At 56.9% G+C, this 67,384-nt stretch overlaps 4 protein-coding genes across 7 annotated transcripts in view; all 4 read left to right on the top strand.

Moving 5' to 3' along the window:
• Positions 1-9,199, top strand: part of Cblc (Cbl proto-oncogene C) — a 17,369-nt gene extending 8,170 nt beyond the window's left edge. Inside the window, exons 6-11 of the mRNA XM_076839176.2 lie at positions 1,266-1,353; positions 1,971-2,102; positions 2,666-2,818; positions 3,089-3,175; positions 6,280-6,395; positions 6,500-9,199. Coding sequence (XP_076695291.2) covers positions 1,266-1,353; positions 1,971-2,102; positions 2,666-2,818; positions 3,089-3,175; positions 6,280-6,395; positions 6,500-6,509 — 586 coding nt within the window. The 3' untranslated portion in view covers positions 6,510-9,199. The remainder of the gene's footprint in view (positions 1-1,265; positions 1,354-1,970; positions 2,103-2,665; positions 2,819-3,088; positions 3,176-6,279; positions 6,396-6,499) is intronic.
• A 3,466-nt stretch (positions 9,200-12,665) lies between these two features.
• Positions 12,666-22,218, top strand: Bcam (basal cell adhesion molecule (Lutheran blood group)). Of its 2 annotated transcripts, XM_076839175.2 has the most exons (16): positions 12,709-12,799; positions 13,084-13,206; positions 14,615-14,736; positions 15,623-15,845; positions 15,929-15,999; positions 16,197-16,293; positions 16,378-16,560; positions 16,995-17,131; positions 17,472-17,628; positions 19,620-19,738; positions 19,833-19,974; positions 20,108-20,244; positions 20,413-20,557; positions 20,637-20,781; positions 21,577-21,694; positions 21,769-22,218. In XM_076839175.2, exons 3-16 carry the CDS (start codon positions 14,662-14,664, stop codon positions 21,772-21,774), a joined length of 1,755 nt encoding a protein of 584 aa, XP_076695290.1. In that variant the 5' UTR covers positions 12,709-12,799; positions 13,084-13,206; positions 14,615-14,661; the 3' UTR covers positions 21,775-22,218. The 2 variants fall into 2 exon arrangements, with proteins under 2 accessions (XP_076695289.2, XP_076695290.1); XM_076839174.2 differs by lacking the exon at positions 13,084-13,206 and having other exon boundaries at positions 12,666-12,799.
• Positions 22,219-27,371: 5,153 nt separating this feature from the next.
• Nectin2 (nectin cell adhesion molecule 2) lies at positions 27,372-55,655 on the top strand. Of its 3 annotated transcripts, XM_076837931.2 has the most exons (9): positions 27,372-27,689; positions 39,535-39,900; positions 41,812-42,108; positions 43,781-43,898; positions 44,083-44,231; positions 51,470-51,623; positions 53,711-53,774; positions 53,890-53,976; positions 54,600-55,655. In XM_076837931.2, the coding sequence occupies exons 1-9, from the start codon at positions 27,602-27,604 to the stop codon at positions 54,873-54,875; spliced, it is 1,599 nt and encodes a 532-aa protein (XP_076694046.1). In that variant the 5' UTR covers positions 27,372-27,601; the 3' UTR covers positions 54,876-55,655. The 3 variants fall into 3 exon arrangements, with proteins under 3 accessions (XP_076694046.1, XP_076694047.1, XP_076694048.2); XM_076837932.2 differs by lacking the exon at positions 53,890-53,976; XM_076837933.2 differs by lacking the exons at positions 51,470-51,623; positions 53,711-53,774; positions 53,890-53,976; positions 54,600-55,655 and adding an exon at positions 48,649-49,340.
• Positions 55,656-56,903: 1,248 nt separating this feature from the next.
• Positions 56,904-66,980, top strand: Tomm40 (translocase of outer mitochondrial membrane 40). The gene is made up of 10 exons (XM_076838322.1): positions 56,904-56,995; positions 57,092-57,371; positions 58,096-58,163; positions 58,631-58,723; positions 59,531-59,632; positions 59,718-59,823; positions 64,990-65,112; positions 65,200-65,276; positions 65,383-65,485; positions 66,415-66,980. Exons 2-10 carry the CDS (start codon positions 57,098-57,100, stop codon positions 66,552-66,554), a joined length of 1,086 nt encoding a protein of 361 aa, XP_076694437.1. The 5' UTR covers positions 56,904-56,995; positions 57,092-57,097; the 3' UTR covers positions 66,555-66,980.
• Positions 66,981-67,384: the final 404 nt, after the last annotated feature.

The raw sequence follows: 67,384 nt of genomic DNA, 5'->3' as shown, positions 1-67,384 counted from the left end.
GGAAACAGGCACAGAGAGGCGCAGACATTTGCCCAGGTCGCACAGCTACAGAGTACTGAGCTGGGGTTTGAAGTCGGGCAGCCAGGCTCAGAGCAGCCCTGGCTCACGGAACCCACCGAATCCTGAGTCATCTGCCGGCTCCAGGTCAGAGTTCTTGGAGAAGAGTTTCCCAGAGTTAAGAACAAGTGAGAGGCGCGGGGGCTGTGGCTCAGTGCAGAGCACTTGCCTGGCATGTGAGGTACTGGGTTCGATCCTTGGCACCACATAAAAATAAGCACACAAAGGCATGCTGTCCAACTACACGAACAAACATACAAATGAGAGGGGCCAGGGGCACACCTGTAATCCCAATGGCGCGGCTGAGAGCCTGAGGCAGGAGGATCTTGAGTTCAGAGCCAGCCTCGGCAACTTAGGCCCTAAGCAACTCAGCAAGACCCAGTCTCAATATTAAATATATAAAGGGCTGGGGACCTGGCTCAGTGGTTAAGTGCCCCTGGGCTCACCCCCGGCTCCCACATTGAAAAAAAAAATAGTTTGGGGCTGGGGCTCAGTGAAGGAGCACTTGTCCAGCACCCGGTGTGTGTCGCCGGCTCCCACCATTTTGCAGATGAGAAAGCCAAGGCCTGAGAGAGGGGAGGGACATGAAGCTGAGCGTCCCAGCATGGTGGCCTCCCGGGTCTGCAGTCACCCTAGCTGCCCCTCCTATGGGCCCTGTCTTAGTCTCTGCCACCCACCTTTGCCTCTGGTAGGATCCTGTCCATTGTACAGATGGGAAAACTGAGGCCAGGGAGGCAGCGTTGCCCAGCCTAGGAAGGGCCACAGTAGGGTCCAGTCAGCAGTCCTGTGACTCTGCAGCTGGCCTGAGACGGCAGTGATGACCAGATGGGACCCCAGAGGGTCCAGAGCCTACTCAGCTGCCCGGGAGGCCGGTGCTGAGAGCCGGCCTGGCTCTGGGTCTTGCTGTGTGAGCCTCGGGGCACTGTGTAAGGTGAGAAGCGGGTGCCGGTGGCCGGGCCATCTCGTAGTCTCAGATTCCCTGGAGACGGCAGGGGTTGCGGGGGCTAGGCCTGCGGATTCACTCAGCCTCCGGGCTCTGACCCTGCTCCTGGAGTCAAGGGACACAGCCCTGCCCTGGGGATCCAAGGGACACAGCTGCTCTGGAAATCCCAGGATGAAGAAGGGAGGTATCCCCAGGCTGTGGGAGGGGGTCCTGGTCAGTGGGGGGCCTGGGAACCCCCTCAGGGTCCCCCTCTCCCCTTCCCCAGCTACCTCTACCCCGATGGGAAGAAGCACAACCCAGACCTGATGGAGCTCTGCCGCGCGGAACCCCACCAGCGCGTCCACGTGTCGGAGGTGAGGGCCCGGGTCCCCTCACTGCCCCGGCCATCCCCACCCGGCCTTGGCTCGGACACCTTGGCCTTGGGTCGGAGTGCTGGCCTCATGGCTCTGTGACCTTGGGTAAATTACTTGGCCTCTCTGAGGCTCAGTCCATCCTGTGGAAACTACAGCTCCTCCCGCCTCCTTCCCGGGGGGTCTCATGGGGATAAACAAGGGAATAAGATCTGGTCAGGTCATCAGAACAGCTGATGCACTTTGCCTACCAGTGACAGCCCTGCGCCAGTGCTTAGTCCTTGGAGCCATTCCAGGGGGAAGAGAAACCAAGAATTAAAAAAGGAAAACAAACCTCGTCTAAGTATGTCCCATGCAATATTCGGGATAAACTTACGCTCGAATTCTGTTCACCCCTCACCTGAACGTCACGTTTCCTGGGGCATCCTACGTTGTCCTGACAACCCCGGGGTAGACAGCCCCAGAGAGGAAGGCTCCGAGGAGGCACCAGAGGCCCTGGACACACCCGCGACCTTGAACTTGGGGGAGGCTTCAGGGTGGACACAGGGGTGTGGGCTTCCTTCCTGTCCTCCCCGCGTCTCACCCACCTGTCCCGTCCTCCCTGTCGCCTCGCCTGTCAGGAGCAGCTGCAGCTGTACTGGGCCATGAACTCCACCTTCGAGCTCTGCAAGATCTGCGCAGAGAGGGACAAGGACGTGAGGATCGAGCCGTGCGGCCACCTGCTCTGCAGCCACTGCCTGGCTGCGTGGCAGGTGGGGCTGACCCTCTCCTGCCGGCTGGCCCGGTCTCCCCTCTACAGGAAAAGCCCTGACAGCATTTCCCATGCGCCTTGTTTTCAGATAGGGAAACTGAGGCCAGGGACAGAGCCCTGCCCGGGCTCCCTCAGGGGCCAGTGTCTGCAGCTGGTCTGTGTCACCTCGGCCTGCACGCGACCCGCGACCCAGCTCTCCTTCTCAGACCAGTTATCAGTGAAAAGGGCTGGGCCATCCAGAGCCAGTAGCTCTGCCTCTCTGGGCCTTAGCTTGGAGCACAGGGCTATTGACAGGGACCCCCACAGGCCAGAGTAGCGGCCCGACCCACAGAGCCCCTGACAAAGGCCCGGCCTGAGGCTGCTGCCCTGGTCCGGGGGCCAGCAAGGGCCAGCATGGGCGCTCCTTGCCTTCCCAGCTCTTCCCTGCCTCCCACCCCCTCCCTCCCTGTCCCTGGCTCTCCTCCTATCGCTGGGTTGGAGGTAGAGGTCCTCCCAGTCCCCAAGGACAAGGGACAGGGACGTGGTGCAGAACAGGGAGACACTGGCCTGTCCTCCGCCCGCCAGCACGCAGAGAGTCAGACCTGCCCCTTCTGCCGACGGGAGATCAAGGGCCGAGAGGCTGTGAGCATCTATCAGTTCCAAGGGAGGCCAGCAGCGGAGGCCATCATCGAGAGCCCGGAGGACAACACTGACCAGGAAGACGGGGAGCTGGAGCAGGTAAGCAGGACGGGCAGGACCAGAAACAGAGCCCCGGGGCCTGATGGACGCTAGGCTGGGCCTGGACCCTGGGTGCTAGAGGCCTGGGTGTTTGCTTCCCCAGGGCCTGGGCCTGTGGCTTCCTCACGCTGTCCCCTGAGGGTGGGGACTCTGTCTTGCTTTCTGTTATATCTGGAGTCTAGAGCGGTGTCCAGTCCTGCCTCCAGGCAGAAGCGTCTCTGGGCGTGGAGAAAATGGCCGCTCTCAACCCCTCTCCGCCCTCTCCTCTAGGTGGCCCCCTCTGCTCCCCCACTGCCCCCTCGGGTAGATCTGTCCTCAGGGAGACCGAGAAGTGAAGGCCAGGTGAAGGTGAAGGTGGTGAGCGGTGCTGTTCTGGGCTGGGGGGGGGGTGAGCAGGGTGGTCTCTCGCTCAGCCCCAGGGTCCATGCACTGGTGGTGCTGAGGGCTCCGAGGCTCAGGCTTGGTGCTCCTCCTCAGCACCCGTGGTGAGCCCCTGCTGTGGTCTGGCATCTGCCACCTCCGTGGCCTCTCCTCTGCCTTCCTCTTGACTCATCCCTCTCACTGGTTTCTTGCTCTCCTTCTGTGTCCAGGACATGTCCTACCTCAGGGCCTTTGCACCAGCTGTCCCCTTGGCCTAGCTCGCCTTTCCCCAGGCTCAGTTTCCCACTTCTTCTCCGGGTCTCCCTGACCCTCCTACCCCACCCTGCGATGCTTTCATGGTGCTTTTCCCCACCTGGCAGGGTGGGAGGTGTCGTTGCCTAAGCCAAACCCCTTTTTAGGTCTAGATTTTGTCTTATTCTCTCTCTGTTTTTTTTTTTTTTTTTAATTTTTTTAGTTTAGATGGACACACAGTACCTTTATTTATTTTTATGTGGTGCTGAGGATCGAACCCAGTGCCTCACACAAGCAAAGCAAGCGCTTCACCACTGAGCTATAGCCCCAGCCCCTTATTCTCTCATCTATCTCCAGAGTCTAGAACAGTGCCTGACACTGATACTTGACAGGTGCTCAATAAATAGGGGTTGAATAAACAGAGCCCAGTCTTCCCAATAGCCCTATAAAGCTGAAGATGTTTCTCTCCTCATTTTCTACAAGAAAAACAGAGAGGTGGCTGAGATGGCCTGAAGCCACACAGCCTGAAAAAGGATAAGCCAGCATTGGGGTTTTTAAGCACCCCCCAAAACCATCTGCTTTTTTTTTTCCATGCTGGGGATGGAACCCAGCTTCCAGGGAAATGCTCTGCCCACTGAGCCCCAGCCCAGCCCCCATGGGCTTATTTTTTAAGGGCGCCAGGCCTTGCTGTTTCCCCCACTCCCACCCCTGGAGTTTCAGAGGCCCTGGCCACAGCGGGAGGGGCAGTGCCCGGGAGCATCTGGGCAGGCGGAGCAGGCCCCGCCTGGATCAATACTGAGCCGACCGGCAACCAAAGGCAGGAAGTCCGGGAACATTAGCGACCACAGCAAACAAGGAGCCGGCAGGAAGGGGGCGGCGGGCCTGGGGGGCGGGGGAGGCTAAAAACAGACCTGGACCTGCAGCCAAAAGCAAATGGAAACATTAGGAGGCACTCAGCGGCTCCCTGGGGACAGCCAGGGGACACTGCCAGCCGGGAACAGGGCTGGGGGGCACCGCCGGTCTGATGGGCATGCGTTCACCTGCCAGTGCCCTCCCTCCCTGGCAAACCCCTTCCTCTTCCTCCTTCCCAAACCTGCCTCGTTCAAATTCCAGGCAACAGCTGCTGCCTCCCTCCCTCCCTCCCTCTCTCTCTCTCTCTCTCTCTCTCTCTCTCTCTCTCTCTCTCTTTGGTACTGGAGACTGAACCCCGGGGCACTTAACCACTGAGTCACATCCCCAGTATCCCCTTACCCCCCTTGTTTTTAATTTTGAGACTGGGCCTCCCTAAGTTGCTGAGGCTGACCTCAAACTTGCAATCCTCCCGCCTCAGCCTCCCAAGTGGCTGGAATTATGGGCGTGCACCACCGCGCCCACCCAGCTATGCCTGCTCTTTCATTTTTCAAAGCACAGCAAAAGACAAAGCCCTGGGCTTGCTACTTCTCAGCAAAGTGACTGTCATCATGACAACAGTTAATGTGTGACTTTTGCTATGGGCTTGGCACAGGGCCTCCCACATGCCAGGCAAGCCCTCTACCCCTGAGCTACACCCCAGCCCTGGCACTGTTTTTGAACCTATTCAGTTGTCACCACAGGTCGGGAGCAGGCACACACCTGTAATCCCAGTGACCCTGGAGGCCAAGGTGGGAGGATGGCAAGTTCAAGGTCAGCCTCAGGAACTCAGCCAGACCCTGGCTCTAAAATAAAAAAGAGAAAGAGCTGGGGATGTGGCTCAGTGGGAAAGTGCCCCTGACTTCGATCTCTAGTACAACAAATTAATAAATAAATAAAGTCACGACACCCTGTTATGATTACAGAGGGGGACAGTGAGGCTCGGAGCTGAATGTCACACAGCCCACGGGTGACGGAGTCAGAACGAGGACCCAGGTCTCTGGCTCTACCTGCCAGGACCCGTGTTCCAACCCTCTGTGGGCCTGGACCCTCTGGTTTATACAGTGGGCAGGATGGTCGTCTCTGCCACGGAGTCCACCATGGGCTCTGGATGCCGTGGGCCGTGTCCGTGGCCTGTTACTGAGGTCATGACCCGCACGTGGGGCTCTGTCATCAGGCACCTCCCTGCACACCGCTGTTCTCCGTCTTAGAAACCCACCTCTAGGGGATGACCCCGTCACTGAGCAAGACCCTGGCACACCACGGGTCACTGAGCCCTCAGACCTGTGAACCCAGAGAGATCTGGCGACCGGAACCCAAATCAGATCCCCCAGCTCCCCAGGCCTCCGGGACTCCAGGGAAGCCCTCTGCTCCCTCCTTGGGCCTGCAGGTCCGGCCCCTGCTCCAGTGAGCCCCTCGCTGACCTTCCAAGGAGCCCGCAGACCCCCACTTCCCTGCCGCCTTTTTGTGCTCAGGCTTCGGCCCAATCAGTCCTGGCTCCTGGAGGCCTCCCTGGTCACCCTCCCGTCTTGGTCACCCTGCCCTCCCCTGTCCCCCCCACACACTCAGAAAGACCTGGAACGCAGGATACTTCCTGGTTCCTGAGCCGATTGCTCATGTCCAGCCTCTGGCTCAGCAGACCTTGGATCCTCCGGCGCGGGAAGTTTTTATTTATTTTCTTCTGTCTTATCCACATTTCTGAACTCAGATGCTCAGGGAATGTTTGTGGGATACACGGACAAGGGGATGGAGGCATGAACAGACGGACGGACAGACAAGACAGAACGTTTTCCCACTCAAGGCAGAAGCATGAGGGGAAAAGACGGCATGCATTAGGGATAAGACTCTGTCACAGGGCCCCTCGCCCACCACGGTGTCACCCTGTCTGGGCCTGTGAATTGGCACTGCCAGTCCCTGGGCCGCCCCTCCCCTGGGACATTTCTGAATCTCTTCCCCTGCAGGCACCTCTGCCCCTGCCCAGGCTCAGGCCTCCCCTCCCCTTGCCAAGAATCAGGAATGTGGCCTCAGCCCCGTGGGATGTCACCTCCTGCCCCCAGACCGCGGAGGGGGCCATAGAGTAAGTGGAAAGACAGCTGGCCTGAGACTCAGGGGTGAAGAAGGGGCGGGGGAGAAACACCCCGGACTCAGGAAGCTCACGGCCCCCAACTCTCTCCCCTGCAGAAATTTCTAAAGGGAAGCTCCTGTCCCCAGCCGCCCCTGTGGGACCCGCGATCACACCCCACGCTGGAGGCCAGGTGAGCCCCAGACTCTCCAGGCTCCCTCCCCAGCTAGCCCCATGCCCTCCGCCCGCTTCTCTCTGCATCGCAGGGTGCCCAGATGTGCTGCAGAGGAGCCGCAGGGGTGGACGGGGCTTGTGAGGCAGAAATAAACTGTCAAGCCTGGTGGGTCCTCCCGTGTGTAAGGAGCAGGGCAGCGGCCACCAGGGGGCAGCTTGGCACTGGGAAAGGGCGTTCCCGGGGCCTGATGCCCACCTGGTCCACTCCAGAGGCTGGGCCCTGGCCCCATCTACCCTCAGAGCTTCACAGGGAGTGGGGTCCCCAGCCTCTTCCGCCAGTTCCAGGAGTCCTGCCTCCCAAGCTGTCGGCAAACCAGTCACCGCAGAATCACCCCGGACGCATCCCAGAACTGCGGCCCTGGTCAAAAAGAGCCCGTGATTCCTTGGGAGCTAGTTGGGCTCCCAGGCCCGCCACGACCTGCTCTTATCGCTCGTTCTCCATTCCCCGTGGGTCCTTCTGCCAGGCGATGTGGCACCGGGAAAGCATCTCCCATCGCCTCACTAATCCCCAGGGACCCAGCTCCCTCCTGTCAGGCTAACCCAGCCCTCACCCTGAGGGCAGACCCTGTGCCAGGCCCTGGGCTGAGCAGCGGTCACTGCCCCACCCCCTGCAGCTCAGAGTCCAGTGGAGGAGAGAGACCTGGAGCCCAGAGTGGGCATGGCTGGGGTGGGGGACCCCAGGGCTGCAGGAGCGCACAGGGACACCTGGCCCAGCCTGGGAAGGCCCGGAAGGCTTCCAGGAGGAGACTCTGAGCCCAGACAGCCATGGGAAGGGGCTTGAAATGTATCACAGACTGAGTTCCAAGCAACACAAGCTGCCTCTTGGGACAGAAAGGGAACCTATTGAGAGGATTCTGGGTCACTCACAGAAACCAGGAGTAAACAGGAGAGCCAGGATGGGAAAAGGAGCAAGAAGACTGGCAGCCGGCCAGCACCGGCCACCAGCCACAGTCACCCCACAGAACCAGTCTGATGAGGACACGCTGGTGCCCGATGAGCACCGGACACTGCAGTCACCCCACTGCCAGAGCCGCCCTAGAAGCAGGACGGGCTGCCCCATTCATTAGCTGCGCTCATCACAAATCCTCTCCAACTTAGTGGCGCAGGATGGCAATGGTTGCCTTAGTGCTGAGGGTGCTGGGCGGATCCAGGGTGGGGCTCGGCTGAGTGGTTCCACCCTGGGAGTGGGTGCCATCAAATGGAGCCGTGGTTGGAGGCTGGCCAGGGTCTCTGAAGTCTCCACACTTCCAAGAGTGGGCTCTGGACCTGCTGGCGTGGGCTCCCCCAGCACAGCTGCTCCAGGGAGTGCTCGGTGGGTTTCCTGTGAGGAAGGCCGGCCTCCACCTCCATCCCTCTGCACCCACGATTCAACCAACTGTGCATCCAACACAGACGTGACTTTTGGTACTGGGGATTGAACCCAGAGGCATTTTACCACTGAGCCACATTCCCAGTCTTTTTTCATTTTGAGACAGGGTCTCATTAAGTTGCTCAGAGCATCGCTAAACTGCTGAGCCTGGCTTTGAACTCGCAATCCTCCTGCCTCAGCCTCCCAAGCCTCTGGGATGACAGATGTGCACCACCACCCCTGGCAAGTCTGACCTCTTGATGGGAGGTCCAGCTCTGTAGGTGATTGTCGCCAGCTGGCCAGGCTGGTGAGATGAGCTGTATTCAAAGGAGCTGACTATATCAGTAATTAAGAAAACGGCAAAGAAACCATGCAGCACACGAACATATTTAGTTTCTAAGGTCAAGGGCGGGACTGCTCAGTGACCCCAAGGGTCAGCTCCTTGCTGGGCAGTGCTGGAAAGAGAGCATGTACCGGATTCTTTTTATTTTAGAGGGGGGACACACACAGCCTTCCAGATTGCAAGGATTCAACCAAACTTGGATCTAAAATATTCAGGAAAAAAAATTGCATCTATAGGGAGGTTGGATGGAATGTTCTTCACCAAATAAGGCAGAGAATGGGGTTTGGAAGGTGGAGTCTTGCTTTGTGATGTCTTGTGGTCAGCAGATTGATTGACATCTTGGCAAGACACACCCATTTCAGGTGCTGTGGGGGATCACAGGCAGAAGGAGAGGAAAGGCACATTTGTGTCACGCAGCCCAATCAGTGTGCAAGGCCACACCAGTCCCCTCATACTGCTCAAATGCGCAGAGCCCACACACGCAGCCCATGGATGGCTGGAGACAGGTGACCATGAGGAAATGACAAATTGGGTGCAGCCATCTTTAGGCAGTAGCTCTTCTTTAAACTCTCGCTGTACAAGTAACTCTTTTTGCTCAAAAAAAAAAAAAAAAAAAAATGCATTCATATGACACCAAATATCAACAGTTCCATTTTCCAGATCCAAGTCTGGAACCATGGGGGAAGAACCATTCCCCTCCACACGCCGTGATGAGCGTCTTCTGCAAGCTGTGGACTCCTCTGAAAGCTAATTAGGCTACACTATATATAAAACAAATGAGAAAAAGATAAGACTTGTCTATGAGAAGAGTCAGCCTTCCAGATCTGCAAGGATCCAACCAAACTTGGATCTAAAATATTCAGGAAAAAAAATACATCTATATGGAACACGTGCCGACTTTTTGTCATTATTTTCTAAACAATAGAGTATATTGATTATATCACACTTACATTGTATTAGGCATTATAAGGCATTGAGAGATGAATTAGAGTATACGGGGTGTGTGCATAGGTTATATGCAACACAGTGCCATTATATGTAAGGGACTTGAGCATCCTGGGGAGGGGGCTCCCGGAAACAATCTCCCATGGATAGCCAAGGACTGCTGTATACAGTCATATGGCACATCACCTAAGTATCTCTCAGTCGACAATGGACCACAACTGCAACAGTGGTTCCATAAGATCACATGGCCCAGTGACGTCATAGCCGTCTTGGGCTGTGCGAGGCCACTGTGATGTTCAGCGGTGGCAAAATTGCCTGACAACGCCTTTCTCGGAACATACCCCGGTTGTTAAGTGACGCACGCCTGTGTCTATACACATGAGCTCGAGAGGACGGAATTGGAAAATGATTTAATTCAGTGCACAATGTTTATTCATCCCATGCCAAGCACTGTCCTAGGCACTGCGGCGAAGCAGGGCAGGTCCCTTTGCTCTTGGAGTTTAGAGTCTGTGCCAAGCAATAAAAAATAAACATACTGGATCTGGCAGCACTAAACGCTATGGAGGAAAAAGCGTGGTAAGAGAAGGCAGATCAGGAGAGGCCGCGAGATGGGATGGTCAAGCAGAACCTTAACGATGATGACTGGGGGGCGGGTCACAGGAGATTGGAAGCCAGGCGGAAGCTGCTGAGGGGAGGACTGGCCCAGCAGAGGGGAGAGCAGATGCTGGGGCTGAAGCTGGTGTGTCGGAGGAACGGCATGGCAGCAGGGACCAATGTGACAAGAGTGGAACTGCATGGGAAGTGGGTGGTAGCTGGGATCAGGGAGGTGCCAGGGTCTTGTAAGCCACAGATAGAACTTTAGTTTTTACTGTGAGACAGAAGCCAAGGTTGACACAAGCAGATTTTTAACAAGATCCCTGTGGCTGTCTAGTGAGACTAAATTGTAGATGACAGGCAGTTGACGTTAACAATAGCAGTTCCTGCAAGTCTGTGCTCAGCCAAAGCTGGGGTGTCTGACTTCTCTCTTTCTTACACATCTGGCCTCACCCGGCACCTTAGCAGGCTGGGTTCTTCTTCTTTTTTTTTTTTTTTTTTTTTTTTAAAGAGAGAGTGAGAGAGTCAGAGAGAGAGAATTTTTTAATATTTATTTTTTAGTTTTCGGCGGACACAACATCTTTGTTTGTATGTGGTGCTGAGGATCGAACCCGGGCCACACGCATGCCAGGCGAGCGCGCTACCACTTGAGCCACATCCCCAGCCCAGGATGGGTTCTTGAAGGTGGAGAGCAGGTGGCTGACGAGGGCACCTACCCAGGTCCAGCCCAGGTAAGCAGGTCCACAAGCCAGGGACAGAAGAGCCAGAGGGAGTTGCTGTCTGGGGTCCCAGGGTGTAAGCTTGTCCTAGGGAGCCCTTGGGGCTGTCTTGGAATGTGACTGTGTCCATGTAGTGTGTCCTGCGATGACCAGCCTGGGTGTAATTTGCATGTAAGCCTGTGGACCTCAGAGTTTGCACCTTGAAAACCTTCCCTGAGTACCTGCTTTGGGTCTGGGTGGCGGACACAACGGTAACCCAGAGAGCCCTGACCCCCACAGGATTCATGGTCCAGTGGGGGAGACAGACCCAATGCAGACAGGTGTATGTGTTCCTAAGTCCCTTCGTGGTCAATGGTCACTCGGCTACCTTGTCGTGGGGGGTAGAGATGCGGAATCAACACACAGACTCTGGGAGCTGGTGAGAGAACTGGCTGGAGACCCCCCAAGTCATTGTCCAGTAGCTCAGTTTCTTTTTGGGATGCACACAGCTGTTATAGGGCTGGAGTGGGGCATGCCCGTCAATCATACATAAGCAAGACAATATCCATTGGCCAATCATCTTCTGCCTAATGTAACCGCACCATGAGGAAACTCTAAGTATTGCTGTCATGGTGGAAAGCCATCTGGAAGGGTCTTTGGCCCTTACTGAGTCAGGGGTTTCATGCCCTGAAGCCCCTTTGCCCACTAGTTTGGCAACGCTGACCACAAGTGCTGAGTATGTGGTTCCACCCCGCCCTGCAGGCCTTCTGAGCTGCTCCTAGATGCTAGCTTGCTAGCTGCGACTGAAAGTTATTCCAACAGACAGGGACTACCCAGAGTGCACAGGGCTGAGGTGGGGGTCCCAGGGGACTGAGGAGGATGGGGGAGCCTGAAGGAGGACTTCCTGGAGGAGGGGATAGTGATGCTAATACCGAAAGGTCACCTTCCCCAGTGTGACAATGGCTCTCCTGTATGACTAATGGATTTGAAAAAGTAGCTTTGGCCAGTCTGGCCAATAATTCCCAGGCTGACCTGTTACTGAGCCCTCCCCCTCGTCAAATAGGCAAAGCCAGGGACCCAAGGGGAGATTTGCAGTTTGTGTCACCTGATTGTGACATGGAGGTCCAGGGGCAGAAAGCTCCATTCTTACCAGTGATTGAGCTGAGACCTGAGGAACCTCTCCCAACATGACCAGTGACCCCACATTCTGCCTAAGGTCCTAGACTAGCTTCTCCCAGACACCCAGTGCCACCCCCCTTCCCCTAGCCCCAACCAGCACCCTAGGGGTTTTGTTCCAGTCCGATTTGGGCCGTGAGAAGTCCTGAGGGTCTGATCCGTGACTTCCCTCAGTCAACCAAGGCTGGGCTCTTCCGCCCTCCCCAGGTGCCCTGGCCTCCTCCCCTCCTCCACTCACCTGCCCGGCCAGCAGGATTCTCCTCCCCTCCCCCAAGGTGGGGAGGGAATGAAGGGGAGAGAAGAAGCAGGAAGGGGGGTGACATTCCTGGGATTCCCTGGATGGGAGAAGAGAGGGCGGGCCTTCCAGGGCAGAGAGAGGGAGCGAGCCCCAGGCCCCTCCGTCGCATCCTTACAGAGGCCTGGGAGGAACTGAGATTGAAGACCATTAGAGATAAGATTGAACTGGTCAGTTCCAAACCACTGACCGGTCACGTGAGTGGCGCCGCCACAGGGAAGGACATCACAGGGCAGACAGGGAGCAGTTGCTCTGGGACACTGGTCATGCTGGGGGCCACTAGCTACACTGGGAGAGGCCACTGCTGGCCACTCGGTGTAAAATCCACGACGCAAGCCCAGGCTACTTGCCAGAGTGGAAATGAGTCTCAAGGCCCCGGGTAGAATGAAGGGGAGCGGGTCCGCGATTGTCCGCTGAGATGCCAGTTCGGGACATCCACTGGCCAGACTGGTTGGTCAGGGTCCCCCGCCGCAGGCGCTGCTCCGCAGAAGCGGGACAGCCGGGGGCTTGGGGCGAGGACGACGGAGCCCGCTCTGGCCGGTCCGCGCGGGGCGGTGGGAGGTCCACCCGGGCAGTGGGAGGTCCTGGCGCTGCGCCCAGGTTGGCGAGGGGGCGTGGCCTGGGCGGAACCGGGGCGGGGCCTCTGTGCCAGCCCCGCAGCGGCCGGGCCCCAGCCCGGCTCAGTCGCCGCCGCCGCTGCGAACATGGAGCCCCCGGACGCCAGCGCCACCGCGCGCCCGGCCCCGCGCCTGCTGTGGCTCGCGCTGCTGCTGGCGGCGCACCCAGGTACGGCTCCCGCGGAGAGCAGGGCGGCACTGGGGGCGGCCCCCGGGGACGCGGGAAGGCGAGGGGAAGGGCCCCTCGTTCGCCCCAGGAAGCAAAATCTGGGGATCCCCCGGAGGAGGGACAAGGTGGCGTGGGGAAGTGCCCCTCCTAGCGAGAGACTGGGACAGTCAGGCAGGAAAGTTGGGGAAGAGACCACCTGAGAAGTGAGACCCTTCCCAAGTCGGGACCCTGGAATCTGGGCTGTATCCCCTAGAATCTGAGCCCTTTGGCTCCTGTTCCCTCAGACCCAAGAGTCCAAGCGCCTGGTGGCCAAGGTGGCTTTCCCCATGACACAGAAGACCAAAACCCCAGAGCTGTCCCCTCAAAGATTCTCAAGTTTCGAGAGATATAGGCACCCCTATGAAAAGGTAGGGACCCTATGCCTAAACCAGTGATTTATACAATTTGAGGATGTCCCCAGCCTAAATTCAGAGTCCCAGTTCAATAAAGAATGGGCCTCCCTTGGAAAGAGCCAGAGTACCAGCCCTGGGCAGTGAACGGTGGAACAAAGTGTTTCCGAGTGACAGATCCCCTTCCTGGGGCCCCAGATAAATCCATACACCTGCAGGTGGAGGGAGGGGAGAGGACCCTGAGGCTGGGGACCAGGGAGCAGGCATATGAAAGAGATCCAGAAGAGAGAGAGGGCATCTCTGCCCACCCTGGCTGTCTGCTGCTCAGACCCATCCCGGGCACCCGCCTGCCCCTGTTCACTCCCCTGGGGGAAACCGGGGCCAGAAGCTGGGGCCTGGATTGGTACAAGCATGGTAAATAGTGGGTCCCCAGGGGCAGGCCTGGGCCAGGCTGGGCGGGGAGCGGTAGAGAAGTTCTAAGAACTGAGGGCGGTGCCAGGATGCCAGCCCAGAGGGTAAGGAGCGCGTGGAGTTCCCCCGGGAACTGTTCTATCTGCCAGGACCTGATGGGAGTTGGGACCCTGCCTCCTACGCCCCCAGGCCCTGGGAGTCCAGGCCCCCAGCCCCTCTCCCTAGGACCTGAGTCCAGGTCCCCATCTGCCTTCTCCCTCTGGACCCCAAATCCTGGCCTGCCCCTCTCCTGTGCTGAGGTGACTCACCTTACCCCCTTCATGCTCTATTAGAGAGACAGGGGGGCCAAGGGGCGGGTAGGGGGCTCTGGCGCCAGGCTGGGCAGGTCTCAGCCAGCCTGTCCCTCCCACATTCCTGAAACCTGCCCAGCCCTGTCCCCCCTCACCACCCCCACACACCCATCCCTGCCTCAGCCCTCAGTTCCGGCCCTCAGCAGCAGCCCACACCCCAGCCCCCCACGCATGAGAGAACAGAAGGGCCCAGGAGCTCAGAGATGGAGTCTGAGGGAGAGCAGGGCAAGGTGGGGCCAGGGGCTGAGCAGGAGACCCAGGGTGAGAGGTGCCTGTGTGTGCTGCACCGTCCCTGCCCAGGGTGCTGGAGGCAGGGGAGGAGCCAGGCCTGGCCCTGCCCTTGAGGGGCGTTTGCTCTAGTGAAGAAGCCGGGACAGATGAAGTGTCATCTCAGGGACACTGAGCAAAGGGGTGGGGGGAGGCTTTAGTTCTGCAGGTGAAGGGAGACAGGGCAAGAAATGCTCTTGGGGCTGGGAGACACAGACCCTGAGGGAGGAGGCTGGGCCTGGGCCCCTGGGTCTGAGGGAGGAGGCTGGGTCTGAGGGAGGAGGCTGGGTCTGAGGGAGGAGGCTGGGTCTGAGGGAGGAGGCTGGGCACGGACCCTGGGTCCTGTCTGGAAGGGGCTCTGTAGGTGGCCGTGGGAGAGCTTGACTGCTGTCCTGCAGGTTCCCAGGCCAAGGTGCATGTGTCTGTGCCTCCACTGGTGGAGGTGATGCAAGGAAAGCCGGTCACCCTGGACTGTACCCCCTTGGAGAACCCTGACCATTTTGTGCTGGAATGGTTCCTTGTGAGTGTTTGGCTGGGGGTCTGGGGACCAGGCTGGGGAGCAGGAGGGACAGGGAATCAGGGCACACCAGGGATGCCCTCTTCAGCATCCAGAGGGCTTTGAAAGGGCCGTCCATCTGTGTTTCCACTTTACAGATGGGAACTTGGGGCTTGGCCAGGGGAGAGGGGAAAGGCCTCTCCAAGGTCCTGGACAGGGCTGAGGATAGAGGGAGTCCTTCAGAACGCTGGCTTTTGGGAGAGGGACCGCATGGGGACAGACACTGAGAAAGCCAGAGCCTGGCGAGAAGGAGAGGAATTGAGAACTGAGGGCAGCAGAGTGGAGACGGGGAGGAGAGACGGGCACAGAGATGGGGGAGAGGGACACAGAGGAAGGGAGGGGAGAGGCCAGTGCCGCAGTCTCTGGCTGGGCACAAATCACGAGTCTCCACACAGCTTGCAGATTCAAACAGCAATTCTTTATTCCCGAACTCACACCGGCCGTCTACAAACACGCTCTGGGGAAATCCACATTCTCTGCCCAAATCCACCTCCACTGGGCTTCTGTCTCCCAAATATACTGTCTGACCCTAAGAACTCAAGAGGAACTCAGGCAGCAGGATACGCCCTATTCTAAACGGGGAACACCCTAAACACGGATCCGCCCTGGTCCTTGAGCAAGGTCACCTTACATGCAATGTAGTTGCAAAATGTCCTATTTCCATGAGTCCTTCCACTAAAGAAACATGGGGGTACGCTGGCAAGGAAATTGTCATACCTACTTGGCTGATGGCTCCCAGCAGGCCAGGATGGCAGCAGGAGGAAGAGACAGACCCATGAGGTGGCAGGAGGACAGGGAGGGTGACAGAGTGAGATTCGGTGGCCAGAGCTGAGACATCCCCCACACACAGACCGACCGCTCCGGTACCCGCCACCGCCTGGCCTCTGTTGAGAGCTCCCAGCTCCAAGGCACAGTGCACGACTCCCGGGGCCGCAGCCCCCCGTACCAGCTGGACTCCCAGGGGCGCCTGGTGCTGCCCCAGGCCCAGGTGGGCGACGAGCGGGACTATGTGTGCGTGGTGAGAGCTGGCGCTGCGGGCACCACTGAGGCCACCGCGAAGCTCCGCGTGTTCGGTGAGTGTCCCCAGGCACCCCAAGAGGGGCCAGGCAGGTGAGGATCCAGGGAAGGCCTCCTGACATGAACGTGTTCCCCACAGCAATACCAGAGACCACTGAGGTGATCCCCAACCGAGGGACGCTGTCCGTGATGGAAGACTTTGCCCAAGAGGTACCCTGGGACAACCCTGATGCCAGGATCCTGGGGCTGGGAGGGCTCTGGGCTGCTTAGTCTGAGCAGCAAGGGACAGGGCTCTGGGGAGAGGGAGCCTGGACTCCTGCATCTAATGGGGAGAGATTGAGGGAAGAGGGGACCCAGACTTCAGGGTCCTGGCCCAAAGCCCAGGGCCACGCCCATGTCTGCCTCAGATTGCCACCTGCAACAGCCGGAATGGGAACCCAGTCCCCTGGATCACGTGGTATAGAAACGGGCAGCTCCTGGACATGCCCATGGAGGTGAATTCTGGTGAGCAGCACAGGGACCCAGAGAGCCCCAGGTGGGAGTGGCCAGGCCAGGAGGCTGGCTGAGCGCCCCCTCCCTCATTCCTAGAGGGCTACATGACCAGCCGGACAGTCCGGGAGGCCTCGGGCCTGCAGTCCCTCACCAGCACCCTCTACCTGCGGCCAACCAAGGCGGACCGGGAGGCCAGCTTCCACTGTGCTGCGCACTACAGCCTGCCCTTGGGTAACCAGGGCCGCCTGGACAGCAGCCCCTTCCACCTCACCCTGCACTGTGAGTCCCCGTGGTCCCCAGCCCTGACCTGGGATCCACACCAAACGCTCCCCTCTGCTCACCCCACCTCCTGCTGACACGTGAGAGGTGTTGGCTGCTGACCTCTGGCCTCTGACCTCAGATGGTAACTCAGGCCCCATCCTGACCTCTGCTGGCTCCTCAAACCCCGTGGACTGCTCCACCCTCTCACCCTGAACAGGGTCCCCACATGACATCTGGCCCCAAATGTCCCACTGACATGTCACCCACATCCACCTCTGATCCTTCACCCGTACCCTCAGCTTATCTCAACCTCTGACCTCTGGTGCCCACTCTCAGAAGATGAACTGACCCTTGAAACAAACGATCCCTAACCTTGGGCCAAGGCTGACGTCTCTCTCTTCGTCTGACATTGACCCTGATCGTGACTCCTGTCTTCCCTGCCCTGCCCCCAGATCCCACGGAGAATGTGCGGTTCTGGGTGGGCAGCCCGTCCACCACAGAGGGCTGGGTACGCGAGGGCGACTCTATCCAGCTGCTCTGCCAGGGGGACGGCAGCCCCAGCCCGGAGTACACGTTCTTCCGCCTTCAGGTGACCCATCCCACAGTCCCTTTGGATTCGTGGTTGGCCCGATCTCTGCAATTACTAACCCGCACTAACTTTCTTTTCTTTTTCTTTCTCCCTTTTTTCTTTTACTCTTTCTTTTTCTTTCTTTCTTTCTTTCTTTCTGTTTTTTTTTTTTTTTGCGGCTCTGGGGCTGGCGCCCAGGGCCTGTGCATGCTAGGCAAGCGCTCTGCTGAGCCACACCCCAGACCCCAACCTATCATTGGGACTTGGCCTCTGGGCTTAGCAAAGCTCCCGAGACGGTGACCCCTGACCCCACTGGACCAGGGTGGCCCCTGAGCCTGGTTCCTCCTCTCTGGCCACCCAGGACAAGCGGGAGAAAATGCTGACCATAAACCTGGAGGGCAACTTGACCCTGGTGGGGGTGAACCGGAGCCAGAGCGGGACCTACGGCTGCAGAGTAGAAGATTACGATGCCGCTGAGGACGTCCAGCTCACCAAGACCCTGGAGCTGCGTGTGGCCTGTGAGAGAGCGTCCCAGGGAGCGGGAGGGGGCCCTGCGTCCACAGCCCAGCATTTGCTCTGCTCATCCTGAACGTCCTGCCCCCCTTGCTCTGTCTTGCTGGGGTGTCTGCTCTGTTCCTCTCCCCGGGGCCCCTGCCTGCCTCCTCCAGTGTACCTGCACCAGCTGCCGGAGAGCTCCTTCCAGAGCACACACCTGATCCCCCCCACACACTTAACACCTGTCACGGCTCCCCAGGGCCCAGGGGAGAAAGCTCAGCTTTCAAGGCCCACCTGGCCAGCTTCACTATCCGCTGACCCTTCTCCCCATCAAGGCTCTCTCCCCACCCCACCTGAGCGAGTCCCCATCCTGTCCCCCATGGACTCCCAACCCGTCTCTTACATCTGGGTCTCTAAGATGCCTGCGCAGTTAACTTTCAAGGCAAAGCTCAGCTTTCCTTAGCATCCCTCCCTGGAGTCTGCTCTGCAGTAGGTACTGGGGACACATCTGTGAGCCAGACAAACCAGGCTCCAGCCACCGTGGTAGGGAAGAGGGACGCTAAATGCTAAATGAGACCCTTCCACTAGCACCGGTGTTATCTATGTGCCGTGACACTGTAAGATCCAAGAACTGGCCCGGAGGAGCGGGGGCTATTTTAGATGGGAAGGTTTGCAGTCTATCACCTGATAGTGACATGGGGGTCCAGGGGCAGAAAGTTCCAGGGAGTCCCTGGGAACCCACCTCTGTTAGGAGTCAGGAGCTGGAGGAAGCAAGATTGGGCAGGGGACAAGATGTGGCCCTTGTCTAAAGAAGGCTTTGGTTGGACCCACAGGAACCTGGGATGCCAGGGCGGTCCCTCACAGTTGTCCCTAGTTGGAATAAGTGGGCTGGACCTTTCCAGTGTGCTGCCCGGGGAAGGGGGCATGTCCTTGGACCAGGGGCTCCCTGCAGCTGAGGCAGTTCCCAGAGAGGGCTGACAGCTGAGGGCTGGCAGCTGCTATCCTCGGCAGCTGGGAGAACAAATCCTTCAGTACTGTGAGGAGATCTGTGTGTCCTCAACAGGGGGCCGGGAGGCCTCTGTGAGAAGGGGACACGCGAGTAAGAAACTGAAGAGTGAAAGCAGACACACAAAGATCTAGATGAGATACACTGTGGGCAGAGTGAGTGGGTGCAAAGGCCTTGAGGCAGGGCAGGACTTGGTTTCCTCAGAAAGCCAGTAAGAGGCAGGGTGGCTGGAACTTAGCAGGCAGGAGAGGAGAGTGGGGGATGGGCAACAAGGTGGGCCAGGGCCAGACCAGGCAGGAACTCCTGGGCAGCATCAAGGAGTTTGGCCATAACGCCAAGGGTAGCAGGGAGCCAGATTTGAAGCAGAGGGGAGATGGAACCAGTATGCCCTTGGTCTGTGGAGGGTTCACTGAATAGGGCAGGGAGGGTTAGGGTTAGGGTACCCAAGACAGGTGCACCCAAGGGTTAGCGCTGGAAGGAAGCAGGAGGATTCGGCAGTGGGGGAGGGGGCAGAACAAATAGAGTCTTAAAGAAATGATGGGTGTTGGGAGAGAGGGAGGATGGAGGGCTGGGTGTCGCTCAGGGGTGGTCTGGGTGGCCAGGCGCCATGGCACATGCCTATAATCCCAGCCACTTGGGAGGCTGAGGCAGGAGGATCACAAGTTCAAGGCCAGAGTGGACAACTTACTGAGACCTCCCCCAAAATAAAAAGGGACGGGAATGTGACTCAGGGGTAAAGTATCTTCAGTACAAAAAAAAAAAAAAAAAAAGGTTGGAAAGTCCCAGGAGCACCTCTCTCCCAAGGTCGTCCATTAACCTTGGGCTCAGATGTCCCCTCTGGAGGAAAGTGGCCGAGCTTGGCATATATTCCTAAATGTGGCCCAAGGGCCTGGAACTGAATCAGGTCTTCTCTGCTGACGATTGTCCATCAGTGTCCACCCTGGCAGCCCTGGAGAGCCCTAGAGTGGGCGAGGGCTGGGGAAGGTGACATGCTGTCCCCTTCTCCAGACCTAGACCCCCTGGAGCTCAGCACCGGGGAGGAGCTCTCCGTGCTCCTCAACAGCAGCCGAACCGCAGTGAACTGCTCCGCGCGAGGCCTGCCCGCCCCCACCCTGCGCTGGACCAAGGTGGGAAGGAAAGGGGCCTCCGGCCTCCGCCCGCACCCCTGGCCTCCACCCGCCCTTCGTCATGGCTCTGCCTGGCTTTCTCCTCCCCTCCCAGGACTCAGTGCCCCTGGGGGACGGCCCCACACTCTCTCTCAGCCCCGTCACCTTCGACTCTGCTGGCACCTACGTGTGCGAGGCCTCCATGTCCACCGTCCCCTTCCTCAGCCGCGTCCGGAGCTTCAAGCTGCTGGTCCAAGGTTCGGGGCGGGAGTCAGCTCGGGTGGGGAAGACGGCCCCGGGGACCGGTGGGGGGGTCTGGCCTTCTCCCCTTCCTCTCCCTTCCCACGTGTGCCTCCCACTGTCTTTTTTCTGGTCGCCACCCACCCACAGGGTCGCCCGAGCTAAGGGCAGAGGAGATGGAGCCCAAGGCAGAGGGCGGCTGGACGGAGGGGGACGAAGTCAGGCTGACCTGCTCGGCCCGGGGCCACCCGGAGCCTGAACTCACCTGGAATCAGCTGGGTGGCCGTGTAAGGGACTGTCCTCTGCACCTGCACCTCCCTCACTAAGCCCCGCGGGAGACCCTGACCTTCACGGATCCGCGTCCCGTCCCCAGCTTCTGGGGGGTTGGACACCTTCACCTCTGCCCTCAGCCCTGCCCTTGGTCCCTGGGCCGGGCCTGACCCGAGCCTCCACAGCCTGCAGAGCCAGTCCTCGGAGGGCAGGGCTGGGTGAGCAGCTCCCTGACCCTGAAGGTGACCAGTGCCCTGGGACGCGAGGGCGTCGCCTGTGAGGCCTCCAACCCCCATGGGAGGGTCAGCCACGTCTTCCACTTCGGCACAGGTGAGCAGCCCTGGGGGAGGGGAGCCGGGAGGGGGGCACGAGCCCCGACTGAGCCCCTCCGCCCTCCGTCTCCCTGCAGTGGCCCCCCAGACGGCCCAGGCCGGAGTGGCTGTCATGGCTGTGGCCGTCAGCGTGGGCCTCCTGCTCCTCGTGGTGGCCGTCTTCTACTGCATGAGGCGTAAGGGGCGCCCTGGCTGCTGCCGGCGGAGAGAAAAAGGGTCCCCGTGAGTGTCTTAGGACCCCAGCCGTCCCTCCACGCCCAGCCCACAGCCACCAGGCCACGCCCTCTGCCCAGCCCCCTCCACCCGCAGCCCAGTTCACCACCAGCCAAGCCACACTGCCCCAGCCCGCCCCCTCCCACGGCTGCCTCGCCAACTTCAGCCCACCCAGACCTGTCCCCAAGTCCCTCTCAGCGCTCCCACCCCCGCTGCTGCAGCCCGTGTCCTCATCACTTCATCCTCTCCTCCTCATCCCCACCCCAACATCAACGTGGCCCTGACCCCATCCCAATGCCAGCTCTCCAGTCTCAGCCGGTCGCCACTCAGAACGTCCCTACGGCTCAGGAGGCTGAGGCAGGAGGATCTCAGTTCAAAGCCAGCCCAGAAATTTAGCCTTAAGCAACTCAGCGAGATCCTGTCTCTGTATAAAATACAAAAAAAGGCTGGGGGCGAGGCTCAGTGGTTAAGCGCCCCTCAGGGGTCAGCCCCTGATGTCAGTAAAAAAAATAACTTCCTTAGCCATCTCCTGACCCCAGCCCGTTACCACCCCGGACCGACTCCCCTCTATGCTCATCTCCAACCCTGGCCTAGGGCACCTCAGCCCCAGCCCACAGCCGCTCCAGACCCCTCACAAAGGGGCCCCACCAGATCTGCCGACCCCTTGGCCATCCCTCCAGCCCCACTCCATACTCCAGCCCTCTGCCCGCCACCGTCCCTAACCCTTTACCACCCCAGCCCAGCCCAGCCCAGGTCCTTCCCCCACGTGACCACTTCCTTGCGGGGGGGCCCTTCTCCCTACAGGCCACCTGGGGAGCCAGAGCTGAGCCACTCAGGGTCCCAGCGGCCAGAGCAGAAGGGCCTTCTTGTGGGAGGTTCCTCTGGAGGAGCCAGGGGTGGCAGCGGGGGCTTTGGAGATGAGGTGAGTGAGGGCCTGGGCCCCCTGGTGACAGGGACCTGCTGGAGCACAGGCTGAGCGCCCCACTTTCTCCACAGTGCTGAGCCCAAGGACCTCCTACAGGCTCACTGGACAGAGCTGCGGGCATCAGAACCCTGCTGGCCCGCTGGCCCGCCCCCTCTTCCTTCTCTCGGGCCCTCCCTTCCTTCCTCTGCCTGCTGGGCAGAGACCCACGCGGCCAGCGGCCTTCAGCCTCTGGGAGGGAGGGGGGCCGGGGGTGGCTGGGAGGGGGCCTTCCTCCAGGGATGGTGACTCTCCCAGGCCCCAGAATAGCTCCTGGACCCAAGCCCAGGGCCCTGCCTGGGACAAGGCACCGAGGGTCGCCGGCCGGGGCTATTTTTACCTCCTGCCTCTCTTGCTGGTCCCCCCACCTGACGTCCTGCTGCATAGTCTGACACTGGAGCCCCTGCCCTGCCCGCCCTCACCCCCAGCCCACCATCTGTGGACACTGGAGTCTGGAATAAAGGCTATCTGACATGGCGACACCATCCTGTGGCCAGATCTTCCTCTGGTGGTCAGGGAAGGGAAGCAGAGTGCAGGTGATCCCCCTCCCAGCTGCCTCGCCCTGTCCACTTCCTCTTGAGACCTCAGGAGAGGCTGATGTCATGGAGAGAGAGGAGAGAGAGGGCTCCCAGAGCTGGCTCAGCCGGGGAAGGTGGAAGAGAGAGGCTGGGGTCCTCCCCCAAGGACAGGGAGTGACCAGTGCCTGCTCGGGAATGGGGTGCTGTCCCCTTAAGGAAAAATTCCAGTCTCTGGCCAGAGCCCCCCAGGGAATTAAGGCCGGGAGGGGACAAGAGCTCTCCCAGAAGTAGAGTTGATGGAATTAGGGATGGAGCCGCCTGGGCGGGGGGGGGGGGGGGGGGGGGGGTCACAGCTCCTGCAGCAGGATTCCCTGGGGAAGAAGGGAGGCTGGGCTCTGATGTGGATGACCGGCCTGGGCTGGCCAGGACAGACTCTGAGGCCCAGGAAGAGGGATGTGAGGAAGGATGGAAAGACTCAAGGTGGGTAGGAGGGAGGGGTGGGCAGGGCTCAAGAGATTAAAAGAAGGAGGCAGATTTGGGGGGAGACAGAGTCAGAGACAGAAAAAGTGAAAAAGAAAACTTGGGTTCAGAGAGGGTTACAGCAAGAAAGGGAAAGAGAAAATGTCGAAAGAGGCAGCTCAGAAGCATTTGGGAGGCAGGCAGCAGTGACCTTGGCTGGGAGAATCCACCTCTGAGCCTTGATTCTTGGGCATCACACGGAGACGAGTTCCACTTTGGCCCCTAGAGGGCAGCCGTGAGGAGTCAGCCCCATGCAAACCAGCGACGGTGCTAGATCAGCCCGAGGTGAGGGATAAGGGTACCTCTCCTCCCGGATGCCCCCCAAGCCTTCCTGGTCTCACTCTCCTCCCACAGTTTGCTTCTTCCACCAAGTGAGATCTGGCACCAAGGGAAATTGGTGACAGTAGTCTCCTGTAGGTGACCAGGCAGTCTGCGGAGACCCAGAGCGGAAGAGCTCAGATAAAGGCACTCCTATCTCAGAGGATTTATTGAATTCATTTAAAACAAAGGTGCTCGGGTGCAGTGGCACACACCTGTAATCCCAGTCACTGAGAAGGCTGAGACCGGAGGATCGCAAGTTTGAGGCCAGCCTCAGCAGGCCAGCAAGACCCTGTCTTAAAATAAAAAATAAAAAAAGGGCTGGGGATGTGGCTTAGTGGGAGAGCCCCTGGGTTCAATCTCTATCTAGTACCCGCCCGCCTCCCCCCGAAAAACAGCAAACACACAGAGGATCAGAGGGTGGAGAGGAGAATTTAGTGAACTGAACAAGGAAAGTGTTGAGGACAAAGCTGGGCACAGGATATTTGTTCAGTAATGTTAGTTATTATTCCAATGCAAGGAAGAATGGAGGGACCCAGAGAAAAGCCAAAAAGTTTCCTGTATTCTCGGGATAGGACCAGGTGTGGAAAGATGCCACTCTAAGGACAGACACTGGTAAAGGGAGTCTGGGGAGTGAACAGATGGACAGGGGAGGGGAAAGGGGACCCCAGGGAGGACAGTTCTCCACCCAGCACCTGGTCCCCAAGTTAATGAGGTAGTGCCCCAGCCTGTCCCCCAGAAAGACACATTTGCATAAGGTCCCTCATCTACATGGCATCCCAGATAATTTGCATACAGATGGCAGTCTGTCCCACCTCAACTACCCTTGCTCCCATCTTGGCCAAGGGCCTGGTGGAGGAGAGAGGGAAGGCAGAGCCGAAGGATCTGGGGCTCCTCAACCTCGGGGCTTCCTGTTCCCAGGAGCACGGCCATCCTCCCTGGCCCTCAGGGCCTCCTCAGGTGCAGCTCCTCACACGCAGAGTTCCTCTCTCCCTGTCCCCACCATGCTTGGTGACATGACCCTTTCTGGAAAGCCTTTCCCCCATGTCCCCCACTGTAACAAGACTTGATTATTGGTACAGTGCTGGCCTAGCATGCATGAGGTTCGATCCCCAACACCCATAAAAATAAACAAATAAAGTAAAGGTATTGTGTCCTATATTTTAATATCTTAATATCTACAACTAAAGATATTTAAAAAAAAAAAACTTGACTATTTTTCAAAACCTAGACATCTGGGATTCTGAAAAGTGATTCCTGTTCCTGGAATGTCCCAGGAATCTACCTATCTCCTGAACTTAGAGATTGTATTAGTAAGGCTGTGTTGGGTTGTAAATGACCAAAAAAAAAGGCAGCAGCAGCCGATGGGTGTGGTCCCAGCAACTCGGGAGGCTGCAGTAGGAGGATCGCAAGTTGGAGACCAGTCTGGGCAACTTGGTGAAACCCTGTCTTAAAATTAAAAATAAAAAGGGGTAGGGATACAGCTCTGGAGTAGAATGCCCTGAGTTCAATTCCTAGTACTGCAAAAGAAAAAAAGGAGGAGGAGAAAGAAAGAAGGAAGGTAGGGAGGGAGAAAAGCAGGCAAGCAAAGTGAAAAATTCATGTAAGGGAAAAGGGGAATATTTTTCATTGAAATATTTGAGAAGTGAAAGTGTTGATAGCCTTCAGGCAAAGCTGGATCTAGGAGCTCAAATTGATTCTCATTCTTGAAACAATGCCAGGGGTCAGGAGGATCAAATATTCTGATTGGCCAGGTCTAGGTTGGCCTTACTCTGAACCAAGTAATAAGGACTAAGTAATGAGGAAACCTGGGGTGGTGGCAGTGGGAGCCTTTGCTGCTGGGAGAAGAGAGAGCAGTTCCGGGCAGATAAAGTACTTGACATCAACTTCAAGACTCCATCAGGAGGCCTTTGGCCCCATGTCCCTTCCTCTTGGTTATGGCTCTTCAGTGAAGTGCCACCTCTGGGACTCCTTGACACTGGAAGTTGACTCCTGAGGCATGGGACCCACCCAGTGATTTGTCAATAAAGGTGGCAGTGCTCAGCCTTACACATGCCCCCATGTGCCTGTGGCCTGGTTGTGTGAAACTCCAGCTGATACTCCTGGGCCTTCCTTCTGGGCTCACCCACAAAGACCAGCAAGGACTAAGCCAAGCCCTGGACCCTGGAAGAGCGGGTGCTGGAGGCCTTCCTGGAAGAAGCTTCCCTGGGCATGGGTTCTTTTGCTTAAGGGGAAAATGGGGAGCAAGGCAGGTTTGGCAAAGAAATTGAGCAGGGCTAGTCTAAGAGCCAGACCCTGGCCCTCTAACCTGGCCCCAGACTTGGGAGAGAAGATCAGCGAGATCTGAAGGGCATTGTGTACCGGCTTGTCCAGCTGGCCTCACACCAGGCTTGTGTCCAGCCTGAGGTAGATGCTAAGAATCACACTGTCCAGGTTCAAATCTCGGCCTTGCTACTTCCTTGCTGATGGCTTGGGGATTGACAGCCAGTCTGTGCCTCAGTTTACTTTTCAATGAAATGGGGAACCTTTTTTTCAACCCCCCCTTGTGGGGTTCTTGTAAGGAATTAACTAAGACAAACAGATACTTAGAGCAATGTCAGTCCCAGATTGTCTTTTCACAACTATGACTTTAGGTGAAGTTACTTCATCTCTGCCTCACTCACGTAGGGTGTCGAGTGGGTTAACACTTGCAATGAGCAGCGCCGGGCACAGGGTGCTATACACGAATTAATATTATCATCACCAAGAGGGGTCAGTAAGAGCTTCCTACTTGGGATTGTGGCCCCTCTGGGAAGGAAAGCCAGGTGTGGTGCAGGTGGAAAGGGAGGGTCTAGCTTACCCAGGTGGCCCTCTTGCTAGCAAGAAGTCCCCAAGCGCTTGCCCCAACCTGACTAGCTTGGCACCCCGTCGCCCAGGAGGATCTCAGCTCTCAAGCCTTCAGCGGTATCCCCTCCCTCGGCCTCGGCTCACTGCCCTCACCCGGGCCAGGCTGGGCGGCCTCACCAGCTCCCCCGGCAGCCCGAGGAATGTTAAGAGGTGGGGGTGGGGAGGAGCAGAGCCGCCTGGGAGACAAAAGGGCCGAGTCAGAGCGTAACACAAAGACGTGAGGAGGCTGGGGAGATAGGGGAAGTGGGACAAGGACACGGGGAGGGACTGGCAGGTCCGGAGACCGGACCCTAGCCCAGCCTCCTACTACCGGCCCGGCCAGCGAAGCACCGGGGCCGGTCTGGGCTGCCCCCTGGCGGGAGCCGGCGATAAAACTGTGACGAGGACTCTGTATGAAAGGTGGATACGAGGACTCCAGAGAGGGGACATAGAACACAGAAGCAGGGACAGAGACATGAAGAGAACGACACATTGAGACGCGAAGAGAAAAAGAGGCAGAGACACAGAGACACACACAGAATCAAAGGGATGGAAAGAAACATGGGGAACAAGTGACACAGAAACACTGATAGACAAAGACAGACCAGAAGCAGAACGACCCCAAGACCCAGCGACAGAGAAACACGGTGACGGAGACCGACGCGCAAAAATACTGAGACACACACAAAGACATTAACAGAGAAATCTAGCAGAAAGCAACGTGGTGACACCCAGAATCCGAGGCAGAGGAAGAGATGAGCGTATTCTGAGAGGTGCCCACGATGCGACACAGAAGCGGAGCCAGGGGCTAGGTCTCGGGAAATCGCTTGGCCTGGACGGGTGGGGGCGGGTCTCAGTGTGGGGCGGGGTTCCAGAGGGGGCGTGTCTATGAGAACCCACGTGATCACGCAGGTGCGATCAAGGTCCAGGGTTTTGCAAAAGAGGGCGGGATTAGAGCTGTGGGCGGGGCTGAGACCTGGCCCGACCCAGCTCCTGGGGAGGGGAGGATAGGCTATTCGGAGGGCGGAGGGCGGGGCCGGAGGGGAGGCGTGGCTTCGCGGGGGCGGAGACGGCCGGAAGTTCCAAAGGGGGCGTGACAGAACCCTAGTGGGCGGCGAGGAAATGTGGAAAGGGCGCGGGAGGAACGCTCCGGGGCCAGGGAGCGTTGTTAGGATTCTAAAGGGGCGGTGTTTAACACCAGGAGAGGGCGGAGACTAGCTCTGGGGGCGGAGCGATCGTAGACTCCTTGGAGGAGCGGGTATAAAATCCCGGGAGAGGACGGGTGGAGAACACTGGAAAAGGCGATCCTAGAACACCGGGGAGGGACAGGTGTGGAATTCGGGGGGCGTGGTCCGAACACCAGGACGGGGAGGGGCCAGAGCCCGGGTTCGACTCGGTCGGGGGAAGGGAAGGGGTGGGTCCTGTGACGTCAGCGAGTCCGAACGGCCGGAGCTAAGCTAGGGGCCCGGGCGTGGATCCTAAGAGCGGGATCGGGAAAGCTGAACCAGAACAGAGCGGGGAGAACCGTGCGCGACCGGAGCCGGCCGCAGCCGAATCACTCAGGCACCTGCTCGACCGTTCAGCCGATTGGCGCACGCACGGTGGCCCGCAGGCCCCCGCCCCGGCCCAGTCCGCTCCCGGGCCCCCCATGGCCCGGGTCGCCGTCCTCCCGCCGTCAAGATTGTCGCCTACATTGCCGCTGCCGCTGCTGCTGCTGCTGCTGCTTCGGGAAACAGGTGAGAGGAACCGCGGACGCCCTTCCCTCCCTTCTGAGTGGAGGAACCCCGAGTACCTTCCCCCCCCCCGTCCCCGGTTCACCGAGGCCCCTCTCTCGTGCCCCTTCCAGAATGTCCCTTGCGACTCCGACGCCTTCCCCTACACACCCTATTTTGTCTGAGTCCTGAAAATCCCTCTATGTCCCTCTCTTCACACCCTCCTTAATCCCTACCGCCCATGCTACCCGGGACTTCTCTGTCCCCGTCCCCCCTTGGTCAGATCCTCGGGCCGCCGAAGTGGTTAAATCTGAGGTCTGTGGGAGGCCTCGCGCCCCCTCCCCATCCTGGGCTAATCAGTGATTCGGGATCTGGGTATCCGTCTCCAGTGCCCCCCTCAGGAATGTGGAGAATGTTCCCCCACCCCCAGCAGGACGGTCGTGGTGGTGTGGCAAGACTCCCCCCACCCCTCATTTTTCTTTCTTGTCAAGTCGGACGTCTGAGCCTTGCAGGGTCAAGGGCAAGGGGCCAGACGTCGAGATCCGCTAGAGGAGGGACTGGGAGCTCGGACCTTGGGGTCGGTGGCGGGTGGAGGATGAGAGTTCCTGCAGCTCCCTGGGGGGAAGGGCCTGTGCTGGGCCCTCCAACCCTGGACCTCAGGGAGTTTGCGGGCTCTAAACACTGGTTCTAGAAAAATTAAGGGCTGGGGGTTCCGTCTCCCGGTTCCCAGGTAGAATGGAGGCCAGAGGCTGTCACTAACCGAGGTCTAGGTAGAACTGGGGGCAGGAGGGGCTCAAACTTTTGTGAGCCAGGGCCTCTGTCTTCTGGATTCCAAGTAGAACTGGGGACAGAAGGCTTAATTCGTGGGTTTCAGGTTTAATTGTGGGCAGAGGAAGGTCTTCTGAACCCCAAATACTGAGACGGGCAGGGCACCCGTCCTTTGGCCTCCAGGTGTAATCAAGGGCCAGAGGTTCCCTCTGGAGGCTCAGGGTGCTGCGTCCCAGGTAGAATCCGCGGCCGAGTCCCGGAGCCTGGATGCCCCCGCCCTTTGCAAGTGAGCGGTCAGTGGGGACGTCTCTGGGGAAGTTTTCCGGGTATCGCTTTCGCCGAGCCTGGGAGGGGCAGGGCAGGAGCTCTGCTGCTCCCGGTTCCGGACTCCCGAGTTTCGAACTCCCGGGTTTCGGGACCTTATCTTTCTTCTGGTCGCGCCTTTGTCATCGGAGTCGCTTTGGTAGGCGGACGGGTGGAGCCTGCTGGCTAATCCCCACGCCCCTCCCCACCTCTTTGGGGGAGGGGTGCGGCCCCCAAAGGAGCATAGGCTGAGAGGAGACAGGTGAAGGCGGCGCTGGCCCCGCCCTTTGCAGTTGACCAGCTGTTTATTCCCAGACAGAAACACTGGGATGCTGGAGTTTCCCATGGGTTTGCCCAGAAAGGGGCTAAGGGGGAATCTCCGCCACTCCCCTGGCCTCGGATGTCCCTGAGTTGTCATCCAGCCTTGACCCCTAGCTGTGAGCACTGGCCGCCTCTTCCTTCCCTGTCAGCCATAGGGAGATGGGATGCGAACCTCTCATCTCTGGGAGAATTCTCCAACTTGCACCAAGGTTGACTGGTGCCTAATCTCACAGAAGGTTCCAGATCACCCTTAGAAACAGGGGCCTCTTCCTGTTCCCATTTCACAGATAAGGAAACAGAGGTGTGGAAAGGACAAGCTACTTTCCCAGGGTCCCACAGCCAGTTCCTGGGAGACCTGATCCAGAGGCTCTTCTCAGACCACCTGGGCTGGGTAGTCTCCCCAAAGTGTCTCTGAGCCTCTTTTGTAAAACTGAGGTGACAGTCCTTTCCCTGAAGGACTTTTGGGAAGATTCAAAGGTCCCCTCAATGCTCCGAGAAATCAGGAGAGGGGACCTTCCCCTTCCTGACCTTCCATCCTTCTGCCTTTGCTGACTCGGGTCCTCCCCAGTGTCTGTCTGTCTGTCTGTCTCTCCTCCTCCTCTCTTCCCTTCTCCCCTCACTTTCTCTCCATCTCTTCCCTCTCCACTCCTCTCTGAGCTTTCCTTCCCCCATGCTGCACTCTCTCCCTTCCTTCATCCCCCCTGGACCTGGCCCCAGCTCTGCCTTCCCCCTCCTTGGCCTCCTGGGAACCAGGGAGCACCACCTGGACCTCGCTGCGCCTCCCCTCCCACCCTCAGCTCTCACTGCTCATCCATGTCAGCCAGGCAGCCCCACGCAGTGAGGGGGATGGGAGGAGAAGGGACTGCAGGCCTGGCTGTCTCTTCTTGTTAGGGAAGGGGGACTGAGCAGAGGAGAAGCCGGGCGGGGGACAGGGATAAACAGAGAGGATAGAGATACAGGGATGGGGACCGAAGCGAAAAGAGGAAAGAGGGTGAGAATCAGATCTAGGGATGGGGTCAAGGACACTTATAGGAAAGGAACAGAGAGATGGAGAGAGGAGCCACATGGACAGACAGGAAGCCAGTCAGAGACACCAGGATGAAGACAGAAACAGCCCAAGGAGAGGGACAGAGGTTTAGTGACAGGCAGGGAGCCCAGAAGACTCCATCTGAGAGAGGAGATGCCATGACCCAGGAAGGTCAAGGCACAGGCAAGCCTCAAGGCCAGCAGCGTGTGGGGGCCCCAAGGAGTGGTGGACATAAGAGGGACAGGGAGTAGTGCACGAGGGCCAGCTCCCCCGCCCCTGCCTGGGACGCTGTTACATTTTTAATGTCCCAGCAATGCTGAGAGAAATGGAGCAGGAGGCGGAGGAGAAGAGGGGACCCAGCGAGAAGGCTCCAGCAGTTGAGAAAGTGTAGTAGATGCAGAGAGACGGGGTAGGAGACCCAGGAGCAAGGAGGTCCCAGGGTCCAGACACAGAGACACAGAGAGATTACAGTTCCCAGGAATCTGATAAGAAAGCCAGACTCCAGAGATAAGAAGACCCAGACGCAGCAGATAGAGACCCCCCCTAGGATAGAGGCGCCCAGCAAAGAAAGGGAACAGCTAAGAGGTCCCAGCTATCTTTCTGGCTAATGACACTTTTTTTTAATTTTGATACTGGGGATTGAATTCAGGGGCCCTCTACTACTGAGCTACAACCCCAGCTCTTTTTTATCTTCATTTTGAGATAGGATCTTGCTAAATTACTAAGGCTGGCCTTGAACATGTGACCCTCCTGCCTCAGCCTCTGTCACTGGAATTACAGGCAAGCGCCACTTTGCTTAGCTGACCAGTGTGAATGTTCTGAAATCACTGTGGCAATCGTGCATGATTTTGTGAACAAAGCAAGAGGCATTAAACTGTATGCTCTGGGGGGGGGGAGTGGATTATATGGAAATTTTATATCAATAATACTGTTCAAAAAAGATGGCTGGGAATATCGCTGAGTGGGAGAGTGCTTCCTTAGCATCAGGAGGCCTGAGAGAGAGAGAGAGAGAGAGAGAGAGAGAGAGAGAGAGAGAGCACAATTTGAGAAACAGAGGCCAGAGACATTGGGGATTAGAGACAGAGGAGCAGGGACTCTAAGAGCCAGAGGCAGAGATGAGAAGATCCTGAGAGACAGATGAAAACCTTGAGTGTCCAAGGGGAGAATAAGAAGACTATCAGGACACAGGATCTGCAAGAATTAGGGGGCCTGGGCCTCAGAGAGACAGACACTGAGGTGTGAACTCCATGGAGCCCGGAGTGTGTGGCAGGAATCTGTCCCAGGACCCCTTCCTGGAAGAGCAATCTTAGAGATTCATCCCAAGATGGGTGGCTCCCTCCCCTTCCCTCCTGTCCCCAGGCCTGCAGAGCTGAGCTTCAGGAGGGAGGGCGGGGAGGGATCCCGCCCAGACCCAGTGCCCCCAGCGCTTCGTGATGAGGGACAAAGACCAGAGGCCGGCGGAGAACCCAGGCCAGACCCACAGCCCTGCATCCTGGTTGCTGCACTCATCCCCCAGTCGGGCTCTGGGCTTCTGCTGTGGGGGTGGCCACTGTGATTAATGCAACTAATTAATTAACCAAGTGGCTGAGGCAGCCACTGAGGCCACTGCTTTAGAGCACATGGAGGGCCTGCTGGAGTTGGGCCACACCCTGTCCCGTGTTTTATAGGTTTGTAGGGGGCACCCCAAGCCCTGAGGACCCAAGAGCTAATTTCCTCCCTTAGACCCAGAAGTCCAGGCCCCAGCCCTCCTCCAGGGTTCCATGAGTCACTGTGACCTTCCTCTGTGCCTTGGTCAGTCCCTCCCTGCGTCTCAAGTTCTCAGATTCTGTATCTCTGTCCCCTGAAGTTCTTCCCTGGGCTTCCCAAATGACCTGGGCAGCCCCCACTCTGCTGGGCCCTGTTCACAAAAAAAGGAAGTGTGTGTAGAGACCCAAGTGACACTTCTATAAAGCTATCATCAGCTTGGCTTGCCCAGGGAAGCAGAGGAGGTGTGTTCCCACAGCCACACTCTGTCCCCTCCCTGGCTGTGGTGCCCTGTCCCTATCAGGGTCAGGACATGGGCTCCCTCCCAGCAGTGTGCTGGCAGCTGGGACCCTAACTCCAGGCCAGCCGCCCTCCTGCCTCCACCTAGCACACAGACCCACCCCCACCCGCCCAGCCTGTCAGCCTCAGGTCCCAAGCATTCTAACTGAGCACTCCCCGCCTCCTACCCCAGTGGCACTCCTGTCCTGGGTCTGAATCTGTTGCCAGTCGGGCTCCTCCTCTGGTTCCTGCCCCACTCCATTCTGTGGGATCTTTCTAAACCACAGCCTAACCCCGTTCCTCCCCCAGGTTATAACCCTCCATGGCTCCCCAGTGCCCTCAGAAAAAACGTCCAAACTTTAGCTCAACCCCCACCTGTGTGATCTAGCACTTTGATTCCTTATTCTGCGTTTTCATCCAGCTCGTTTATGGAGCGCCTCCAGTAGGCCAGGCACTGTTCTAGGCTCTGGGATATAGTAGTGAACAAGATGGATGAAGATCTCTGCGCGTGGCATTGATGCTCTGCAGGGAGAAAGACAGGGTTCTGCACAGCATGGTGATCAGGGCCAAGAGGAAGAAGAACGCAGGACCGAGGGAGTCCACGTTATAGTCGATACTGTGGTCAGGGAATGTCTCCTGCGCAAAATGGCAGAAGGAAGTGAGGGAAGAGCCAGGGGGCCAGGGAGGAAAACAGTGCACAACCCAGGCAGGATGAGCCTCGCATTGTTGGAAGAAAGTGGAAAAACCAGTGTGGCTGCTGCAGGGGAGCCAGGAGAGAGGTGGGAGATGAGGTCAGGCAGGGGGAGGCCTGCGCCTGTCATCCCATTGGCTCGGGAGGCTGAGGCTGGAGGATCAGAAGTTCAAGGGCAGCCTCAGCAACTTAGGGAGACCTTGTCTCTAAATAAAGATAAAAAGAACTGGGGATGTGGCTCAGTGGTTAAGCGCCCCTGGGTTCAATCCTGGTACCAAAAAAAAAAAAAAGAGGGCTGGGGCTGGGGCTCAGTGGTAAAGTGCTCGCCTCGCATGCGTGAGGCCCTGGGTTCTGTCCCCAGCACCACGTAAAAATAAACAAATAAATATAAAGATCGTGTCCATCTACAACTAAAAGAAAAAGAGAGAGAGAGAGGCGATGACTGAGAACGGGCAGCGCTTTGTGGGTCCCTTTGCTTTAGTGAGGAGAGAGCCACAGGCAGGGTCTGAGCAGACCTTCCGGCAGGCTCGTCCTGGCCTGTGTGGGGGCACATCTGAGGAGCAGCTGCCATCTGCCAGGTGGGAGGTGCTAGTGGATTAGTCCCCAGGGAGGTGGGGGGGGTCACACGTGGACTGATTGAGATCAGTTTCAAACAGACCCCACGGGACTTCCTGATGGAATCCATGTAGGGGCAGAGAAAGAGAAGTCCAGCTCCAAGACTTCCATCTTGAGCCCTACTGAGGCAGAGATGCCTTAAAAATGGATTGTTTGGTCAGACATGGCGGTACACCCCTATAATCCCAACAACTCAAGAGGCTGAGGCAGGAGGATTGCAAGTTTGAGGCCTGGGTTCTGCACAAGGTCCTGGGTTCAATCCCGAGCAACACCCACACCCCAAAAAAAATCAGAATCTCTGGGATGAAACAGTACTCAGATGAACATTTATAAGTTAAAGCACTTGTACCAGCAAGAAGCTAGACTAACAATCAAATTAGGTAGTAGGAAGGAAAAAATAAGTAGGAGCAGATATATATGAAATAGAGAAGAAAAAATACAGCCAGAAGTTGATTAAAAATCAAGTCTTGGGCTGGGGATGTGGCTCAAGCGGTAGCCTGCTTGCCTGGTATGTGTGCGGCCCGGGTTCGATCCTCAGCACCACATACAAAAGATGTTGTGTCCACCCAGAACTAAAAAATAAATATTTATTTAAAAAAATCAAGTCTAATCAAGAAAAAAGCAAGAACACAAAAATTAATAGCAATGGGAAGGGAGCTATCCAAATAAGGCTACAGATGCTACCAATGTATTCAGTAACATTGCAGTTGTCTGTCAGCACGTGTGATGGCCTACACGGCATGGTCTATGTCAGAGGAGGACCTGTGCTGCTGAGAAGAGAGCGTACTCAGGCACTGATGGATGAAATAGTCCATATATGTCTGTTAAGTCTAAATCATCAATTGTATTTTTTACTTCTATATCTTCTTGATTTCGTTTTTGTTTGAGGCTCTATGCAGTGGTGACAGAGGCATGTTAAAGTCACCCAGAATTATTGTGTTGCGGTCTGTTTGATTCTTAAAAACGAGAAGGGTCTGATGCACGTAGATGCTCCATTGTTTGGGGCATAAATATTTACGATTGCTGTGTCTTGCTGATGTATGGTTTCCTAAAGCGCCATGAAGTGGCCTTCTGTCCCTTCTGATTCTTTGGCTTTATCTGATAAGAGGATGGAAGCCCCTAGTTGTTTAAGGACCCATGTGAGTGATACGTTTTCTGCCATTCTTACGCCTTCATGTGGCCTGCCTCTTAAGGACCAATTTCTTAGGAGTTTCAAGTCCCAGAAGGGGACCCGCAGGGCTGTGGGCTGTGTCAGTCTGGACTTCGGCTTCCGGGGGTGGTCTCCTCCAGGATACCTTCTGACTTCCTTTCCTCAGGCGGGTCAAGACCTGCCACCTCAGTCACCATGACGTTCTTTCGTGTTGGTAATTATTGCACAATATTTATCTCCACCGGAGTCTCAGCCCTGAGAACAGCACCTGATTTGTCCTGTCACTTCTGTGGCTTCTGACCAGCTCAGGGACTGGGTCAGTGTTTATTGAGCCTCTGTTGAGTGCCAGGCCCAGATGTCGGAGTTGGGGACAGGACAGGGAGTAAGACAGATGATTCCCTGTCCTTCGGGGGGCTAAGCCTTGGACCCCAAGACCTGTTCACTGAGCAACTATTTGTGCCTTGGATTGCCTGCGAAAGAACAGCAATTTTCTTTTTTCTTTTCCTTTTTTTTAAACATCTTATTTTACCTTCATTTACTTCTGTTTATTTTATTTTTAAGCTGATTCTCTTCTGTTCCCCTCTCTCTGAGCCCTCCCTCTCAGTTTCCAAATTCTAAATGTCACAGTTATAACTCTTGAGTTATTTTTTGTTTTTTGTTTGTTTTTTGGTGGAGGAATAGTTATTTTAAATGTGAACCAACTTGAATTAGCAACCTATATGGAAGGGTCTAGATTGCCCATCAGAAAAATCCAGACAAGGCCGGGCACTGTGGCCCACACCTGCAATCCCAGCCACTCAGGAGGCTGAGGCAGGAGGATCACAAGTTCGAGGCCAGCTGCAGCAACTTTGTGAGACCTTGTCTCAAAATAAAAAATAAAAGGGCTGGGCATGCAGCTCAGGGGCAGAGCCCCGGGGTCAATTCCCAACATAACAAAAAGGCAAAACCTACCATGGAGACCCTGCAAGGCCCTGTAGCCGCAGGCAGCTGCCAGTTGAGCTGGTCTTGGCGCCAGGCCCTGCAAAGGAAGGAAGATCCTCACCCAGATTCTCACGGGAACCCTGGGGGGCGGGGCTTGAACACCCCAGTTTTACAGATGGAGGAACTTTAGGCTGGAAGAAGCTCCCCCAGCTGGCAAGGGACAGAGCTGGCCGGAAGCCCCTGTTGAGTGGTTCCCAGGCGCCACGCTCTGTGGTTCCCCAGAGAATCAGCGAGGCCATTTCCCACCTGGAGTCGTGCGTGGAGCTGGTGTGGGATGACACGTGTGTCCTGGAGGTCTTCCTTGATGGCTTCTTATGTGAAGTCCCTGGGACTGTCCCTGTCCAAGGAACTGCTTCCGCTGGGGACCCCTTCCTCAGGGTCACCTGACAGTGTTCCCTGGTTCCTGGGTGGGGACAGGCAGAGGGAGCCAGGCAGCTCTTGCCCCTTGATGTGGGTCACATGCCCTTGCCTTGCCTCACCTCCGGTGTCAGGGCCTCCTGTAATTACACAGACCTCATGGTGTTTATTTGCCAAGCTCTGATCTGAGTTTCCTGTGTCCCTGTGGGTGCTCTACAAACACTCTTTGATCCTCAGAACAACCCTGGGAGGTGGGGACCATTATTATCCTAATTTTATACCTGGGAAATGGCACAGAGAGGTTAAGTGACTTGCCCAAGGTCACACACGGAGTCAGGATTTGAACCCTCTGGTCTTTGCTCCTGTGTGCTGCCTGGCATAGCAGGGCCATCCTTCCTGTCCCTGTTTTCATTAAAATGAGAAAAAAGGGCTGGGGTGGCGCTCTAGGCACTCACGGTTAGAACACTTCCTAGCAGCATAAGGCCCGGGTTCTGGGGACTGGGGACAATCTGGCACACCCAAGTCCCCGAGGGTTCATTGAAGGAGGGAAAGTGTATTGCTGTAAAGGGAAAAGTGGACTATTCTCACATTTAAAATGCTTTAAAATTTCTTTTGTGATATATATAGATATAGATAGATATAAAGATATATCCCCCCCCCCCAGGGCTGGGGATGAACCCAGAGCCTCACATGCCAGGCAACTGCTCTACCACTGAGCCTCATCCTCATCGCTTTTTTTTTTTTAATATATATTTTATTTAGAGACAAGGTCTCACTGAGTTGCTTAGGGGCTCTCTGAGTTCTGAGGCTGGCTTTGAACTTGCGATCCTTCTCCTCAGCCTCCTAAACTACTGAGATTACAGGCGTGCACTGCTGCACCCAGCTCCCAGCTATTTTTTATTGATTAATTTTAGAGGATTATTTACTCCATTTTATAATGAAAAATTTCAAACATATGGGTGTAAGTCAGAATAATGGCCCGAGAGCCCCCCTTGTAGGCAGGACATTTCAGTCATTCTTATACATTCTAGGAAAATACTTTTTTTTTTTCTTTTTTTAACATCTTATTTTACTTTCATTTACTTCTCTTTTTTTATATTTATTTATTTAAGGTGTACATGGACACAAAACAATGCCTTTATTTTTATGTGGTGCTGAGGATTGAACCCAGGTCCTGCCTAGGCAAGCACTCTACCGCTGAGCCACAGTCCCAGCCCAGCTTCTCTTTATTTTATTTTTATGTGGTGCTGAGGAGCGAACCCAGTGCCTCATGCGTGCTAGGCCAGCACTCTATCACTGACCACAATCCTAGCCCCTAGGAAAAGATTTTCTACACATCCACAATTTGATTTTCATATCTAAGAGTATTGACAGTAATTTCCATAATCATATATAATCTAGTTGTGACCTTGTGAAATATTTATTTGATCTTCCTCTGATTCCTGGCAAAGATTTCCTAAAATCCTCAGACTCTCCCAAGTCATAGTGTCTTATTCCATGTTAAAGAGCTGACTTGCTGGGTGCGGTGGCCCAGACCTGTAATCCCAGCAATTTAGGAGGCTGAGGCTGGAGGATTGTAAATTGAAGGCCAGTCTCATCAATTTAGCAAGACCCTGTCTCAAAATAAAAATAAAAAAGGTGAGGCTGGGGTTGTGGCTCAGCAGTAGTGCACTTGCCTGGCATGTATGAGGCACTGGGTTCAATTCTCAGCACTACATAAAAATAAATAAAGGTCTATCAACAACTAAAAAATAAATAAATAAATAAAATAAAGAAGGGCTGGGGATGCGGCTCAGTGGTAGAGTGCCCCGTACCGAAAGAGAGAAAGGAAATAAAGGACTGTTGTTGGTCAGTAGACCCCAGGCTTCAGGTTGGGGACTGGTCACCAGAAAGACCAGGTCAGGATTAGAAGGTTGGGACTTTCAGCCCCACCCCCACCTCCATGGATGGGGGAGGGGCCGAGCTGATAAACAACAGTCAATGATGTCATTCATTGTGCCTAAGCAGTGTGACTCCGAGTCCTTTCCAGGACTCTGAGCTTCCTGAACTCGCGAGGGTCCCAGAGGGTGGGGCTTCCCCAGAGCTGTGGAGACTACGCCCATCCCCCAGGCCTCCCCCTAAGCTCCCCTTCTTTGGAATCCTTGGAATCCTTCGAAATAGCCAGTTGAACAAATGAGCGGAGCCCAGGTACAGTGGCACACATCTGTGGTCCCAGTAAGCTCCTGGTTCAAAATTTTTTTTTTTGAGAGAATCTTTTTAATATTTATTTTTTAGTTCTCGGCGGACACAACATCTTTGTTTGTATGTGGTGCTGAGGATCGAACCCGGGCCGCACGCATGCCAGGCGAGCACGCTACCGCTTGAGCCACATCCCCAGCCCCTGGTTCAAAATTTTTAAAAAGCCAGCTTGGCACAGGTAATCCTGGGGAGGCTGAGGCCGAGGCAGGAGGATTGCTAATTTGTTGGTGAGACCCTGTCTTGGGAAAAAAAATTAATAGGGCTAGAGATGTAGCTCAGTGGTAAAGAGCCCCTGAATTAAATTCCTGAAGCCACAAAACAAAACAAACTTAAAAAAGAAAAAGAAAGAAACACAGCTGGGCATCTGGGCGCAGTGGAGCATGCCTGTAATTCCAGTGACTCCCGAGGCTGAGACAGAAGGATCATGGATTTGAGGCCAGCCTCAGCAATTTAGTGAAGCCCTACTTAGCAAGACCCTGTCTCAAAATGAAAAATAAAAAGGGCTGGGGATGTGGCTCAGTGGTAAAATGCCCATGGGTCCAGTCCCCAGGACAAAAAAAAAAAAAGTTGCCACCTTTGTTTTTGTTTGAGAGGGTCTCACTACCTTATGGCAACGGGCCTTGAACTTGATCCTCCTGCCTCAGCCTCCTGAGGTGCTGGGGCTGCAGGTGTGTACACCGTACCTGTGCAAAAACAGTTTAGTGGAACCTGAGGAGGGGACTGTGGTGATCCCAATCTACAGCAAATGAGTCAGGGGTACAGAAGAAACAGCAGGGCGTACGGTTGGCATCTGAAGGCGACAGAGAGGGATCTTGGGAATGAACCCTGGACCTGCGGGGCCACATACTGTGTTCAGGCCACAGTGTCAGAGCTGAGTGGGGGGCTCCTGATTGGTGTCTGTTGCTGCAGAGTCGATAGTGGCTTGATGTGGCAGGGGGACGGGGAGGACCCATCCATGCCCAGCATCAGAAACGTGTTGTGGCCAGGCGCAGTGGCACACGCCTGTAATCCCAGCAGTTTAGGAGGCTGAGGCAGGAGGATCGTTGAGTTCAAAGCCAGCCTCAGCAACTTAGTGAGGCCCTAAGCAACTCAGCAAGACCCTGTCTCTAAATAAAATCTAAAATGGGCTGGGAATGTGGCTTGGGGGTTAAGCTCCACTGAGTTGAATTCCTGGTACCAAAAAAAAACAGACAAGCGTGAGTGTGTAGGGGGAGAAACTGGTCACAGTGTGTGTCTGCTGCTCACTAGTTCAGACCCCAATTCCCCTAACTTTCCTCACCTTGGCGGAAGAGCCTCCTCCGTCCCACTGGAGCCAGTCTCCCCCGCGTACCCCGGCCCAGCCTGGCTGGAGGTCCTGGTCCCTCGTCTACCTGACCTGTCCCCCTCCTCTCCCCAGGAGCCCAGGATGTGCGGGTTCAGGTGCTACCAGAGGTGCGGGGCCGCCTGGGAGGCACCGTGGAGCTGCCGTGCCACCTGCTGCCACCCACCTCGGAAGTGCGCATCTCTCAGGTGACCTGGCAGCGCCTGGATGCAGCGGCCGTGGCGGCCTTCCACCCCTCCTACGGCGTCCACTACCCCAGCCCGCAGTCCAGCAAGGAGCGACTGTCCTTCGTCAGAGCTGGTCAAGGCACAAAGGCAGACCTGTGGGATGCCACGCTGGCCTTCCAGGGACTGATGGTGGAGGACGAGGGCAACTACACCTGCGAGTTCGCCACCTTCCCCAACGGCACGCGCCGGGGGGTGACCTGGCTGAAAGTCATAGGTGAGCTGCGCGGGTGCAACTGGAGCAACCCCCACCAGTCTGTTTTCTCTCTGTCTCAGCTGGTGACTTTCCTTCCTTACTCAGTCAGTCGACAGATGCCCACGGAGCACCTACTGTGTGCCCGATGCTTTTCCACATGCCAAGGATACCACAGCCAACAAGGCATTCTTCCAGCAAATACTTAGTGAGCATCTACTATGCCCAGGCACCCTCCTGGGCTCTGGGGAGAAAGCAGTTAAGACAGGACTCCCTGTGCTGTAAGGGCTCCCATTCCAGACAGGGGGCGCCAGCGAGTAAACCATAGAACAAAACTAAGAGAGTAAATCGGGCCCCAGCAGCGGCGCCTGCCTGTAATCCCAGCAGCTTGGGAGGCTGAGACAGCAGGTTGGCGAGTTCAAGGCCTGCCTCAGTAATTTACCAAGGTCCTAAGCAACTTAGAGAGATCCTGTCTCAAAGTAAAAAAAATAAAATAAAAAGGGCTGTGGATGTGGCTCAGTGTTTAAGTGCCTCTGAGTTCAATCCCTGGTACAAAAAAAAAAAAAAAAAAAACACTCCCAGACTCTGACTCCAGTGGGAGGGACCTGGGAAGGCGGCTGGTCAAGGGCTGCTCTTTCTCACTGACTTTGGAAATCCCCCAGGATGCCACCTTCCCTCAGCAACTTTCTGAAGCCACATCACTCCGGATGCTTTATTTTCCCCTTCTCAGCCCCAGAGAGCCGGAAGCCACCCTCTCCCCTCCCTGGGTAGTGCTTCCCTCTGCAAGGAGCCCGCCCCGGTGGAAGTCCCTCTTCTTGTGCAATCATTTGTTCTGTCCAAGAAAAATACTGCAGTAGACAGGCTCAGGAGGCTGAGGCAGGAGGATCTCAAGTTCAAAGCCAGCCTCAGCAAAAGCGAGGCACTAAGCAACTCAGTGAGGCCCTGTCTCTAAATAAAATGCAAAATAGGGCTGGGATGTGGCTCAGTGGTCGAGGGCCCCTGAGTGGAATCCCTGGTAAAAGAGAGAGATTCCAAGGGCCTGGTAGCTGGGCTAGTAGGGGCCTTGCCTAGCTTGCACTTGGCCCTCTGTCTCATCCCAGCACTGCAGAATTAATTAGTTAATTAATTAATTAGTAATAAAGGGGGCGCTGGGGTTGTGGCTCAGCAGTAGAGCCCTCGCCTAGCACAAGCAAGATGCTGGGCTCCATCCTCAGCACCACATAAAAATAAATAAATAAAGGTATGTGTCCATCTACAACTAAAAAATAATAATAGTAATAATGATGAAGGAGCGCCCAGAGGACACTCCCTAGGCACAAGGCAATATGGGAACAAAGAATGAAGCAGCCAGGCCCTCCCTCGCAGAAAAGCAGGTGACACGTGAGCCACTATGAAGGGAAAGGCAGACAGGTCAGAGAGGTTCCCTCGAGGAAGGGAGGCCTGGGCTGGTGTCCACCACCCGGAAGTGGGCAGGTGTGGGGACCGAGGGGTGACAGGTGGGGAGTTCCTGGAACCCTCAACTGAGGCAGCCCCAGCTGGGCTCCCTGAGCCAGGAGTCTCCCAGGGGGAGGTGGAAGCTTTGGGCTCCTGAGGGTCCCAGGGACCCTCCACAGACTGGGGTGGGAGGGCAGCCGGAGGCGGCAGGAGGACCCAATGGATGGGACAGTCAGGGCTGCTGGGGGCCCTCAGTGGGTGCCAGCGTCTCTCCTCTTGGAGGCCTCCTTCCCTCACCTCCCTCTTCCTTCCTTCAACCTGGACATGCCGATCTTTGATCCACCAACAGTCCGCCGGGGAGGGGTCTCCCTTTGTCCCCATCTGATCTGACATGAAACTGAGACACGGCAAGGTGCCTGTCCCCAGCCCCCGCCTGTGAGCGGCAGAGCTGGGACTGGAACCGCCAGCATCCGCAGTGACGCGCTCTGCTCCTCTCCCCAGCTCAGCCTCAGAACCGCGCCGAAGCCCAGGAGGTCACGTTCAGCCTGGAGCCCATGCCCGTGGCCCGCTGCGTCTCCTCGGGGGGCCGCCCGCCTGCCCGGATCACCTGGATCTCCACCCTGGAAGGGGAGGCCAGAGAGAGCCAGGAGCCGGGGCCCTTGCCAGGCACAGTCACAGTCACCAGCCGCTACACTTCGGTGCCCTTGGGCCAAGTGGATGGGGTCAAGATCACTTGTAAAGTGGAGCATGAGACCTTGGAGGAGCCGGTCCTGCTGCCCGTGACGCTCTCCGTGCGCTGTGAGTGCAGATGAGGGACCCTGCCCCCCAACACCGTCTACACTGCTTGCGTTGGTTCCCTTGACCCAGTCCTGCGCTGCCCTCCTGCCCACTGTCTATACTGGCTCCTGGGACCAGCTTCTTGTGTCCACGCTGACTTCACAGAGCTCTTGCCACGCAGCCCCCATCGGTCAGCTGAGGTGGGCGTGGAGGGGAATTTCTCCCAGTTCTGCATCCAGTGATGTCTGATTGGTAGTGAGATCAGCCTTGGGGTTACACACAAGGAAGCTGGCAAATACGTTAGGGTTTTTCTTTCTCCACTGCAGAGATCTGGGGGTTTTATTTGTTTGAGGGGTACCAGGGATTGAGCTCAGGAGCCCTCGACCACTGAGCCACATCCCCAGCCCTATTTTGTATTTTATTTTGGGACAGGGTCCCACTGAGTTGTGTAGGGCCTTGCTAAATTGCTGAGACTGGTCTTGAACTTGGTATCCTCCTACTTCAGCCTCCTGAGGTCCTGGGATCACAGGTGTGTGCCACCATTCCTGCTCAGAGATCTGGTTTTTAGCATTCAGCTACCCCCTACATCACCCAGTGCCCTGACTGTCCTTCCCAACTGCCCTGGGCCATGGTCTACGCTGTCCTCCCAACAGTGTCTACCCTGTTTCCCACACTGTTGAGGTCGTCTCCCAGGGACACTGTCTAGAGTGACTCCCAGGGATGTCTGCGCAGACTCCTGCTCCCCAGCATTGTTTAGGTTGGCCTCTTTGGGCTGTTGGTTCTGACCCCTCCCAATGTGTTTGTTCTAGGATGGTTCCTCCAGAAACTGCCCATGGTGATACCCCAAAATGTCACCCAGAGAGGCACCTTCAGCACTCTTCACAGACCCTGGCAGATACTAACTGTACCAAGAGTCTGCTCACTGTCCACACCCACCCCATGCCCCGCTCACTTTAGGTATGCCAGCTGGCCAGGCCATGCCTGCATTTACACTGGCTCCCCAACCTGGTCTACACTGGCTCCCTGGGGCCACGGTGATCTGCACAACATGTGCACAGGCTTCCCCGAGCCTCGGCTATACCAGTCTTCCCAGTGTCTACACGGGCGGGCAGGCACTGTTTGCCATCTCCCTCCCATGTTGTCCACTCTGGGCATGTGAGAAATAACATACCTGGGCTGGGGCACAGCTCAGTTGGTCGAGTGCTTGCCTTTGCATGCACAAGGCCCTGGGTTCAATCCCCAGCACCACAAAAACAAACAATAACAACAACAAAAAAAAAAACCATCACATACAGCTGGATGCAGTATGTAATTCCAGCTACTTGGGAGGCTGAGGCAGGAGGATCACAAGATTGAGGCCAGTCTCAGCAACTTAGAAAGACTCTGTCTCAAAATTAAAATAGAGACTGGGGAAATGGTAGCCCAATGGTACAATCCCCAGTGGGGGGCAGGGGGGGTAGCGCACACACCACACACACATTATCCGTGGTGGCTCCTTGGACGCCAGCAGCCCTGAATAATAATGTCCTCAAAGTTTCCTACAGTGGCCTTAGCGGAGACAGCCCAGGCACCCACTGTGTCACCTGGTGGGCCCCTTGCTACCACTTCTTTTCTAGGATTCCTGTCTAGTAGCTAATCTGTCCACCGCTCTGGGATCATGCCTGTCTCTGAGCCAGTGCCCCATTTCCTCCAGACCCCCCCGAGGTCTCCATCTCTGGCTACGATGACAACTGGTACCTCGGCCGTAGTGAGGCCACCCTGATGTGCAATGTCCGCAGCAACCCAGAGCCCACGGGCTACGACTGGAGCACGTGAGTGAGAGGACCCAGAACCTGGGCTGCGGGAGGCGGGCTGGGCCGGGACCCTGGGCCTGAGGGAGGAGGCTGGGCAATCGGGGTCCCGGGTTAAGCCCGATCACTGGAACCTGGGTCTTCAGGAGAGGCCTGTGCTCCCTGTGGACCCTGCCGCACCCCTTACCTGACCTTCCACCCCCAGGATTTCGGGCACCTTCCCAGCCTCAGCTGTCGTCCAGGGCCCCCAGCTGCTGGTCCACTCAGTGGACCGACTGGTCAATACCACCTTCATCTGCACCGTCACCAACGCTGTGGGCACAGGCCGCGCCGAGCAGCTCGTCTTAGTCCGAGGTAAGTGGGTCTTGGGGCTGAGTGTGAAGACCCCCGTCTGCTTCTGTCGTTTCTCCCAGGTTTGGGGCCACTTTGGGCGAGGCCGTGCTGCCGCCCTGGGCAGGATGGGGTACAGACCCGGCTGGCTGACCCGTGGGCGCTGCCCTGTGGGCTTGAGGAGGTCGAGGCCTGGGCAGGGCCTTGCGGGAGGAGCCCCAGGAAGCTACTCCAGGCCAGCTGGGGAAGGCACAGCCCCGACACAATGAGGCCAGAAACAGAAACCCAGGGCCGCTGTGCCACTAGGAACGCAGACAGGCCCCAGACAGGGGCCAGAGGCGAGAAGCAGGAGCCGAGGCCCGGGATAGAGACAGGGCCACATTATCACTGTCTAGCCACACACTTGGGGACAGGCGGGACTGTCACATGCCTGGAGACAGCCACGTGGGCGCCCATAGCCGAGAACAGAGTACCTCCCGTCAGGAGCATGGCCAGCAGGGTCTGCACACAGGGGACACTATGGCTGGGAGTTCTGGGGCAGGGAAGAGGAGAAATCCAAACAGACACCAGCCTGGGTGTCACCCACACACCAGACCTATCGTCAGTCACCAAGAACCTCTGGAGAGAGCAGTGGCACCAGGCAAGACACACTGAATAAGGCCAGTGACACTGGTCAGAGCCCTTGAGACTTTGCACATGCCTAGAAAGAGCCACTCTTAGAGGTACCTCATGGATGACTGTCCCCGCAGCTTGCCTGTGCAGACACTCATTTCGGGAATGGTGGCCCTAACAGGGCAGCAGAGCCCCCTAGAAACACAACCAAAGATAGAGGGACCTGCTCCCAAGCACGGCCTGTCCCTGTGGCACAGACACAGCAGAGACAGACCCCCCACCTGCTTGTGCAGAGAGTCCAGACGCTGGCCTGGGAGATGGGCCGCGCTGCCTTAGGATCACTGTCACACGCGACAGACCCCGAGGGACAGTGGGCCTCGCTCAGCACACCATCATACCTGGAAGGAGACACACACCACAGGACAGCAGTCCACATGCAAAAACCTCAGACATTGGTGCCCCGAAGACACCACGGACGTCCTGGGAGGTGCCTGCTCCCTCAAACTATCCAGAAACTCAGTTATGAAGAGTCTTTTATTCATTTATTTATTTTAAAAATTTTTTAAATTTTTAAAATATTTTCTTTTTAGTTGTAGATGGACATAATACCTTTATTTATTTATTTTTATGTGGTGCTGAGGATCGAACCCAGGGCCTCACATGTGTGAGGCAGGCACTCTGCCCCTGAGCCCTGCCCCAGCCCTTTCTTTTTTTTTGGGGGGGGGGTGCGGTATTGGGGATTGAACCCAGGGGTATTTTATCACTGAGCCACACCCCCAGCCCTTTTTATCTTTTATTTTGAGACAGGGTCTCACTAAGTTGTTGAGGCTGACCTTGAACTTGCCATCCTCAGCCTCACGAGTAACTGGGACCACAGGCATGTGCCACTCTGCCCCACTAGAGATTCTCATTTGATAGGTCATCCTCTGGCAAATATTTGCCGAGGTCGCCTGTTTGCCAGGAGTTCTCGCTGATGTTGGGGGTACAGTGGTGACATCAGAGGTGCCATACCTGCCTCAGAGGCATGCCTAGAGGAGACCAAGCTGGAAACATACCCAGCACCTCTACCCTGAGAAACGCCCTAGAAACAGATGTCCCTGCCCACCCTCAGGAGGCACAGGCTCACTTAGGAAGAGTCTGCCATACACAGGGACACCCTGCCCACACAGATCATCATCAGGAGGAACGCTCGGCGCTTCTTCATTCCCCCAAGGGCAGCCACAGACCCATGATAGTTAACCTCTTCATAAGGACATGCTCCCAAAGATGGCTGCCAGCAGAAACGGGGACACACTCAGCACCTTAGAAATCCAGTAGCAGATAAGAAGTGCACTAACATACATCCACCCCCCCCCCAAGAAGACACTCGGGGCTCTTGGTCACATTGCTCAAAAAAGAGTCCCACAGCCAGGCATGTGGTGCACACCTGTAATCCCAGCGACTCAGGAGGCTGAGGCAGGAGGATCACAAGTTGGAAGGCAGCCTTAACAACTTAGTGAGACCCTGACTCAAAATTTAAAAATTAAAAAGGGTTGGGGATGTAGCTCAGTGGTACAGTACCTCTGGGTTCAATCCCCAGTAATGAAAAAATAAAAAAGTGGGGTGTCTCCCAGACACACACAGACTCAAGCCAGATGCACTGCCAGACTCAGTTCACACCAGCACAAACACAGGTCCTTACATTCTGCCACCACGGGACAGATGTCTCTAGCGAGGCTCAGCACCTTTGACCAACAGACACATGAGCAGACTTGGCCCTGGGCTCTAGAGCGCCAGAGTTCCACCTCAGAGACAGCAGACACTCCAGCTGCAGCGAGGACTGTGGGCAGGTGCTGCTGACCGCCGGTCCCAGTAGAGTCGTGCTTCATGCCCCAGCTCAGCACTAGGTGCAGGTACAGTGGCATCAGTGGGGACTGGTTCCAGGAGCCCTGAGGATGGCCTGGTGGTATATGAAGTGGCCTGATGTTCGCACCGGGCTACACACAGCCTCATGTGCCCTTGAAATCATCCTGAGATAACTTGTAAGACGTGTCCAAGTTTCGTCGGTAGGATTATGCTGTGGTTGAGGGCATCATGGCAAGAAAGGTCTGGCCAGTGTTCAGTACAGATTTTGTGTTGTTTCAGTGCAGGGCTGGAACCGAGGGCCTTGTGCGTGCTGGGTGAGCGCTTGACCACTGAGTCACATCCCTAAACATCCCCTGGTTTTTCTTCCTTTCTTTTTTTTTTTTTTTGCAGGGGGGTACCAGGGATTGAGCTCAGGGGCACTCGCCCACTGAGCCCATCCCCAGCCCTATTTTGTGTTTTATTTAGAGACAGGGTCTCACTGAGTTGCTCAGCGCCTCGCTTTTGCTGAGGCTGGCTTGGAACTCGTGATCCTCCTGCCTCCTGTCTCCCTAGCTGCGCGCAGCTTCCCCAGCCCTTTTTATTTTTTATAAACTCATTAAAGTTGCCCCAGATGGCCTTGAATTTGTAATCCTCCCATCTCAGTCTCCCATCTCAGTCTCCTAGAAATGTACACGTGCCCCAGGGCACCTGGGCCTACTTTTTTTTTTTTTTAATGCGGAATGCAAGTCACTAACCTGATTTGCCAACCTACTGGGTCATGACCCCTTGTTGGCAAACACCATCCTAGGGTTGGGGTGCAGCTCAGCAGTGGCTTGCTGGTCTGGCATGCACCAGGCCCTGGGTTCCTCCCAGCACCACACACACACACAGACACCCCCCAAAAAATTGAAAGCCTCAAGTTCCGTGGCACTGTGGTGAGCACAGTGGTGGCACCTAGAGTCCCAGCTACTTGGGAGACTGAGGCAGGCCAGGCTGGGCAACAGAGCGGGACCCTATCTCAAAACCAAAAATAATAAATAAATAAAAGAAACCACCAAGAACAGACAGAAGCCTCGGGCGCCAGGACCCCAGCCCTCCTGTGTGCAGGGGCACAGGTGGGTCTGTCTGTGTAAACGAAGCCCCCGTCTCCCTGTCGGGCCGGCACACGGCGGTGGGGAAGGGGTACGTGAGAGGACCCGTTAGCATCTGTCTCTGTCCTTGGTGTGGGTGCCAGAGCCCCCTTCCTCCTCCCTCCTTTCCTTTCCTCCTTGTCCCCCACCCACTCCCTGGCTCCATTTCCGCCTCAGCTGTCCCTCCCCCAGTGCCCCTGCTTGGCCACTGCAGGATGCCCCAAAGAAGCCAGGGAGACAGGGCCACTGCCACCTGGTCGCCCCCGAGGGAGGAACTGTTAGGGCCCTGCCCCCCTCAGACGGCCAAGAGCTGTGGAGTCTCCCAGCCCCACACTCAGAATCAGCGGGGACCTGACCTCAGAGTTTTGTGAGCCCCAGCTCGCACTGGAGGTGGCTGCCAACGCAGGCAGCTGGGTCCCCGCTGGTGAGCGGGGTGGCGAGTGTGGGAGTCTGCTGTCCCCCGCCCTCCCACTGCCTCCAGTGCCAGGTAGAGGAGCGCTCCGTGGCTGTGTCCCCCGGGGACTCTGGGTCTCGGCTGGCGGTTGCAGTTTTCTTTTGCACCCCAGAATCAGAGCTGGGCCTGGGCGCCAGCGAGCGCTTCACCACTCCTCTGGCCAGCGGCTTCAGTCTTTGAGGGTCACTGCGGGCCTGAGTCGTGTCCCCAGAGCGCCAGGTGGCAGCCCCGCCTGCCAAGTGCCCACCGGAGCCAGGGGTGCAGACGTTCCTCGTCCCCCCTCCAGTCAGTCACCCCCTAACCCCCACGTAACCCTCGTGCTTGGGTCTCCCCACGCCCTCCCCTCCCCCCAGATGTCTTTCTTGACCTGGTGTCCCCCTCTCTCTCTCTCCCCCCTTCCCCCCTCCTTCTCTCTCCTCAGACACCCCCCAGGCCTCCTCCCGAGATGCGGGTCTCCTGGTGTGGGGGGCCGTGGGGGGGACACTGCTGGTGCTGCTGCTTCTGGCTGGGGGGTCCTTGGCCTTCATCCTGCTGAGGGTGAGGAGAAGGAAGAGCCCCGGAGGAGGAGGTGGCATCGGAGACAGGGGATCCTACGATCCGAAAACTCCCATGTTTGGGAATGGGGTCCCCGTCTTCTGGAAACCACCCTCCCCGGGTCCCATGAGGCCAGAGGGCAAAGACGAGGAGGACGAGGAGGAGGACGAAGAGGCGAAGGCGGAGGAGGGCCTCATGCTGCCTCCGTGCCCAGCGCTCAAGGATGACATGGAGTCCCACCTGGACGGCTCCCTCATCTCGCGGAGGGCGGTTTATGTGTGACCCGGGGACGAGAGACGGAGACAACTCCCCCGGCCCTGCCAGCCAGGGCCACCCACTGGCCGGACCGTCTGTCTGTCTATCTGGCCTGGATCCACACGCTACCTCCCGCTTTCTGGGATTGGAGGGAAGTGGAATCACGCACTGGACTTCTCCTTTCTCCAGGGCTGCATGGGAAGGGGTGGCCCGGGAGCTCAGTGACCGGGACCCAGAGAGGACCCCTCAGAGACTGTTTTTGGCCCTAGCCTGCCTCTAGCCCCGTGACACTCAGGAGTTAATAAATGCCTTGGAGGAAAACTTCAGGGGTGTCTTGTAGTACATTAGACCCCCTCTTTGGGTCCTGGGGAAAGGTGGGTGGGACAGGGACTACCCCGTCCCAGGGGCTGGAAAAACTGTACTGGCCCCCCTAGGGGGCAGCCTGTGGGGGCTCAGATCACGTGGACGCCCAGGACCCCTGAGGCTAGTGGGACTAGGAATTGGGTCACAGGCTTTGGGGCCTAGAGGCTGGAATGTTGGGACTTTTGGGTCTCCGGATGGAAGTGGGGTGGCCAAACTGGCTGAAGGCCCAAGTTCACCGGGAGAGCTAGGCTGAGTACCTGGACTCTTGGGCCCTTGGGGGACACGGGGGTTGGCAGGAGCCAGGGTCCCAATGTCCTGCGTTCAGAGAGAATGCGGGCAGAGGGCTGCGGTCTAACTGCAGGCAGCCCAGCCAGGACCCCCTCTGGGTTGCTGAGGACCTTAAGAAGGGAGCGCTACTTGCCCTCTGTTTTGGGGGTCCTTGAGGCTACTGGGCAGCTGTGGTGCTGGGGATCCGTGGAAAGCCCGGCCCTCCCAGTGACCCTTTCCAGCCACCTTCCTCCCCGCTTGCTCAGGGCCCAGCCCCAGGGGAGTCTCAGTGATTCAAAGTGGCGTCCCTCCCACTGCCCAGGTGGAGAAGGTCCTCAGCTGCCAGGCTCAGTTTGAGACAGGAAGGGGCAGGCTTACGGCACTCAGCTCCGGAGCCTCTGTGGCCTCCCGGAAAAGGGAGCTGGTGTCCGGATCTGCCTCCCAAGACTGTCGTGAGATCCGGCAAGGACACGCGCAGGATGCCCTCTCGGGGCTGAGGGCCAGCAGGGGACGGACATGCCGCACTTTTTCAGCCTGAGTGGACTCCGCGTGCTCTGCAGCGCCTGGCCGGGCCGTGCTGGAGACACACGGGACCTGGACGCGCCTGGCCCGCACTGCCCTTCGCCCAGTCGGTGAAGACAGAAGAGCCGAACCTGAGGATGACGGTGTGTGTGGATTGAGCAGATCACTCCTTGTCCCCGCGCTCTGAAGCCCTCTAGAGGATGCCCTGCTGGATGCAGACAGCATCCCCTGGGAAGCTCCCTCTCCTCATCTGGACGGTGGGGTTGGTGCCACCGGGACACCGTAGGACTCCTCCACCCTTGGGCCTTCCTCTGTTGATGGTCTACCCCACCCCCTGGGAACAGGAGGGCCGCATTTTCTCTCATCTGGCATGTCACTGAGTGTCCATTCCAAGCCTGCTGTAGACATCTGGCAAACACCTGCTATGCACCTGACCTTGGGGCTCAGCTCAGGGTTGCAGGGGAAACTGGCAAACAGGTCATTGCTTCAGTAACTACTAGGAGAGGTGGATGTGGCCAGTGAGAAGGGAGAATTGGAAGTGAGAATAGGAAGTACTGTGCAATAAGGGAGCCCTGGGGACATGAACTCTCAAGCCCTCCTGCTAGTCTGAGGAGATTCCATTCCTACCATGAATGAGGATCTCCCCGGCTTCTCTACCTTTAAATTGATCCTCCATTTTCCTTCATCTCTCTCCCCTCCACTTTGCCCAGCCTCACAGTCTCCTTCCTATTCTTTAGAAGAACCATGAGGCAGGGCTGGGGTATAGCTCAGTGGTAGAACACTTGCCTAGCATGAGCAAGGCCCTAGGTCTAATCCACAGCAGTGCAACAAACTAACTTTGCACTGGTGGATCCTCTGACTGTAGCACACTCAGATACTCTCATGGCTCACCCTGCTCCTTCTTCAGGTGTTTGCTCACATGTCCCTTCACAGTACATCCCTGTCTGCACTCCCATCATTCGTTATCACCTTCCTCACTCTGAATTTTTATCCTCTGTCACTGATCCCAACCTGGCATATAAGATGTCACATTGTTTGTTTGCTTTGGCCTCCCCGCCCAACCAGAACTTAAGTTCCATGAGGATGGAGACCAGGCTTGTGTGTTTCAACACTCCTCCTCCCAAGCCCAGCTCACGACAAACGTTCCTTACTTGCACTCAGCAAGGATGAGCTGAATGGAACAGTGTCCCCTTCCCATGGGAAAAGAGGAAGGCAGGTGGGAGGTGACTCAAGGGTGAGCCTGGGATGAGGAGCTGGGGCTTCCTCCCGGAGCTCCCCTCACACTGTCCTTCTCCTTGCAGAAATGCCCAACACGGCAGGCGCAGGGGCCACGGGTGGCATCATTGGTGGCATCATCGCTGCCATCATCGCTACAGCTGTCGCTGCTACGGGCATCCTCATCTGTCGGCAGCAGCAGAAGGAGCAGAGGCTGCAGGGGGCGGAGGAGGAGGATGAGTGAGTGGCGCGGGTCCTGGGGGGGAGGATGGCAGATTTGGAGGGCACTGGGTGGGGGCTGTGGGTGGGAGAAATCATCCATGATGACTTGGTGACAGACTTCCGTGAGGTGGGAAGGAAAGTGACAGTACTGCGGAGAAGTCATCGGAGCCCAGGTTCCTGCTACCTTGTTGCTCCACTTTCCCTAGAGCATGCTTTTCATTTGCGTCCCAAGATGGCTCCCTCCTCATCCACCACGGTCTTTGCACAGGATCACCAGACACTGCCGTCCTGGCCTCAAGGCCAGCATTGTGGCCAGTGAGAAAGGAGAATAGAGGGCAACTGGCTTCCCTGTAGAGAAACCCCGGGCAAGTTACCCATTACTTCTCATTGGCCAGAACTTAGTCACATGGTTGCCCCAGCTGCAAGGGAAGCTGGAAAATGTAGTTCTTATTTTTTTATTTTTTGCAGTGCTAGGTATTGAACCCAAGGGCACTCGACCATGGAGCGACATCCTCACCCCATTTTAGTTTTTTATTTTCACAAAGGGTCTTGCTAAGTTGCTGAGGGTCTCACTAAATTACTGAGGCAAACTTAAAATTGAAATCCTCCTGCCTCAGCCTGCCAAGTTGCAGGGATCATAGGCATGGGCCACCACCCAGGCCATAGTCTTTATTCTGAGTGGCCATGTGCCCAGCTAATTCCTCTATTAGGGTGAGAAAGAGGGAGACTGGACACTGGGGGGAACTGGCCTTGCTCTGTAAAGCGCTTCTGTGCCAGTGAGATGTATTTTATATTGTGACCCCAGCATAGTCTCGCACCAACCATGAATCCAACCAGCATTCAGAAATACTAGCACTGGAAGGTAGGGACACAATGATGAGACATCTTTTTTTTTAAAGGGTCCACACAAGTGAATAGATCATGGAAAAAGTTTTCAGAAGGAGCTAATGATGCTTATTTTGTGGAAGAGGAACCAGATTCAGAGAGTGGAAATTCCACTGCTGAAATTCATCCCACAAAAATTTTTGTGGCCAAATGTTTCTCAAATAACATCGTCAGTACAGTGGGTACAGTGGAATGCACATTCCTCCTGGGTGTGGTGACGCACACCTGTGATCCTAGCAACTCAGGAGGCTGAAGTGGGAGGATCACAAGTTCAAGATCAGCCTCTGCATTAAAGCAACCCAGCAAAACTCTATTTCAAAATGAAAGAAAAGGGCTGGGGATGTGACTTAGTGGTTAAGTGGCCCCTGGGGTTCAATCCCTGGCACCAAAAAATAAAAAATAAAGATAAAAAGCAAATTCTTGGACTTGTCCCCAAAGCTATTGGATCAGAAGTTTTGGGAAAGGACTCAGAATCCATATGCATAACAAACTCCCCAAGTTATTCTGGTGCAGTGGAGGGACGCAGGACATGAGCATGGTCTTCATCCTCCAGTCCGTTCAAACCAAGAGCTGCTGTTAGTCTTCTGGGTGCCCCAACAGTGTGAGCCCAGGGTGCCCTAGCCCTGGCCTCCTGGGGCTTGCAGTGGGGAGGAGACAGACCTGTGACAGACACATGGCCAGAGAGGCACAGGACAGTTCAGGGCCTGCAAGAGCCCATCATTATCCGTAAACAGGTTGCTCTGGTCTGTGAGGGAGGATGAGGGACTTGGTTGAGGATGAGGGAGCATCCATTCCTTTATTCCTTCTCTTGATCTTTACTTTTTCAGTTCTGAGGATTCATTCTTTTCTTTTAAATAAACCTTCTCTGAATCCTGGGGATCTGGGGACACTGACGATGACCCAGGTCTTGTCCTTTTCTCCCAGAGCTCACAGTAGGGTGTGGAAATTGAACACATCACAAATAACATTTTCAACTACAAATTCAGGCATTTCCCTGAGGGGCTGTATAGCTAGATGTGACCCACGTTCCTGATCCATCAGGAGAAGCAGGGATTCTTCCTGAAAGAGGAGGACTTCCTTGGATGAGGAGGGGTTCACCTGGCAACGGGGAGGGGCCACAGAAAGGGAGATCCAGGCAGAGGAAGCCAAGCACAGCCACCCTCCTGGGCAGGGGCTTTCTGAAGTCTCGGCTTCCACCTGACCCACCTCCCACCCCGCAGCCTGGAAGGACCTCCCTCCTACAAGCCACCCACCCCAAAGGCAAAGCTGGAGGAGCCAGAGATGGTGAGCACTTCCCCTGGAATCCAAGCTGTCCCCACTCCTTACCTTCCTTTCCCCACGGGGTGGGCTTGCGGGAGAAGCCCGTGGCCCCAGACCTGCCCTCTCCCTCCTGCCACAGCCCTCCCAGCTCTTCACTCTGGGGGCCTCGGAGCACAGCCCACTCAAGACTCCCTACTTTGACGCTGGCATCTCGTGCGCTGAGCAGGTAGGAGCTCAGGAGAAGACAGATGGGTTTAGGGTCTTGGTAGCAAGGGTTGAGGGTCAGGCCCTGGCCTTTAAGGGTGACAACCCAAATCAGGCTGTGTCTCTGGCTGGACTGACTACTCTGAGATGTGTTCAAGATTCAGTGAAGGAGGTCAGGAGTAAAAGGCCGACCACACAAGGGTAAAGTCGTCCCAGCAATGCAGACTGGCTCAGCATCTCCGTTTTCCAGGTACTGCCTGGAGCTGGGTCAAGGCAGTAGAGTTGCTCCCCTTCACTGGTCTCCTGGAGGTCAGGGGTCAGACTGCAGCTGAGACAAGCTGAGGTTCAAAGAGCTGTTTAAGGCTCAAGGTTAAATACTTAAAGGCAAGACTGAGGTGAAGATTCATGGGTAAAGACAGGAATCAAGTGGCAAAGGCCCCTGAGGTCCCTGTTCTGGGCTTTGGGTTGGAGATGGGTTTATGATTGTCCCAGTATAGCATCAGCTCAGAGAACCAGCTCAGCAGGAGTGGAGTCAGGTCTGATTGGCATAGGGGAGAGGGGGTCAGGATCTGTGGGTCAAGGGGTGGATTGGGACTCTCATGCCCAGGAGATGACCTTGAATTCCAACTCCCTCCCCACCTCCAGGAAATGCCTCGATACCACGAGCTGCCCACCTTGGAAGAGCGGTCGGGACCACTGCTGTTGGGGGCCACAAGCTTGGGGTCCCCTGTGCTGGTGCCTCCAGGACCACCTACTGTGGAGGAAGTTTCCCTGGATCTAGAGGAGGATGAGGAGGAGGAAGAGGAGGAGGAAGACTATCTGGACAAGATCAACCCCATCTACGATGCCCTGTCCTACCCCAGCCCCACTGATTCCTACCAGGGCAAAGGCTTTGTTGTGTCCAGAGCCATGTATGTGTGAGTCACCAAGGCTCTGACCTCTCACTGCACCTGATCCCTTGGCCTTCTGCCAGGGATCTAGTACCCCTGACCGCTGGCCAAGCCACGTCAGTTAACACATGTGCATCCCACCAACCACTTCCACCTTAGTGGCTTCACTAAGACCTCTAGCCCATGATCTCTGTCCCAGAGAAACCTGCCATGACCAAGGAAACTTGATGACTTCATCTCCTGAGGCAGAGGGTAGGGAGGATATATTTCTGCACAAACTCTGACCCCAAGGACTCTTCTGAGGCTGTGACCTTAGACCATACCACTCTCCCCACAAAGACTCCACACCTCAGATTGGTCTCAGGCAGTGAAGTCCCAATAGGTCTGCGATGGTGGGCATTACCGGTTCCCTGCTGCATAGACCTGAGCCCTCCAGGCAGCAGAGCACCACTTGTCCTCTCCTACCTATTCCCCAAAAGTGGGAGGGAGGGAATTCCCCAGGCCAAGGCAGAGCTCTCCCATCCCCCTCCTCCTGCAGGCAGGAGTCTCAGGGCCCAAACCCTCCCCTGAGCCCACCACCCCATTCCTGTCTACAGAGCATGATGCCCCAGCCCATTGCTAGATGGGGTGAGCCTCGTGCAGTGTGCCTTGACAGCCCAACGCGGGGAGGAGCATTTACTGTTACCTGGAAGACTACTGAATCCCTTTACCCCTGCCGGGTTGGAAAGTGGGTCACCTGGGTTGGGGGTAGAAGATATTGTATTGTTTTGTAAACTAAAATTTCCTACAAACTATGAATTTATACTTTGAACAGGTCTTGCGTTTTCTGTGGGCAGTGAAGGGGGCGGGAATGGGAGTAAAGAGATGATGGATAATGGAAGGAGAGGGCAGAAGCCCTGGGCATGCAATGTGGTAATGAAAAGAATTAGGGCAGCAGCAGTCCAATGGTGATGGGTAGAAATAAACGCAGCAAAGGTTTAAACATGAGTAATTAGGTAAGGGGTTTAGTTTTAATGGCAAAGCGGCAAGTAAACAGACTCGGGGCAAAATTACAAATCTAACAGGAGCCCTAGGCTTAACGGATAATCCGTCTGAATGAGCAAGAGGCAGAATAAAGAATAACGGAAAGACGGGCGGTGGGCATGACGGACGGTGGACAGGAGTGGGCAGAGCCGAACACGATGGTTAACTAGGGACGGGGCAGGAGATCGGTGAACGGGAACAGGCAGAAGCGGGTTGAAGAAAGTTCAGGCAACGAAGCTGAAATTAATGGGGCGAAGGCACGATGGGTAATGGGACGGGAATGAATGGGCCAAAGATAGAAGCCGCAGTGACGCAGGGAGCCGACAGCATGATGGGTAACGAAAGGGGTGGGTCCAGGGCAAAAGTAACGTTAAGGAGTAATGGCATTGTGGGTAACGAGCAGGGCAGGGTTCACCGAACAGGTTAGCGTTCTCCCGGGGCACTGTGGGAAAGACCTGCACTTCCGGTTCTCGGTGAGCGACTCTGGAGTAGAGAGAGTGCCCCTTTGCCGCGGTGCCTGGTGGGACGCGAGGCCTGACCTTGCTGCCTAGCAGCCCCTGCCGCGCAACCCACCTTTACCTGTGTCCTTCGACCCTGGTATGTTAGCCAATGAGAGAACAAAAGTGAGACGTCATCAAGATCAGCCCTCTGTTCACCACAGACACAATCAGGATGCTCCAAGGGCCAAAGCCGACCAATTACCATAGCGCTTGCAGCGGGGCGGAGTCGAAAGAGGGTGGTCCTTCAGGAGAGAGGCGGGACGAAGCGTCAATGGGCGTTGCAAAGTGCGCAGTACAGACCAATTGGTGGGCTAGCCCCGGAACCCGCGGCATCGGGAGCCAATAGGCGTGGGTGCCGCAAGCCAATAGGAAGGACCAGAAGCTCTGCTAGGACGCTTGCGTGTGGAAACCAATCGAAAAGGACATTCGGGAGAGGTGGGTGGGACTTCCAGCCACGACTCCAATTGCAAGGCCCGGCGCCGAAGACCGTGGGTGGAACCTAGTGCTCACTGAACCAATGGGTCAAACGGGGCGGAGTGACGGTGGCGGCGGCGGCGGCAGTGAGTTCGGTTGCGCGTGGCGCACGGGGTGGGAGCGGAGCCCAGGCCGGGAGCAGGCGCCACCGCCAGTGAGAACTTGGGTCTGGAGCAGGGCAGGGGTTCACTGGGGCTGAGTCCGGGGCGCGCGGGCCCTGACCTCTGCCCTTTGACCTCTCCCCTCGTAGGCCACCATGGGGAACGTGTTGGCCGCTAGCTCGCCGCCCGCAGGGCCGCCGCCTCCACCTGCGCCGGCCCTCGTGGGACTGCCGCCACCTCCGCCCTCGCCGCCGGGCTTCACGCTGCCGCCGCTCGGAGGCGGCCTTGGTGCTGGGGCCAGCGCGGGTCGAGGTTCGGACCGAACCGCGGGGGCTGCCACCGTCAGTGCCGCAGGGGTCGCTGACAACGGGGCCTGCGACTGCCTGCCCAACCCCGGCACGTTCGAGGAGTGCCACCGGAAGTGCAAGGGTGAGGGGCGAGGGGCCTCGGCCGGTGATCCTGATGCCCTGAGCTCTGGGAGGGGTGCGGGGCCGGCGCGGAGAGGACACTGGGGACCTTGGGAATTGGCGCGCACCATTGGAGTCACTCAACAGAGCGTTTGGTGTTGACGTTGGGAGCAAATGATGGAAAGTTGGACTTGGGCATAGAACGATGAACCAGATGGTGGAACCGCAGGGTGGACTGCTGTAGGGTGGAGAGAAGCCGTAGACAGCCCTGGAGCTCCAGGATCAGTCACAGCAGACTTCTAGTATGATCGGGAAGGGAACTGAGGCCCAAGGTCACTGTGTCAGCAAGGTTCCCGTGAGGGGTGGGGCCCAAGGCTTTTGGGGTCCTGGCCTGGAGTAATTATGGTAGTAATAGTGATGGAGACCTATTGAGTTCTGTTCTGCTATTTAGCTTATCGTAATTCATTAAGTCTTTGGAACAGTTCCATTTAGTGCGATCTCCCATCTTACAGATGATGAGTTTGACATAAAGTAACTTGGTTAAAGTCACGCAAATGGTGGCATTGGGTGTTGGACACTGGCAAAGTTCCTGGCCCTGTCCACTAGACATTACTGCCTCCCTAACTGGTTGTGATACTTTGGAGATCTTCTGATGTGGGTCTCTGGAGAGAGCTGGGTGGTGAAGGAGAGTTGACCGTTGGTGTGTCATTTGTTGAGTGGAGTGTGACAGCAATTCTCTCCTCCAGAGCTGTTTCCCATTCAGATGGAGGGTGTCAAGCTTACAGTCAACAAAGGGTTGAGTAACCATTTCCAGGTGAGCCCTCCAGGTACCTTTACCCACCAGAGGTCATCATAGCCATCCCCTGCATCTGCACAAGCAAATTCCCTTACTGTCCCTAAAGGGCTGGGCTCCTTCGTACTTGAAAGAACTCAGAGACACTATGCCAGGCTGAATACTCAGTGGGGCCACTGGTAGGGTTTTGGGACAAAGAATCAAGAGATGCCCCTGGCTTCATAGCATGCAGGCAGGAGTGATGTGCCAGGTGTCAGCCACCTGCAGCCCACCCTTTTTGAATCTCTAATCTAGTTAGGTCATACCTCCTAGTCTGTCCTTTATTAGCGGTAAGGTGTAACCCAGGGCCTCACCTTGGCTAAACATGCACTCTACCACTAAGCTACCCCCACCCCAGTTTTCATCCCCTGCCCAGAAATCCTGTCTTTGCCCCCTCCATTGGGGAAGCCAGACTGGCAAGTACCCTACAACTTTCCCTTTTCTCCCAGGTGAACCACACAGTAGCCCTCAGCACAATCGGGGAGTCCAACTACCACTTCGGGGTCACGTATGTGGGGACAAAGCAGCTGAGTCCCACAGAGGTGAGGTTCCTTTTGCCATCTGCTTGAACAGATATGTAGCCAAACGCCCATCTCAGACCTCAGTGTTGGGAATGGGGACTGGAACTCTCCAAGAGGTGTTGGAACGTGGCAGTCCCTTCTCCAGCAACTTCCCTGAGCCCCTGCTCTTTCTCTCTCTGGTCTTGTGCTGAGTGATGCTGGAGGGGGGACCAGGGTGATCACAACACCAGACAGTGATGACCCATGGGCAGGGCTGGGTATCAGGTTGTGGGATTTTAAAAGCCAGGTGCTTGGATTTTTCTCTAGGGGGCGCTAGAGAGCCATGGAACATTTGAACAGGGGAAAGATGATCATCACATTTGTGCTTCAAACATTCCCTCGGACTGCCATGGGGAGGCAGGATATTGGGGTGGGGGTGACTGTAGGCCTGGACTGAGGGAGACAGTGCTCATTTAGGCCCCTGTTTCTATTATCTATTTCCCTTCAATAAATTCATTTATTCAGCAAAACTTTGTTGTAATTCTGTTGTATGCCTAGCTTTGTGCTGGGATACAGTAGTGACTGAGACACCCGTGAGACTCATAGTCTAGTAGAGTGGGACAGATCTCTTCCCTGAGAGTAATGATCCAGGGTGGGCACAAAATGGGGAAATTCAAAGGCTGTGGGGACCCAGAGAGATGCCCTAACCTGGCCCAGGAGCTGAGGGGGTGCTTTATGGAGGAGGGAGCCTTGTGCTGAGCCTCTGACTCCAGATTCAGGGCTTGGGCCTCCTGATGACATACTAAAGTGCTGCCTTCCAACCTCTAACCTGCCCTCTCCCCCCCGCAGGCGTTCCCAGTGCTGGTGGGTGACATGGATAACAGTGGCAGCCTCAACGCTCAGGTCATTCACCAGCTGGGCCCTGGCCTCAGGTCCAAGATGGCCATCCAGGTGAGTGAGGGTGAGCACCACCTACTCCTGGGCCAGCCAGGTGCTCCTGGCACAGCTGCTGCCCTTACACTCCCCTCCCCCACAGACCCAGCAGTCGAAGTTTGTGAACTGGCAGGTGGATGGGGAGTACCGGGGTTCCGACTTCACGGCAGCCGTCACCCTAGGAAACCCAGACGTTCTCGTGGGTTCAGGTAAGAGGCAGAAGCCTTGGAGGGTGGTCGCAAACCCCTGTCCCAGCCTTAGCAAATCTGTTTGCTTCTCTGGACCTGCTTTTCCACCCTGTGAGAAGTGATGGGAGGGACTGGCTCTGAAACCGGCCAGGCTGGGGTGGCTCGGTGGTGGAGTGCTTGACCGCCACTCTGGTCTGGGACGTGGGCCTTGGTTTCCTCCTGGGTGGACATGGGTGCCTCTGAACCAGTGGGTGGCTTCATAGTTGGTGTCCCGTTGACAGGAATCTTAGAGCGACGCTAGCTATAGGTAGGTACTCAAGTCACGTGAGTTGCTTTTGATGTTTTAACTGGGGGGGCGGGGCTCCATGTTGGTTCTGGGGCACAGAAAAGGTCACTAGATGACAGAGGCCACGTGCAGTTGTGAAGAGAGGTGGGGGCTGAGGATTCCTGTCTGGGTGGGGTAGGGTCAGGGACTGTGGCTCTGTCTGTATTTCTAGCCTGTCCCTCTCAGTTCCCTTTTTTAGGTGACTTGTGTGTGTCACTGGTCTCCTGGGTACCTAGAGAGTGGGGGGGGGGGTTCTGGGTTTAAGCTGGGGATTAAAGAAAACTGTCCGGCCTCCTGGATCTTCCATTACAATAGGGCAGACACAGGGAAGGAGGGGCAGGCGAAGGTGACAGATAGGCCTCTTTCCATAGGTGACATAAGAACCTTGTGAGGGAAGGAACCAGGCAGGTGGCAGGGAGGGTGGTTTGGCCTAAGGAACCAGAAGTGCAAAGGCCCTGAGGCAGGACCCTTGAAACAAACTCCAAGGTCACAGGATTTTGACCTTTCTTCTGAGTGAGTCTGGGGTGATAGGAGGGTTTTAAGTGGGTGAGAGACAAGGTCTGATGTAGCTTGTCACAGGACCCCTCATGCTGATGCTTGGGGAACAGTATAAGGGATCGGGATGGAGGGGATTGGTTCTGGCTTGGCTGGAAGGGGATTCGCCTGACACTGGGCGCCGGGGTGATGGGAATCGGACAGCTCTGCCGTCTCAGTCTTGAACAGCGGGGAGGATGGAGCCAGCAGTTCCTGGACTGCGTGCTCGTGGAGCGTGGGCTCTTGGGATGAGTCCTGAGCCAGTGAGTACACGGTGTTAGGGAACCAGGGCCGGTTTGGGATCCCTGGGGTGCCCAGGGACAGTTGTTACTTCTTCCTGTGAGAGGCCAGGGAGATTTCTCAGAGAAGTTGTCACCTTCACGCTTCCAGAGAAAGGAGAAACCACCCCCAGCCAGAGACAAGAGTGAGAATATTCGAGGCCAGGCAGCACCTAGACCAGGACTTGGCAGAGGAAAGGGCCATGTCATAAAATCAGGAGACAGGGAAGGCGGGGAAGGCAGCAGGTGACAGGAGGGGCCTCAAAGACCAGGAGGAATCACTTCCTGTCCCCTGCTGACCTGTCTTCACTCCTTCTCTCACCCTCACTCCAGCTGAGTCACGCAGGCTTTTCCAGTAGTTCTTTCCACCCCAGGACATTTGCACGCACTATTTCTGCTGCCTCTCTCCTGCCTCAGTGTGGCTGCCATCAGCGCACCCTCTCAGGAAGCCTTTCTTGACTGACTGGTGTCCATCTTTGCACTGTATCACCTTGCCCTGTCCCTGGACCTTGTGGCACTTGTGGTTGTTTTCCTCCCTGCTGCTGGCCTTCCAGAGGGGAGGGCGAGGGCAAGGGCTGGCCCCCATCATCCCTGTGTGCTCTTCCCTGTGTCCCTGTGTGTGCAGAGCCTGGAACCCTGCTGAAAACAGCTGAAGCTCAGAAAGTGCCAAGGAGCAGGGCCGGGCGGGGCAGGTCCTGCTGTGGCTTTGGCTTGTTGTGGTGGTGCTGGGGGTGGAACCCTGGGCTTGCGCTCTCCCTGAGCCACCCTCAGGCCCGGGTCCTGCTTTGTACCTCTTCTAGGTCAGGCCTGGCCCCCCACGCTTGCTCAGCACCCCGGCCTCTGGTGCAAGGGCCAGGGGAAGGGGCTTGGTGGGTCCCTCAGCCGCCTCGAAGGGCAGCTGCCTCTGTCCCCACCTTACCGAAACCCAGAGAGGACACAGGGCATGTCAGACTCAGTTCCCTGCTCTGCTTTGTGGACCCCACTCCCCGTGCCGCCTTGCCAGCAGATTGCTCTGTGCTCCCCAGCGCGCCTCCTGAGCACACCGCCACCACGGTCCTTACACGTGTCTGTTCATCTCCTCAGACACCAAGACAGCCCTCTGCCCAAGGCACCACTGAGTCACTTGCCGAACACAGTGACTCAGACTTGGACTCGGGCTCCACCTGCCCTGAGCCTCAGTCTCCTTGTCTGTTACATGGCCATGATGGCACAGCCACCATTTAATGACATATTGATTGGAGAGCTCTCCTTGGCCCTAAGCCGTATGCGCTACTTCCTCGGCAGACCCAGGGGTGAAGTCAGTTGCCTGGGGCCACAGGACTGGGGTCCCTGGAGCTTCTGCTATGCCCTGAGCACCTGCCTAGGAGGGCAGGGCTGGGAGACACGCAGGGGACTGAGACAGGACAGCACTTAGAGTCCCCAGGGGCTTAGGACATAGCTCAGAGGTAGAGCACTTGCCCTTTGTGTGTGAACCCAGGGGTACTTACTTAACCACTGAGCCATGCCCCCAGCCCTTTTTTTTTTTTTAATCTTGAGACCAAGTTTCAATCACCAACACCACACACACACAAAAAAAACATTGACATGATGAATGTGCTCTTGGTTGGGGAATCCTATCCAGGAAAAGTTCAGATTGCTATAATGACTTCCAACAAGGGGCCCCGTCTTGCCAGCAGTGACAAGGACAGTTTCTCTAAAATGGCAGTGTGTGGCCCAAAGGGCAAGAATCAGGGAAAGGAGAGGGAAACGCTCATCGGTCACTGTGGTGTGACAGAGGCAGAGAGAGTCTGGCTGAGTCAGGAGCCCCCTTTCTGCAGGTGCCCCCTGCCTCCGCCTCTGCCGTAGGCGGCCACCACTTGTTCAGTCCTGCCCCCGGTGACTTCCCAAGCAGCAGCGCTGCTGGGGCCCTAGCCCAGCTGGGCCAAGGCCAGGTGTGGCATCCCAGCCTGCTGTCCCACCACTCCTGCCCAGCAGGTTTGGGCAGCAGCTGGGCAGACAGGGCCCCTTTCCCAGCCTGCCTGAGGCCTCTCCCCACACAGAGGAGAGGTGGCTCTGGGCCACCTCCCCTGCTGCTCTCATGGAGCACAGTTTTGTTGATCATCAAGGGGATGCCGGGCTCCTTTATGTGATGCAGAGGATCAAATCCAGTGCCTCATGCACACTAGGCGAGCGCTCTACCACTCAGCCCCAGCCCAAGCTCCGTTTTATTTTTGTGATGCTGGGGATGGGACCCAGGGCCTGGCTCTGTAGGCAAGCCTCCCCCACTGCGGCCCACGGCCTGCAGGCATCCTGTTAAGTGCTAGAAACTCAAAATGCCTGGGCTCTTCTTTGGAGTGGGGAAGACATTTCAAAAACAGCTGGAAACTCTCATGGTCAGGGACCTCCTGCATTCCTGTCCACTGCCCAGGAGGGGCGGAGGCGGGACACCAGGGCGGGGGAGTTCAGTGGGGGCAGACCCCAGAGAGGCAGCCAAACCTCAGAAACGCTTAGAAGATGCGGGTGTCCGGCTGGCAGTGGGAATGGTTCACCAGCTGAAGGGGCAGTGGCATAGGCCCAGGGTGAAGCAGGAGAGCCCTGTGTGTTCATGCAGCTCCGTGGGGTAACGGCTCAGGTGTTAAGAGAAGGGAATGAGGCTTTTTTTTTGAAGTTGGGACCAAGCCACAGAGGGTCTCGGCTGTGCAGTGAGAAGCCAGGATCTTTTCAAGGTTCTGGGGAGCCGTCGCAGATTGTGGGCATGGGGAGAACAGAATCAGGTTCGTGTTTGGAGAGAGGGACGGGGGAGGTGGGAGAGGCAGCTGGAGATATGGAGAGTGGCTAGAGACACCTGGGGATGTGCTGGCCCTTGTCCCAGTAGTTCCCACAGCTGGAAGGCCATTGGAGATGCTGTGTCGAGTCCCTGTGTCTGTGACTGGATGGCTTCTTCTCTGAGGCCTCAGTTGCTGTACAGATGGCAGAGGGGTGGCTTGACAGTGCAGTCTCGATCGTGCTGGGCGCTTCATTGTGTCATCTGCTCACTGGAGAAAGGAGGGTCACAATGGTCAGAGGAACCTGGGGGCCCAGCTCCAGCCCACCGCAGTGCCCTGGCCAGGAACTTGAGGCCCCTGTCCATTCTGGCTGGCCCCTCTTACAGGCTGCCAGCCCCGCTGGCTGGCCCAACCAAGGTGGTCATTCACCTGCCCCTGAGAATCTGCCTCTCAGTTCCCCACCTGGGAAGCCACTGGTCTCCGGGCTCCGCCCCGACCTGTCCTCTCTGCACCCTGCCTTCCCCGTCCCTTGGGGCTGCTACTTCTCTGGGGGTCTCGTCCTGTGCGCCCACGTCTGTGTCTACCAGTCTTGCCTTGTCCCTCTCCTTTGGTCCCAGCGTCTGTGCTGTCTTCAGTGCTGTGTCTGCAGCTCCTTCCTCCCCTGTCAGGTGACATGGCTCTTGTCGCCTGGGCTCTGCTGGGCTCCAGAGACCCAAGCAAATCACTGTCGTCCTCGGCCTCGAGGAGTCACGCTGGCCGTCGCTGTTCACGCAGGCCTCTGGTGCGGACCCCAGTGTGACGGGTCCTAGTGGTGATGGACCTGTCAGTTGGTCTTTGTCACAACCCCAGGGAGGAGTCATGTTAACAGAGAAGTGATATCAGTGGCCAAGGCCACTGGGCTGGCAGTGCTGGGCAGCCACCTCCCATCCTCCACTGTGCCCTCCTGCCCACTCCCCTCCTGCCTCTTGCTGCACCAGCGAGGCCTAGAGCCTGGGCTGGGGCATGGCGGCCTGGCTCCGCCCTGGCACATTTTGTGAGCCTGGGGGAGAGACCCGCCTCCCTCAGCGTCTGCCCCCGTCCATCTGTGCTGGGGTGACTGGGCTGCACCGGGCCAGGTGGAGTCCTGCAGGCCAGGGTGCCGTCACAGGCCTGGGAGGCTGACCCCCTGCAGGTTAGCAAGCCAGGAGCTGTTGTGAGGGCAGGATCAAGGCCCGCAGGTAGGGACCAGGGACCCGCCCAGCTTCCTGTAGGCGGAGCCTGTCCCTACCCTCTGGCTGGGCTGGAGCTGTCTGTCCCCTGCCCTCAGGAATCCTCGTGGCCCACTACCTCCAGAGCATCACACCATGCCTGGCCCTGGGTGGAGAGCTGGTCTACCACCGGCGGCCCGGAGAAGAAGGCACCGTCATGTCGCTGGCTGGGAAATACACACGTGAGCCTGGGCTGAGGGCAGGGCCAGGACCTGGCTTCCCAGATGGCGCGTCTCCTTGGTGACCACCCCCACTGTCCTCTCTTACAGTTAACAACTGGTTGGCCACAGTGACACTGGGCCAAGCAGGCATGCACGCGACATACTACCACAAAGCCAGTGACCAGGTGAGCTGGCGGCCCGTGTGGAGGGCGTGCTCACAGGCCGGGGTCTCGGGCTGTGCACCTGGAACCCAGAGGTGGCAGCTCACTCTTGCGCTGTCCGCTCCTCCAGCTGCAGGTAGGCGTGGAGTTCGAGGCCAGCACGAGGATGCAGGACACCAGCGTCTCCTTTGGGTACCAGCTGGACCTGCCGAAGGCCAACCTCCTCTTCAAAGGTAAAGCCTGTTTCCCTCCGTGGAAAACAGATAAGAGGTGACTCAGCTCGTGGTGGGTGTGGAGGCCAAAGGAGATGAGGGACGGCTATGTGCCGGGCTTTTGTGGGCCTCCCAAGCACCCAGGGAGGCTTTTAAAAGCAGGTGCTGGGGCCCCACCCCTGGAACATCTGATGGCCATGTCTGGGCCGAACCCAGAGCATCGCGTTCTCTGCCCAGCCCCCCAGCTCTCGTCGCCCTCTCTGCTGTGGCTTGCTGTCCTTCCCCACCCCCCATAAGAAGGCACCCTGGAAATCTTGTGCTCCCCATTCATCCCACATTAGTAGGAATTGAGGCTCTGGGAAGTGACCTGGTCACCAGGATGACTGTCTCCAGTCCTGATGACCATGCCTGAGCCGCAGTGGTCCTAGGTTTAAGGTAGGCAGCAGCCACCTGGGGGGCCAGGAACTTGTCCACTGCTGCAGCCTGCCCTCCTGGTGACCCTCTGCTACATGGCCAGCCTGCGTGAGGGGACCTTCTGGAGTGGCAGGTTTGCTTCTGGCACCTTCCTTCTGAACCTTCACAAGGTGCGGTGACAGCTCCATGCAGTGGCCCATCTGCAAGGCCCTGCACGATCCTTAGAAGACATCTCGGTCTTTGGGCAGAGGCGGCCCCAGCTCGGCCCTGTCTGCAGGCCCACAATGGGGAGCGCTGCCCGGTCCCTGGAGGAGGATGACCCAGAGTGGACCCACTGGGGTGGGGTCCCAGGGTCCTGGCAAGGGCTTCCCAGAGCGAGGAGCAAGCTGTCTGCTCCCAGGAGTGAAGGGGCTGGGCTGCACGGAGTGGCTTCCAGGTGCAGGTTGCTGTGGTCAGCCGCCTGAGGAGGCCTGGAGTGGCCACATAGGGGCGGGCTGGGACCTTGCACGTCTCTTAGCACAGCTGTTGACCCACAGGCTCCGTGGACAGTAACTGGATCGTGGGCGCCACCCTGGAGAAGAAGCTGCCGCCCCTGCCTCTGACGCTGGCCCTCGGGGCCTTCCTGAACCACCGCAAGAACAAGTTCCAGTGCGGCTTCGGCCTCACCATCGGCTGAGTCCACTCTCTGCCTCCACGCCCTTCCTCCTCCTCCACCTCCCACGGAGGGAGACCTGAGCCCCTCCCCCTCCTCTCCCTCCCTCCTCCAGGGTCGGGGGCAGCGGAAAGGAGGGGACCCACCACCCCAGCAGCTGAGGAGGGGGTCCTGGATCCGAGGGGGCGCTTCGGGACTCTGAGCGCCGGGGCCGGGTGAGCCCAGTGGGCCTGGGGTCCCAGGGGGGATTCCGGAATCCGGGCGCTGGATTCTGAGCACCAGGGCAGAAGTGGCCAGACAACCTCAGGGAGGAGTGTCATGGCGTCCCCATCCTTCACAGAGGGCCCCGCCGAGCCCGCCCAAGGGGCAGCAAGAGGAGCTCCCCACCCCGTCAGCCTGCCCTGCCCACTTTCCCTTCTACCCCTCGGTATAAATCATGTTTATAAGTTATGGAAGAACTGGGACATTTTACAGAAAAAATGAAAAAAAAAAAAAAAAAACAATATACATGGGGGAAAAAGCAGTTGAGGTGAGGGGCCTCCATTTTCTGTGGTTCTTCCCGCCGTGGCCAGCAGGGGGCGCGGGGAGCCAGGGTACAGGATGGCCTGGCGCTCTGCTAGGGAAGAGCCTGGCCAGGACCACAGTGCCCCCGTGGCCTGTGCCCCACAGGGACAGCACAGCCTTCCTTTGCAAGAGGGCGGGGTCTCCAGGCCAGTGGCCACAGAGGACTTTGTTCCTGCAGACTGAAGCAACAGGGATGACTGGGGCTGGGGGCAGGGTCCCCCAGACTCCAGGATCTTCCCAGATGACACAGGAACAGGGTGGTAGGACTTCTCAGGACCTTCACAGCTTTC

The sequence above is a fragment of the Callospermophilus lateralis genome, chromosome 18 (assembly GCF_048772815.1).
Source record: "Callospermophilus lateralis isolate mCalLat2 chromosome 18, mCalLat2.hap1, whole genome shotgun sequence".
Taxonomy (NCBI): domain Eukaryota; kingdom Metazoa; phylum Chordata; class Mammalia; order Rodentia; family Sciuridae; genus Callospermophilus; species Callospermophilus lateralis.
The sequence above is the reverse complement of the archived record's forward strand: the minus strand, read 5'-3'. Positions and strand labels throughout refer to the sequence as shown.

Bases quoted from the DNA above. Each gene is read 5' to 3' on its own strand.
- Bcam (XM_076839174.2), top strand. From the start codon at position 12,718: ATGGAGCCCCCGGACGCCAGCGCCACCGCGCGCCCGGCCCCGCGCCTG. The intron at 12,800-14,614 runs GTACGGCTCCCG...GCTGTCCTGCAG, and splicing joins GCTGCTGGCGGCGCACCCAG to GTTCCCAGGCCAAGGTGCAT. The intron at 19,975-20,107 runs GTTCGGGGCGGG...ACCCACCCACAG, and splicing joins CTTCAAGCTGCTGGTCCAAG to GGTCGCCCGAGCTAAGGGCA.
- Tomm40 (XM_076838322.1), top strand. From the start codon at position 57,098: ATGGGGAACGTGTTGGCCGCTAGCTCGCCGCCCGCAGGGCCGCCGCCT. The intron at 57,372-58,095 runs GTGAGGGGCGAG...TCTCTCCTCCAG, and splicing joins GTGCCACCGGAAGTGCAAGG to AGCTGTTTCCCATTCAGATG. The intron at 59,824-64,989 runs GTAAGAGGCAGA...CCCTGCCCTCAG, and splicing joins AGACGTTCTCGTGGGTTCAG to GAATCCTCGTGGCCCACTAC.
- Nectin2 (XM_076837931.2), top strand. From the start codon at position 27,602: ATGGCCCGGGTCGCCGTCCTCCCGCCGTCAAGATTGTCGCCTACATTG. The intron at 43,899-44,082 runs GTGAGTGAGAGG...TTCCACCCCCAG, and splicing joins ACGGGCTACGACTGGAGCAC to GATTTCGGGCACCTTCCCAG. The intron at 51,624-53,710 runs GTGAGTGGCGCG...CCCACCCCGCAG, and splicing joins GGGGCGGAGGAGGAGGATGA to CCTGGAAGGACCTCCCTCCT.